This window comes from Microcaecilia unicolor, chromosome 8 (assembly GCF_901765095.1).
Source record: "Microcaecilia unicolor chromosome 8, aMicUni1.1, whole genome shotgun sequence".
NCBI lineage: Eukaryota > Metazoa > Chordata > Amphibia > Gymnophiona > Siphonopidae > Microcaecilia > Microcaecilia unicolor.
This window is the reverse complement of record NC_044038.1, coordinates 226,773,353-226,835,893: the sequence shown is the minus strand read 5'-3', so window position 1 is coordinate 226,835,893 and position 62,541 is coordinate 226,773,353. Positions and strand designations below refer to the sequence as shown.

Below are 62,541 nucleotides of genomic sequence, written 5' to 3'. Positions count from 1 at the left end.
AAAATGCCCTTTTTTTTTTGCCAGAAATGGACATGCAGCAAAATCAAAATTGCTGCGCGTCCATTTTGGGTCTGAGTCCTTACCGCCAGCCATAGACCTAGCTGTAAAGAATTTGGGCGGTAATGACCTACGTGCGTCAGATGACACTTGGCACGCTTCCGCTACGCGCGTCTGAAAATAAAAAATATTTTTCAGACGCACCTAGCAGACACGCGCCAAAAATGAAATTACCACAAGAGCCACGTGGCAGTTGGGCAGTAACTCCATTTTGGCGAACGTTGGGCACGCGAAGAGCCTCACACGGCTTAGTAAAAGGAGCCCTCGATCTGATAGTAGAAAGAGAAGCAGGCGCATAGTGGCATCTCAGATTAGCGCAGACCTGTAACAAGATCCAGGCCATTAGATAAAACCTTTTCCTCCAAGAGAATCTCTGAAGAACAAGCTTCTTTTATGCAGATCACATGAGGTCACACTGGCTACATAGGACCTGGGGAAATTACTTGTGAGATTTCACAAGAACCTGAATGCAAATATTTAGTCTTGCATTGCCACATTCTGACACAATGCTAGCAGATAGCAACTTGGGAAAAACTGCCTATTTGTAAGGAACATGACCTTCTGCCTCTGCTTCCTCTTCTGTAGAGGTCCAACCCAACACCATGAACAAAGGTACACAATGATTTCCTAATTAAAGTTATGTGTGCTTAAGAAACTTGTGGCAAATGAAGATTCCAAGGTGGTGAAATAATGTGATAAGCCTGTGGCCAAGGCCAGAAGGATGTTTGACTGCATAGAGAGGGACAAAACCAGCAGAAAGAAGGTCACCTAACTAACTGCTCTCATGTGGATTTTTTTTGCGAGTCCCTCGTGCTAGTGGGAAAAATGGACCTACAAAATGAAAACGCCCTATTTTTAGACTGCATTAGTAATGGGTTTAGTACGTGGAAAAGTCCTAACATAGTAACATAGTAAATGACAGCAGATAAAGACCTGTACGGTCCATCCAGTCTGCCCAACAAGATAAACTCATTTTGCATGGTATGTGATACTTCATATGTATACCCGAGTTTGATTTGACCTTGACATTTTCAGGGCACAGACCGTAGATGTCTGCCCAGCACTGTTCTTGTACTAAAAGTTCTGAAGCTAACGTCGAAGCCCCTTAAGATTTACACTCCAGCCCAGCCCTATCTATTCAGTCACGATCAGGACACAGGCCGTAGAAGTCTGACCAGCACTGTGTTTGCTTCCCAATTACCAGCATCGCCACCCAATCTCTGCTAAGATCCTGTGGATCCATTCCTTCAAAACAGGATTCCTTTGTGTTTATCCCACGCATGTTTGAATGCCATTACCGTTTTCATCATCACCACCACCACCTCCTGTGGGAGAGCATTCCGCGTATCTACCACCCTCTCCGTGAAAAATACTTCCTGGCATTAGTCCTGAGTCTGCCCCCCTTCAACCTCAATTCATGTCCTCTAGTTCTACTGCCTTCCCATCTCTGGAAAAGGTTTGTTTGCGGATTAATACCTTTCAAATATTTGAACGTCTGCATCATGTCACCCCACCTATTTCTCCTTTCCTCCAAGGTATACATGTTCAGGTCAGCACCACAGCACCAGCCCGGTGGTAGTTCCCTCCCCAGTGTGCAACATTTCCAGTGCTGCAAAAATATTTCAAGCTTTGTAGTGCTGATGTGTAGCCGGCGGTAATCGGGCAGTGCCGCGTGTTGCCGGTTACCGCCAGGTTAGTGTGGGAGCCCTTACCACCTCAATGGGTGGCGGTAAGTGCTTCCCCAGAAACAGTCGAATGCTATGCTGTAAAGGGTGCTCCTGGATAGGTGCCCTTTATAGAATAGTGCCTAGTGCGAAATCCATTCCCAACTTTTGGCGTGAGCATTTACACCAACTGAAACCAGATGTAAATCCCAGCATGCAAGTTGGGCGCGGATCCCCACAAATCTATAACATTGCGCATTTTAAGGGAATGCCCATGTCCCGCCTATCGTTACGCCCCCTTTTCATATCCACGCGGAAACACTTAAGTACTATTCTATAACAGGGCACATAAATGTAGTTCCGCACTGATCTACAGTTTCTGGACCATTTTAGTGCTTTGCTTCCATTATAGCACTTTTCTGCGCCAAAATAAATTGGCAAAGAAAAAGCGCAAAACGCTAAGCTCTCTATATAGAATTCCCTAGATAACTGCAAATTAGTGCTAATTAGCACCAATTAACACCTGCTATAGCCGATAATTGGTTGTTAACATCAAAAATTCAGTTATGCGCATAACTGACGCTATTTGATAACGTGTGCATGCAACTTTGCACGCTAAGTGTAACGTTGTGCGTGCAAGTTTGATAGAATTAGTGGAAAGGAGTATTAGTGGGATTTGAACCCTGGCTTTTGTAATCAATAGGATACTCTTCCAGTTGGAGTGAAGCAGTTGAATGTGCAAAGTCTTGTGCGTATTAGCCTGATTGATGCCTGCGTTTGGGAGGATGGAAGAGTCTCTTAGGAACATGGAACTTCCCTTATGGAAGTGTAGGTGAGCAGCAGTTGGCTCAAACCAATCAGGGGGCTTAGTTGATTCAAGCATCTGAAGATGAAGCGAGGAGTTTTGAACCATAGCCTGTCCTCAACCGGGAACCAGTGTCATTCCTGCAAAACTGATTTTTAACATGATTGGTCGTTTTGGACCCAACTAACAATCTTGTTTGTTTATTTATTTATTTATTTATTTGTTTGTTGCATTTGTATCCCACATTTTCCCACCTCTTTGCAGGCTCAATGTGGCTTACAATACATCATGAATAGTGGAAATAAGAAGAGAATAAACATTTGGTATTACAGAAGGATATTGGGTTACATGATAATGATAAAGCATAATAGTGATATAACAAGAAAACATTATAAGACAGTTCTGAATACATGTGGGGAATTTCACATGTGTTGATCTTTGTGATATGTCTTGTTGAAGAGATGGGTCTTCAGTAGTTTGCAGAAGTTGGTTAGTTCATAGATCGTTCTTAGGTTGCGCGGCAGCGCGTTCCAGAATTGTGTGCTCATATAGGAAAAGGTTGATGCGTTCCAGAATTGTGTGCTCATATAGGAAAAGTTTGTATTTTAGACCTTTACAGTTGTGGAAATGAAGATTAAGGAATGTGCGAGATGATTTTTTAGCATTCCTGGGTGGTAAGTCTATCAGGTCTGACATGTAGGCTGGGGCATCGCCATGGATGATTTTGTGAACTAGGGTACACACCTTGAACGCGATGCGTTCCTTGAGTGGGAGCCAGTGTAGCTTCTCTCGTAGGGGTTTAGCACGTTCATATTTTGGTTTTCTGAATATGAGTCTAGCTGCAGTGTTTTGGGCTGTCTGGAGTTTTTTGAGTATTTGCTCTTTGCAGCCAGCGTAAAGTGCATTACAATAGTCTAGATGACTGAGTACCAATGATTGTACCAGGTTACGGAAGATGGTCCTTGGGAAGAATGGTCTTACTGTTTTTAATTTCCACATTGAATGGAACATCTTTTTGGTTGTGTTTTTCACGTGACTTTCAAGTGTTAGGTGCCGATCAATAGTAACTCCAAGAATTTTTAGGGTGTCCGAAATTGGTAGGTTCAATTTTGGTGGGTTGATGTTGGTAAATTTGTTCGTGTTGTGTTGAGAGGTGAGTATTAGGCATTGTTGCTGTTTTCTGTAAAGGTTTCAGCCGCTTGAGTACTCTGCGTGATGAGTGAGTGTATTATAATACGGAACTCACATTTCTGGAAGTAATTATGCAATTGACGAATACGGTCAAATGTATGAAACAGTCTATCCCGCAACTTTGTGACTAACCTCCTCCAACAGCAAAGTCTCATCCGAGGAATGTGCAGTACAAAATTATAGTGCAAACTTTATGATCTCTGCATATGACAACATAATCTCACCAGGTTTTAATAAGAGTTGACTTAGAATTTATGTTTTACCTTTGATGGACAATCTACCATCCTCATTCCCCTCGACCCCATAACGCCTGATTCACATCTACCTCATTTGACCTTAATAAAACTTTGTATTTGTTATCAACCGTATTGGCAACCGCCTGTACGGTACTATGTAAGCCACATTGAGCCTGCAAATAGGTGGGAAAATGTGGGGTACAAATGTAACAAATAAATAGATAAATCTTGTGTATAATAAATGACAGAAGGCAGATCTGATGTATCAGCTGTTTAACTACATTTCTAATAAAGTGACTTCCAAAGAGATAGCACTTCTTAGAGACACTGTCAGAGAAAGAATGGACCACAGGGCCTATTGATTTCCCCTTCCTCTCATCTGCTCACAGCGAGATGAACTGTGTTCATAAAAAACATCAAAAATGATCGCAGGTAAAGAAAAACACCTCTCCAGTCTGCCCATCCATACCAACTACTAAGCTCTACAATCTCTTCTCTCCCCCAGAAATCCTCAGCGCCTGTCCCATGCTTTCTTGACTGCAGATACTGCCTTTGAGACCCTTTTACTAACCAGTGCTAAAACATGGCCTGAGCTATCCTGTGTGCCAAGGCCACTTTTAGTAGAGCCACTAATTTTTCCATAAGCACTTGGCCATCACCACATGAGTACTCGCGACACCTAAGGGCTCATGCACTAATCCTGCGCTGTTCAGCTCCCGGCAATGCCCAGCACTAACTGATTAGCATAGCCACGCCCAGGGTCGGCATTAGGGGGTGGTAAACAGGGCAACTACCCTGGGCTCCCATACTACAGGGGCCCCCAAACCTGCCTCAAGTTGAAGAAGGCAAAGACTGAAGACCAACTTTGAGGCCCCCTCACCAGTTTCTGCCCTGGGCCCCTGACTGTCTTAACACAAGCCCTGGCCATGCCCACCCTCTACCCCCAAATACGCCCCCAGCGATAAAAAAATTTAATTTTATTCTTCAACACGTACGTAGCATATGCACAACATGCAAAGACCACTGCAAGATGCCTGAGTGCATCCCAAGGTAGTGCATTTTAACTCGCAGCGTGTTTTTTTTGTGAGACTGTTCCCAGAATCTATCTTTCTATGTTTTAACAGCCACACCAGCCTGGGTTTTTTTGAAGCTTTATATCAGTTGGTGACCCACTGCCCCTGACGCAGCTATTTTTATACAGGTGAAACATGGCCATGTCGGGCATTTTATGTTGAAGATCTGGGCGTTTTTAATCTACTAATAAAGCATTGGGTTTTTTTTACAAGGTCTTCCTCATTGTGATTTAAGTGGGGAATCCTGTGTGCTCAGCTGCTTGGGATATTTAAAGGAGGCAGGGGCCAAGAAAAATAATTGCCAGGGTAAGGTGAGATATTTCACATGTGGACATGCTCCGTGGCTGATAGCTGGGACATCTCCTCAATGACTGTTGGAAGCACTGGGCAGACTGGATGGGTCAACTCTTTTGTTTTGTTTTTTTCTGCTGTCATATTGTTATGGTATAAGCCAATCATCAGAATTAAATGTGTAGCATGATGTTGTGTTGGATCAGATACATATATATACACCAATATATTTGTGCAGCTTTTAAATATATATATTTGACACTGCAGCAGAGAAAATAGTTTCATTTCAAGTCCCTCTCTCTCCATCCCTTTTTCTGGGAGCTTCTGATGGCAGGGATAGTCAATTACAAACACTTAACAAAGACAAAAGAGAGAGATATAACTCTCTCTGCCCTCCCACCTAAAAGGACTGAACAAAAGCATGACTAAGGTGGGTACCTGGACGCTCATCAGGACATCTCTGAAAACCAAAGACCCAAGAGACCGAAAGTCTGGAGAACCCACTGAAGACAAAGACTTCAGAGGGGAAACCATAAACAGGACATTTGCTTGTCAAAGGTATACCTGCCCCTCCCATCAGCTTTCAGACATGTGCAGAAAGGAAGGACTTATAATGTGGTCATGTGAACAGACTACATTAACCATAATGCCTTGCAAAATATCCAGGACATGCACACACCATGCTTCTCTGCTAACATTATAAAAGGCCTGGAAACAGCCCAGCTCGCTCTCTTGGAACCTGCCTCCTCTTGGGACCTGCCTCCTCTTGGGACCTGCTGCTCTCTTTGGGGTCCGCTGATGCCTTGCTCCTGAAACATGTGCTCATCAATCAGCTGGACCACAGCATGCTTGTAACAAGGACTTGTAAGTAACATAACTTTTGATCTAGACCTGCTACTTTGCCTTACTTAAGCACAGATTATCTGTAAAGATCTCTTAAAACCTACCTCTCGTGTGCAATTGTATATTAAATCAACCTTTTTGAAGTTAAAAATATGGAGGCTCATTTTCAAAGCACTTAGCCTCCCAAAGTTTCATAGAAACCTATGGAACTTAGCCTCCCAAAGTGCTTTGAAAATATGCCTCACAGTCTCTTTGTGTTCTGAGTATATGGTATCTTTTATATATACTTAATTTATTTAATTTATTGCAATTATCACCTTTGGTGATTGGTGGAGAAATTAATATCCTAAAACTTATAAATACAGCACCTGCTCTTAAATTATAAACAGTAGCGAGTGCTCTCTAGAGCTCTTTCCCCCAAGATAAATCATTTCTTGTAATAATATATGACATTAGTATGCCATGTTTACAACATTCCCAAAAGTGTGGAATTAACTGGCCCTCGAAGAGGGGGGGAGGAGAGTGTTACATTCATTTTAAAAGTGGAGTTCTTACTATTAAGAACTGCTGAACCCTGTTGAGCTCGACACCTGGCAACATTCAGCGGCAGATAAGCGGTGCACTGTCTGGCTCATTGGAGCCGACACTGTGGGTGCTGTGGGTGCTTGAAAACCCCCAATATTGAGAAAATTCCTTGTATGTGTCCAGGGAGGAGCTATTTTCATTGGGCTTAGCACCCCCAATATTTTTGAAAAGTTGGCTCCTATGGTCCGGCTAGTGCTGAGGCAGTCTGGGGGTGGAGCTTGGGTTACATAAGTGGATAAAGTTAGAATAACAGAATGGCTGTCCTAACGTTATCCGTCACACTAACCGCGCATCAGTCTGAACACCTGCCAGTATGCGGTTAACTTCCGGGTCACCGCACTTGCTTGGATATTCCATGCCAGTGCCAGTTCAGCCTGCTGGAAGCGGCTTAAAACACGCTGACTGCCGTGGGCTGGATATTACCCTCTTGATTCCCAAAAACCATAAAATGCTTTCAAAACTGTACAGGATTGTTTGACTCTTAAAAATTATGGAACTGTGACCCCAGCTTACAGCATCCCCCTTTGGTCTACATAGGCTGAAAACATGCCAAGAAGTTTCTTCTTGTTTCCAATATTTATAATGTGATTGATGTATATTAAAATGCAATTAAAAAAACCATTAAAAGGAGACCACGTTTAAGTCTTTTCTCTTTTATAGAAACAGACTTCAGTAGTTCCAGCTGGTACACTCTGGAAGGATCTTACTTTTAACTGGGATTACTTAGATCTGGAAAAAAAAGAAAATATATTATGGTCAATGAAACAAATTCATGCCGTGATCACCAAGAGGGCAATTTTAAAAACTATTTCCATTTCTTTATCTGTAGAAATGGGCTTTTATAAGATTTCCCACCCTATGTGTGTGTAAAGGGGTCCGATTCCCTAGTGTGGCTGGGCCACATGAACTTTATCTTACCACAACATCACGTTGTATTTGTTTACACCGGAGTCTGTAACGCCTCTCCGGTACTATGTAAGCCACATTGAGCCTACAAACAGGTGGGAAAATGTGGGATACAAATGTAACAAACAAATAAATAAAGATACACAAATTGGGCAGATATAAAACTACCCCTACATCGTACAATGTGGGGTAGAAAATGGAAGGCTGATGAATAGAGGCTTCAGAGGTTTAGCAGACTCTGCTGGCAGTGATTGGCAATGGGAAGGGGGAAGATATTCCAATTACATATGTAGAGTGAGTATAAAACCTCTTTCCAGGATAAGGATTGGATCCATTGTTTTTCTCCTTCCTTGGGAATGCCTGAGCTCCAGGAGGTTAGTCCTTGGGCTGAGAGGCCTTAGGTTAAAGAAAGGAGGTCCACTGTGTTTGTACAGTTTGCTCTGGGGTCTTCTATAGATCTTTTAAGGAGGGGCTCATGTACTGATGAACATAGTAACGTGGAGGGGCATAATTGAACTGGGCGCCCATCTTTAAGGGCGCCCCGGCGAAGGGGCGGGGCATCCCGTATTATCAAAACAAGATGGGCAGCCATCTTTTGTTTCGATAATACGGTCGGGACGCCCAAATCTCAACATTTAGGTCGACCATCTTGACATTTAGGTCAACCTTAGAGATGGCCGACCTCGGTTTTCGCCGATAATGGAAACCGAGGACGGCCATCTCAAAAATGAACAAATCCAAGCCATTTGGTCGTGGAAGGAGCCAGCATTCGTAGTGCACTGGTCCCCTCTCACATGCCAGGACACCAACCGGGCACCCTAGGGGGCACTGCAGTGGACTTCACAAATTGATCCCAGGTGAATAGCTCCCTTCCCTTGTGTGCTGAGCCCCCCAAAACCCACTACCCACAACTGTACACCACTACCATAGCCCTTACGAGTGAAGGGGAGCACCTAGATGTGGGCACAGTGGGTTTCTGGTGGGTTTTGGAGGGCTCCCAACTACCACCACAAGTGTAACAGGTGGGGGGGGGGGGGGCCTGGGTCCACCTGCCTGACGTGCACTGCACCCACTAAAAACTGCTCCAGGGACCTGCATGGTGCTGTCAGGGAGCTGGGTATGACATTTGAGGCTGGCAAAAAATGATTTTTAATTTTTTTTGGGTGGGAGGGGGTTGGTGACTACTGGGGGAGTAAGGGGAGGTGATCTCCGATTCCCTCCGGTGGTCATCTGGTCAGTTTGGGCACCTTTTCAGGGCTTGGTCGTGAACAAAAAGGGACCAAATAAAGTCAGCCAAATGCTCGTTAGGGCCGGCCTTCTTTTTTCCATTATCGGCCGAGGACGGCCATCTCTTAACCACGCCCCCGTCCTGCCTTCAGTACACTGCCGACACGCCCCCTTGAACTTTGGCCGGCCCTGCGACAGAAAGCAGTTGAAACCGGCCAAAATCGGCTTTCAATTATAACGATTTGGCCGGCCTTAGGAGAAGGCTGGCCATCTCCCGATTTGTGTCGGAAGGTGGTCGCCCTTCTCCTTCGAAAATAAGCAGGATAGTAACATAGTAGATGACGGCAGAAAAAGACCTGTACGGTCCATCCAGTCTGCCCAAGATAAACTCATATGTACTACTTTATATGTATACCCGACCTTGATTTTTCTCTGTCATTTTCAGGGCACAGACACAGTAGTGAACTGAACTGGCTTATGTTTGAGACTCCTTTGTTGGGTTGGTTGATTTTGTTTGACATATTATAGACGGTGACTGCTTTATAGGGGCTAATAACACTGGCTGCAGAGCAATACTGAAGGTGGTTTCCTTCTACCTTTACCAGTAATGACTGAGAAATGATCCAGTGGAGAGCAGAAAATGAGCAATGAGCCAAAATGTAAAGACTAAGGGGTCCTTTACTATGGTGCGCTTACAGATTTAGCGCACAAGAACAGCCATACTGGGTTAGACCAATGGTCCATCTAGCCCAGTATCCTGCTTCTAGCAGTGGCCAATCTACAAGTACCTGGCAGACACCCAATTAGTAGCACCATTCCATGCTTCCAATCCCATGCCAATTATTAGCACACAATAAATAATGACACCCATCCTATATAATAAAATGCACCTCCAACATTCTGAAGCTGACTGCATGGCTGAGGCATTCCTGCTCTCTGTATCCATCTCCTGAATTGACATCACATACTTCCGGGTTCGTCACAAGCAGAAGTGACCAACCACACGAGGTTTCTCGGCTTCAGAATGTTGGAGGTGCATTCTATTAAATAGGATTGGTCAGTTCCTTGAAGCACAGCCAGAGCTCAGCGTCCTGCACAGTAACGCTCAGACACCAGAGAGAGAGAGGGGGGGCCTGACACCAGAGAGAGGGAGGGAGGGGGGGCTGACACCAGAGAGAGGGGGGGGAGGTATCTCTGTCACACACACACACTCTCTCTCTATCACAGTCAATGTCTTTCTCTCTCTCACTCTCACACACTGTCTCTCACACACTCTATGTCTCACACTGTATCACATTCACTCTCTATGTGTCACACAGTCACTCATACACTCTCTTGGTCTCATACACTCAGTCTCACAGAGTCTGTGTCTCACACACTCTCTCTCTCGCACACACTGTATCTGTGTGAAACACACTCTCTCTCTCTCACACTGTGTCTCACATACGCACTTGCACACACTATCATTCTCACACACACTCTCTCTCTCACAGACACACTCGCACCGAGACTCACTCTCTCTCACACACACACACACACTCGCACATTCACTCTCTCTCTCTCTCACACACAGTCACTCTCATATACACTCTCTCAAACATACACACTCCGAGGAAAACCTTGCTAGCGCCCGTTTCATTTGTGTCAGAAACGGGCCTTTTTTACTAGTAGGAATATAATGTACGTCTTATCATTTAGCACATGCTAAACCTATTAGCATGCCTTAGTAAAAGGACCCCTAAATTATATGATGCCTTTTTCTTTCCTTATACACACTTGATAACGATGCCCTGGAGCTCTTTACCGTGCAAAGGATCCACACATTTCATTTCGCAATCCTTAATGCAGCACTTTTGATCATCTGGGCAGTGGTAATCACTGGAGCACACAGGGGGCGTTGCTGGAGACAGAGTCAAAGGAAGGCATGTATCTGTAGGGGCTGGACATATGCCAGGTTTCTCTGAAACACAAATGGAGAAACTAGTGAGCAGGTACCGTTGGAAGACATCTGAAGGGCAGAGCTTTGGGTCTCAAAGAGGATGTCAGTTCTGGAGGTGCAGTCTCTCTCTTTCACCATGTCATTCTCACAAGTCAGGGACGAAGAGTGCAGCAGAATTCACTGTTATGGTGAAAATCTGTGTAAGAAGCTGTTATAGAGGTAGAACCAGGTGTGTGCTGGTACATTTTTAACAATGGGCTCTCTCTCCGGGCATAGCTGGCCCTGAAATTTGGGGGGAGGGGGGAATATATGCCTCTCTCTCCCCTCCCTTGTGCGGGCACGCTAGGCATACCTTTACCGAGCTCCACCACCCAATAAATGGACTGCCACCATTCTCTGCTGCTTGTTTCTGGCTCTGAGTAGCATGATGGAACCTTCTTGCGCTTGCATGAAAAGTCCCAGCCTGATGCTCAGAGTCAGAAACAAGGAGCAGGGAGCAGTCTATTTACTTGGCTAGTGGGGCCAGCATCACTGTCAGCAAAGTAAAAGAGAATTCAGGAGGGGGCCCAAGCCCACATTTTGGGAGTCAGTTGTTAAAGTAGCCATGTGGAGGCCTACTTTAACAACCGGCTTCCAAAATTCGTAAAACTTAACAAACGGCTCTCGCGAGCCCGTGAGAGCCCGCTCCAGCACACCACTGGGTAGAACTCTTACAACGTTAATTGCAGTCCAAGCCCAACGGTGCTTTTGCAAACATTTGTTAACTTTCCTCTGCTTTTGTGAGAATAATTTTCAAAGGCTTTGCTAAGGTAAATAGCCATTTCCTTGGGCAAAGTGGCCTGCCAGAAGCTTGTCTTTCTCAAGAAGGCTAAACACTGTTTGTGGGATTCACAACATGTTTACATTTAGGCAGTGGCGTTCCTAGGGGGGCTGACACCCGGGGTGGATCGCCGATGCGCCCCACCCCCCGGGTGCAGCGCCCCCCCCCCGGAACAGCGCGACGCCCCCCCGGCGAAAGAACCCCCGATCCCCCGGCGAAAGAACCCCCCCCGGGTGCACGCCGCTGGGGGGAGGGGGTGCCGCGCGCCTGCCGGCTCTTCGTTTTCATGCTCCCTCTGCCCCGGAACAGGAAGTAACCAGCGGCATGCACCCGGGGCGTGCACCCGGGGCGGACAGCCCCACCGCCCCCCCCTTGGTACGCCACTGCATTTAGGTGCTTTACTAGGGGACTAAAGACTACATAACGGAATTTTCAAATCTGCCTCCCCTTCTTTTCTCCACCCATAGAAAAAGAATGTGCAAAATGCACAGATGTTTTTGTGCTCAGGGTCCTGGCTGATATTCAGCCAGGGCCTGCATAAGACAGTTATACAGGTCCTGGCTGAATATTGCCGGGCATTTGTGACCTGGATTGGCCGCTGTTGGAAGCAGGATACTGGGCTAGATGGACTGTTGGTCTGACCAGTATAGCTATTCTTATGATTTTAACTTTTTAAAGTTCCGTAGCCCCCACAATCCCCTTCCCATCCCCTGGTGCAGCCCTCTCCTCCCAGTCATCCTCCTCCCAGCCCAAGATAGTATGAACCCCACCTTCTCCCTCCGCTCCGGAACATCCTGCCCAACACCTCCCAATCTCACAGTAGTACCTTTGAGCTGTCCTCATTTTAGCCGCTTGGTTATGCAGGTCTCGGCACTGAATATTGCCGACACCCATATAACTGCTGGCTCCTCTCCAACGCTGCCCCATGTACTGCCCCTGCCCTGCCCACTTTTTTGGGGGGGGATGGTCAGAGTCGATATTCAATGGCACTTCCTGGTTAAGTGGCACTGAGTATCAGCGGTTGGGCAGGCCCAGGAGATTTACGTGGGCTGGAGCTTCTCCTGCCTGCTTAAATTGCTTTGAAAATCGGCCGGATCCTGTCTGCTGACAGTGGCACCCCCCCTCCTCAGTAATACTCACAGTAGCCTGTAATCAGAATATAATGAAGAGAGAACCTGTGGAATTTCACTGAATAATGGGAAGTGAATTGTGACATTATCAAGTATTGTTCCAGCTGCCATTTCGCTGTCTAAAGCCTCACCATGCATCTATTTGACTATACTAGTGGAGGAGTGGCCTAGTGGTTAGGGTAGTGGACTTTGGTCCTGGGGAACTGAGTTCAATTCCCACTTCAGGCACAGGCAGCTCCTTGTGACTCTGGGCAAGTCACTTAACCCTCCATTGCCCCATGTAAGCCGCATTGAGCCTGCCATGAGTGGGAAAGCGCAGGGTACAAATGTAACAAAAATAAAATAGATACTATTGGAGATTCTACATGGAATGTTGCTACTATTGGAGATTCTACATGGAATGTTGCTATTCCACTAGCAACATTCCATGTAGAAGACTGCACAGGCTTCTGTTTCTGTGAGTCTGACGTCCTGCGCGGCCACATTGGTGATCTGCAAGGGCCGACTTCTACATGGAATGTTGCTAGTGGAACAGCAATATTCCATGTAGAATCTCAAATAGTAGCAACAGTGGAGGAGTGGCCTAGTGGTTAGGGTGGTGGACCTTGGTCCTGGGGAACTGAGTTTGATTCCCACCTCAGGCACAGGCAGCTCCTTGTGACTCTGGGCAAGTCACTTAACCCTCCATTGCCCCATGTAAGCCGCATTGAGCCTGCCATGAGTGGGAAAGCGCAGGGTACAAATGTAACAAAAATAAAATAGATACTATTGGAGATTCTACATGGAATGTTGCTACTATTGGAGATGGAATGTTGCTATTCCACTAGCAACATTCCATGTAGAAGGCTGCGCAGGCTTCTGTTTCTGTGAGTCTGACGTCCTGCACATACGTGCAGGACGTCAGACTCACAGAAGCAGAAACCTGCGTGGCCACATTGATGATGGAATGTTGCTAGTGGAATAGCAACATTCCTGTAGAATCTCAAATAGTAGCAACAGTGGAGGAGTGGCCTAGTGGTTAGGGTGGTGGACTTTGGTCCTGAGAAACTGAGTTCAATTCCCACTTCAGGCACAGGCAGCTCCTTGTGACTCTGGGCAAGTCACTTAACCCTCCATTGTCCCATGTAAGCCGCATTGAGCCTGCCATGAGTGGGAAAGCGCGGGATACAAATGTAACAAAAAATAAATACCAGAAAACCACAATCTGGAACCTAACTGACTGAAAGGGTAATAAGTTTTCCCTTACGCTATATTATCATGGAGCAGCTTAACATACGCTCTGCTTCATCATATTCAAATTCACCTAATTATTCAAAGGTCAATTGAGTCAAGGGATCATAGTAGGGTCTATCAGATCAGCGTACATTCCCTTAATTTGGCTAGAATGAGCCAGGCCTATGTCTTTCAAGGGTAGTAACGCAATCCTCATCGATCCCAAGATGTTCCTCTTTATATATTTTTTTCAATATTTTTTAGCCTTTGTGGCATTTTAGTTTCACTATTTCAATTTTGTATATATATATATATAAATTATATTCATATAGCACTTTCAAGATAGTACTTAGCTTTTACTAGGCTCTTAATACTGGAGACCGGATGTTACCGACATAGATCCGTGTTTCGCATTACAACGCTGTTTCAAGGTAGTCCCGAAGAGTATGTCTGACAGCCGGAATCATGGAGGGCACTTCACATTATACTGGTACCTGATAGGGCTGCAACACAATCCGTGCCGCACATGTGGGAACAGCACTTCTCATCTCCTGGACATCCACTGTCTCTGGTGCAGAGGCTACGAGCTGCTCGTATACACCTAACTGGGTCATAAGGACAGAATCCCGGTTTCTCTACGAAACAGGAAAAACAAAATCACGTGTAAATAAGTCTGCTGGCAAAAACTCTGACCAGTGTAGTGGGTGGGAACAGCAAAATCTCTGCCTTATAAATCCCCTCATTCATCTTTCTTACCTTAGAAGGTCTGTTACTAAGCGGTGGTGAACCCAAGGCGGGCTTACTGCTCGCTAAACCGGAAGTGCCGCTAAGCTACTGCAGCAGCCTGGCAGGTGGTTCCCACTCTCATCGTGCACCATTTCCAGTGCATTTCCAGTATTTTTTTGTAGCACCAGTGTTTACCTGGCGGTAATCGGACAGTACCGTGCACTGCCCGGGTACCGCCGGGTTAGCGTGAGAGCCCTTAACGCCACCTCAGTGGGTGGTGGAAAGTGCTCTACTACTACTACTATTTAGCATTTCTAGAGCGCTACAAGGCATACGCAGTGCTCTCCCCTCCCACAATGGCCACGTGACAAGTGCTTCACCTTGTCGCACGGCCATTTCTTTAAAAAAAAAAATCAGCCTTTTACCCACTGCACTAAAAGGGGGCCTCAACTCCACACCACTCAGGATTTTGTAAACCATAATCATATCTCCCCTCATCTGTCTCTTTTCCAAGCTGAAGAGCCCTCTGTAGCCTTTCCTCATATGGGAAGAGTTCCATCCCCTGTATTTATTTATTTATTTGTTACATTTGTATCCCACATTTTCCCACATGTTTGCAGGCTCAATGTGGCTTACATAATACTGTAAAGGCATTCGCCAAGTCCGGTAGGGGATAAGTACAAAAGATGTTTAAAAACTCCAAACAGCTCAGAACACGGCAGCCAGACTCATATTCGGAAAATCAAGATACGAGAGTGCAAAACCCCTACTAGAGAAGTTACACTGGCTCCCACTCAAAGAAGGCATCGCGTTCAAAGTATGTACCGTAGGTCACAAAATCATCCATGGCAATGCCCCAGCCTACATGTCAGACCTGATAGACCTACCACTCAGGAACGCTAAAAAATCATCTCGCACATTCCTTAATCTTCATTTCCCCAACTGTAAAGGTCTAAAATACAAACTAACGCACGCATCAACCTTTTCCTATATGAGTACGCAATTTTGGAACGCGTTACCACGCAACCTAAAAGCGATATATGAACTGACCAACTTCCGCAAACTACTGAAGACCCATCTCTTCGACAAGATATACCACAAAGACCAAAACGTGTGAAACTCCACACATATATCCAGAAATGTTTAATAATGCCTTCTGTTATATTACTATCATGTATTCTACTACCATGTAACCCAAAATCTTTCTGTAACACCAAATGTCTTCTCTCTTCTTATTTCCACTATCCACGATGTATTGTAAGCCACATTGAGCCTGCAAAGAGGTGGGAAAATGTGGGGTACAAATGCAACAAATAAATAAATAAATAGTGGGATAGGGAAGATAAGATTTAGTCAAGTTGGGTTATCATTTTGGGCGCTCTTCTTTCAACCTTTTCTAATTCCGCTATATCTTTTCTGAGATGCGGTGACTAGAATTGAATGCGATACTCAAGGTGAGGTCACATCATGGAGTGATACACAGGGCCGCTGAGAGGGGGGAGGGCAGGAGGGACAAAATTCTCTGGGCCCGGGCCTCCAAGGGGGGCCCGGCGCCGGGGTCAGGCCGTCAGCGCTGCAGTCCCTGGTCTCACCTGCCTGCCTCCTCGGCTCCAGGGCCCCCTGCATTCGAAGCGGCAGTCACAGATCGCCTCCCTTCGGACCTTCCCTCCCTGAGTCCTGCCCTCGCGGAAACCGGAAGTTACATCAGACGAGGGCGGGACACAGGGAGGGAAGGCCAGAAGAGAGGCGATCTGCGACTGCCGCTTTGAATGCAGGGGGCCCGGAGCCATGGAGGCAGGCAGGTGAGACCGGGGACTGCAGCGGTGGGGGGAGTGACAGGGGGCGGGAGCGACGGGGGGCGGTGGGGGCGCCCTTATCCTGGGCCCGGCCTAGTCTCTCGGTGGCCCTGGTGATACAGAGGCATTATAATATTCTTGGTCTTATTTACCATCCCTCTCCTAATAATTCCTAGCATCCTGTTTGCTTTTTTGGCCACCGCCACACACTGGGCAGAAGATTTCAGCATATTGTCTACAATGACACCTAGATCCTTTTCTTGAGTGCTGACTCCTAAAGTGGACCCTAGCATCCGGCAACTAAGATTTGGATTATTCTTCCCAATGTGCATCACTTTGCATTTGTTTCCACATAAATGCCTATCCTGCTTATTTTCGAAGGAGATCGCCGGCCATCTTCCGACACAAATCGGGAGATGGCCGGCCATCTCCTAAACCCGGCCAAATCCGTATAATTGAAAGCCGATTTTGGCCAGCTCCAACTGCTTTCCATCACAGAGCTGGCCAAAGTTCAAGGGGGCGTGTCGGCAGGGTATGGAAGGCAGGATGGGGGCGAGGTTAAGACATGGCCGGCTTCGGCCGATAATGGAAAAAAGAAGGCCAGCTCGGACGAGCACTTGGCCGGCTTCACTTGGTCCATTTATTTTTAGGACCAAGCCTCAAAAAAGTGCCCCAATTGACCAGATGACCACCGGAGGGAATCGGGGATCACTTCCCCTTATTCCCCAAGTGGTCACCAACCCCCTCCCACCCAAAAAATTAAAAAATTAAAAACATTTTTTGCCCACCTCTATGCCAGCCTGAAATGTCATACCCAGCTCCCTGACAGCAGTATGCAGGTCCCTAGAGCAATTTTTAGTGGGTGCAGTGCACTTCAGGCAGGTGGACCCAGGACCATCCCCCCCTACCTGTTACACTTGTGGTGGTAAATGGGAGCCCTCCAACCCCCCCACCAAAACCCACTGTACCCACATGTAGGTGCCCCCCTTCACCCCTTAGGGCTATGGTAGTATTATAGAGTTGTGGAGAGTGGGTTTTGGGGGGGATTTGGGGGGCTCAGCATCCAAGGTAAGGGAGCTATGCACCTGGGAGCAATTTGTGAAGTCCACTGCAGTACCCCTAGGGTGTCCGGTTGGTGTCCTGGTATGTGAGGGAGACCAGTGCACTACAAATGCTGGCTCCTCCTACGACCAAATACCTTGGATTTGGCTGGGTTTGAGATTGCCGGCATTAGTTTCCATTATCACCGGAAACCAATGCCGGCCATCTCTAAAGCCGGCCCAAATGCTGAAATTTGGCCGGCTCCGACTGTATTAGTGAAACGAAAGATAGCCGGTCAGGACACCGCTTTACGGGGCCAACCATATAGATGGCCGGCCCCGTTCGATTATGCCCCTCCACGTTTACTAAGTGGCGCTATTTTTTTAACGCGAGTAAATGGTTTATGCGCGATAAATGCTAACGCACCCATAGAAATGTATAGGCGCGTTAGCGTTTAACATGCCTTAAATTTACAGGTGCGTTAAAAATGCTGATGCACCTTAGTAAACATACCCCTAAATTTAATCTGTCAGTTGGATGCCCAGTCTTCCAGTTTCCTAAGGTCTTCCTGCAATATTTCACAATCTGCATGCATTCTGACTGCTTTGAATAGTTTCATGCCATCTGCAAATTTAATAACCTCACTCGTCGCTCCGATTACCAGATAATTTATAAATATATTATATAGCACCGGTCCCAGTACAGATCCCTACGGCACTCCACTGTTCACCCTCCACCCTCCTCCACCCTCTGTTTTCTGTCCAATAATAACCAATTCCTATTCCACAGAAGGACATTGCTTCCTATCCCATGACTCCTTAGGTGGAGGGAGGCGGGACTGGTGCTGGGCAGACTTATACGGTCTGTTCCAGAGCCGGTGGTGGGAGGCGGGGCTGGTGGTTGGGAGGCGGGGATAGTGCTGGGCAGACTTATACGGTCTGTGCCCTGAAAAGGACAGGTACAAATCAAGGTAAGGTATACACAAAAATTAACACATATGTGTAATCTTGTTGGGCAGACTGGATGGACTGTGCAGGTCTTTTTCTGCCATCATCTACAATGTTGCTATGTTACTATTTTCTCAGGAGTCTATGGACAGATATAGGTGACACTTTGACCAACAGTTACGTTCACTACTTGCCATTTTGAACATTAGCATATGGGCATTAATACAAGAAATAGAAAAAAAGGCCTTTTTTGTGGTAAAAATGGTGGGGGAAACCTATAAAAAGGCATGCAAAGGCCAGTTTATACTACAGCTTAGTAAAAGGTCCCCTAAGTTCAGTGCCTAATGCTGAGAATCAGATCTAAGTGCTTAAATGTTCTCCCTACCCTTAATCTGTTTCCCTTCTGCAATAGCCACCCACTTTAATGGCACCTAAATTCAGGCACAGCCCTACTCTTCAGAAAGGCTAGGAACCAGCCTTACCACTTCTTTAAAGACTGGAGAGCAGTAGGGGCTGTTCCAGCCCCTCCCTTCCAGGGAGCCTGCAGGGAAAAGGAGGGAGGGGAGGGAGGGAGCTAAGCAGAGGAGAAAACAGTCACACTCTGCTCCTTAATCCATCTTCTCTTCTCCTGTTCCAGCCCCTCCCTCCCAGGAAGCCTTCAGGGAGGGGAGGAAGACAGCTAGAGCAGTGTTTCCCAAGTCTGGTCCTGGAGTATCCCTTGCCAGTCAGGTTTTCAGGATATCCACAATGAATATACATGAACTCGATTTGCATGCACTGCCTCCATTATATGCAAATCTCTTTCATGCATATTCATGGCGGATATCCTGAAAGCATGACTGGCAAGGGGTACTCCAGGACAGGACGTGGGAAACACTGAGCTAGAGCACAGCAAAAGACAACTCTGCTCCCTACTCTCTTCTCCTGTTCCAGCTCCTCCCTGCAGAGAAGAGGAGGGGAGGAGGTGAGCCTGGACTCAGCACAGAACAATCACTCTGCTCCCTAATTTAGACCTATTTCTCCATAGTTCCACTTCCTTTTGTTTTATATATTAAGTCCTAGTAACAATGCGTATAATACAAAGTTCATTATATTAAATACAATCCCCCCTCCCCCCCGACATTTAAAGCCATAGCTGGTTAAATGACAACTGGCTATCTGCGAATATTATCTCCCACTGAATACTGCCAGTTAGCACTTAGCGGATAGCTAGTTGTATCACTCAATATAACCGGCTATCGACAGATATTCAGCACATTGCTGGCTAAGGGCTCTTTTTACAAAGTGGCAGTAGAGCCCAATGCGGGCTTATCGCTCACTAAACAGGAAGTACCACTGGGCTGCCACAGCAGCCAGGCAGTACTTCCCACCCTCAGCGTGCTGTCATATCCGGCGTTACAAAAATATATTTATTTTTGTAGCGCCAGGGTTTACCTGGCGGTAATCAGGCAGTGCCACGCGTTGCCAGTGTAGCATGATATGAGTTTAATTGTCAGAGTTATTGAGTTTAATTGTCAGAGTTATTGATTTTGCTGGATCAGATAAAATATACAGCTGCAAAGACTTCACTTTCCCCTTCTCCCTGGAGACTACTGATAGCAGAAGCTAGCTGGGTGGTTACCTAAGTCCATCAACACATCTCCAAAGAATAAAACTCTCAAGATGGACAGCAATCACAGAGACTACACCTAACAAAAGACAGTGAAACTCCACCTATTCTCAGACAATGACTCAGACTGAGAAGCCCACCTACTCTCAGACAAAGACTCTTGTAATCCTGTCAGATGCCTTATGGAGGTGCATCTGCCACAGATGGTCAGACAAAGCCTCATAGATGAAACCAGTTACTAAAAATAGATGAAACCAGTTACTAAAAATAGATGAGACCAGTTACTACAAAAGGGGCTTGAATAATCTAGCTGCTGGCTTTTTCCCTCTGGACACTTGGCTCATCGATTCCTGACCGGTCTCTCTCTTGGGATCTGGTTCTCTTCGCTCTGTCTCCTGCCTCTCTGCTGGACTTCACCCTGATAAGAATTCTCCAGGCAACAACAACAACTCTGCAACCAAAGACTTCTATTTCAGCAAGGATCTCCATCACTCCACCCAGCAGCCTCTATCGAAGTGAGTTACCATTATCCAGCATAATTTATAATTCAGACTTGATATCTTGAAAAGCACATTTTCCCTTGTGTAAGATTCTGAAAAACTACCTCTCTCTGTATTGTAAATAAACCTTTTAAAGTTAAATATATGGTCTTTATGTTCTGAGCACATGTCCTTAAACCTTGCAGTGCAGGTTAATGTAATTCAACCAATATAGTATTTAATTCCCCCTTTTTCTTACATATTCTTATCTTATTACCTTATAGGTAATTGGTGGAGAATAGAAATATAATATCTAACACCAGGTTACCATCGGGTTAGTGCAGGAGCCCTTACCGCCACCTCAATGGGTGGCGGTAAGGGCTCCCCCCCAAATGGCCATAGAAAAGAAAGACTACCCTTTTACCAGCTGCAGTAAAAGGGGGCCTTGGCGGGCATCAAAAACACACCAGCGCAGGCCCCCTTTTGCTGCAGCTTGGTAAAAGGGGTCCTCAGTTTGGCAGCCAATTTAGGCTGCTGAAATAGCAGGTCTATCTTGGGCCAATTTAATCTTAACTGGCGAGTGCTGAATATCGACTTGGCCGGTTATATTTAAACCGGACGACAATAAACCAGATATTTCAATGCCAGTCACCGGCAATGGCCCCACATTGAACATCGGAGCTCAACACCAACCATGTGAATCAGTCTGGCTAACTCCCATGGTCTGAATATCGGCCCCAGTACGAGAATATTGTGCATTAGTTATAACACACCTTGGGAAGTCTTCATGCAGTCCAACCTACAACCCATTGGACAACACTTTTCCTCCTCTGTACAGTGCTCACAGTTTACAATGCAGGGGGTGACATCAATACCAGGAGGGAGGACTTTGGGTGGGCAAAATCCAGGTGTCTCTGCAGTAAAAATATGAAACAGAATAAAAATGCACAGATTTTATTTTGTTTATGAGACATAGGCCAATTTGTATACGTCATGTAGCTAGGAAAAGCAACATCTGAGTCAGGACATTCACAATTTACAGTGTATTTTTGTAAAATGCATATAAAGCCACAGGAAAATTACATGTATGTTGGCACATACAGCAGGAACATCCATTTTATCACCCCCCCCCCCATAAAAAAAGCAGTTAAAAAGGTGAGCGGCATCACTTCAGGCCGTTGTTCACAGTGGCGTTCCTAGGCTGCCTGACACCCGGGGCGGATCGCCGATGTGCCCCCTCCCCGGGTGCAGCGCAGCCCCCCCCCCAGCAAAATTACACCCCCCCCACTGGCAAAATTACACCCTCCCCCCCCGGTGCATTTTTACCTGCTGGGGCCGCACGCCTGTTGACCGAGTCCGTTCGTTCCCTCCCTGCTGCTCCCTCTGCCCCGGAACAGGAAGTAACCTGTTCCACGCAGAGGGAGCAGCAGGGAGGGAATGAGCGGACTCGGCCAACAGGCGTGTGGCACCCCCCCAGCGGCGTGCACCCGTGGCGAACTGCCCCCACTGCCCCCCCCCCTTGGTACGCCACTGGTTGTTCACACTGCCCGTTATAAGGGTAGCCAAAATCCAAAACTCAATCTTTGCCAGAAAGATAAGCACAGTTCCTTCCCCCCGCCTCCCAGCACTCCTCCAAATGCCAGGTTCAAACAGCTAACACTGTGCCTGAGCACATCTACAAATGGCGATGGGAACATTCTTTGAAATACATGTGTATTTCCTCTGCAGAATAGGAAATGCAATGTGTACTCTTCATGTTCAAGCAAGCAGTGGTGTAGCTACGTGGGGCCACGGGGGCCTGGACCCCCGTAGATTTGGCCCTGGACCCCCCTGCCGACAACCCTCTCGACCCCCCCTCCCATTGCCAACCCGCCATCGCCGTCACCTACCTTTGCTGGTGGGGGACCCCAACCCCCGCCAGCCAAGGTCCTCTTCTTCCAGCGCAAGGCTTCGTTCTGTTTCTGTGAGTCTGACGTCCTGCACATTGTCCTCTTCTTCCTGCGCAAGGCTTCGTTCTGTTTCGAAGCCACTGCCAGGTTTGGAACATCACCGTGACGAGGTAAAACGCCATGAAGCCACACCACCATGTACATTAGAACAGACTCTAGGTCGACAGATTCCGTTCTAAAATACTAGAAGAACTTGAGACGTCCCAACCTGGACATCTCAGTTCTGATTTGAGCATCCTTTCTAAGATATCACTCATAGGGGTATGTTTACAGAGGTGCGTTAGCGTTTTTAACGCACCTGTAAATTTAAGGCGTGTTAAACGCTAAGGCACCTATACATTTCTATGGACGCGTTAGCGTTTAACCCATGCAAACCATTTACGCGTGTTAAAAACGCTAACGCACCCATAGCACCGCTTAGTAAACATAGACGATAATGTGCAGGTACCGTAATACTGCAGAGGTACCGTACCTCCAGGACATGGCAGACAAGCAAGACCACACTTATCGAAGCAGCACTTCAGGGTCCCGGCACATTCACTGTCAGACGTACACTCATCACTGCATTTCTCTGGAAACTCCTTTATAAGGCATGTTGGGCAAACACCAGGTTTATCTGGAGGAACATTACACCACAATTAGAAATGGCACATTTCCAGAAAAGCTTAACAGATATGTTTGTCTCTCTTTCAGTTATTTGTTTATTATTAGCAGTGGTGTAGCCACAGATGGGCCTGGGTGGGCCGGGGACCACCCACTTTGGACTCAGGCCCACCCAAAATTGTGACACTCTTGCTGTAGCTGGTGGGGATCCCCAAACCTTGCCAGCTGAAGATATTCTGTCCTTGGGCAGCCCTGGCTCTTCCACATGTCAGCCAACAGCACTTGCCTTGAGCTGACGCTGAGATTGGCCCTTCTGAACATGCTCAGTTTTCGCACATGCAAAAGCACTGAGCATGCACGGCCAGCCTGCAGCAGCATCAGTTTGAGGCAAGCGCTGCTGGCTGCTGTTTGGAAAAGTGCTGGCTGCTCAAGGAGGAGGAGGAGGAGGAAATCTTCAGTTGGCAGGGTTTGGGGATCACCACCAGCTCAAGTATTTAATATTTGGGGTTTGTGGGCAGGGAAGGGGTGGAGAGAGGAGCAAACCGGAGGGGGACCAGGAGGGTGAATTCCATGCCCACCCACCTTGGGCTCAGGCCCACCCAAAATTGGCCATCTGATCTGACTACACCCCTGATTATTAGGATGTGACCATCACAACAAAAATACCATAACTCCTGGTAAAATATGAAGGGATAGGATTCCAAGATGGTGTCATAGTGGTTTGAATCATCAGACTCTGTTAGCGTACCTCTTTGTTTGGCTTGTGAGTTCCTACTCCAAAGATGGAGAAAAGGAAGAGTGCACCTCGGGCAGCTCCCGTTAAGCAGGGGTAGCTACCACCACTTCAGCAGATGACTTTGGAGAACTTTCAAACTCTGATGGAACCCCAACCTCTGATATGTTCTGCTCAGCCAGGTCCATGGCCAGATAGTATTGCTGAATGGGCTTTGTTTCGCCCAGAGCAACGGAATGCGCCTCCCCAACCTGGACGTGGAGCTGCGGTGCCAGAGCAGTGGACTGAGCAAGTGTCAGTTTCACTGCTAGGGAGCCTGCCACTTGCGATTTGCACGTCAAGGATAGCACCGCTCCCAGGGCCTTGAGGGTGTTTTCCCGGGTCAGCAAGCTTCCGGGGGTGCTGTCAGCACTGTTGGGGAACAGATCTCATCAGAAGGAGTTCCAAAGACCCTGGTTAGACCTGCAACTACTACTACTACTTATCATTTCTATAGCGCTACTAGACGTACGCAGCGCTGTACACTTGAACATGAAGAGACAGTCCCTGCTCGACAGAGCTTACAATCTAATTATTACTTCAGAGGTACATTGAGACTCTCCCCTTGAGTTGAACTCTTCTCTTCAGAAGTTGTTGGTTAAAGAACATGAGGAAATTAGAACTGTGTCGGAATCTGTTGCGGAACTTTCTCAGGGTCTGGCTTACGTCAGAAGGAGGCGGGGCCTAGGCCAGGGAAGAAGAGACGTCATGAAGACTCTGCGACCAACAACAGATCTTCTTCCTGCCCGTGCAGCGCCTTCAGAAAGAGGTGAGAGGCGCTGCTCGGGCCAGTAACACGGAGGGGGGTCTTGGTGGATGGGGGGAGTGGCGTAGTCGACCTCAGGGGGGGCGGTGGGGGCGGTGCACGGGGGCGGAGGAATGACGGGAGGCGGAGCTTTGGCAAAACAGAGGAACAGGAAGGGAGGGGGACCGGGGCTGCTAACATTTTGCTTTTTCTTGCGGGGGGGGGGGGGGGGGGGGGGAAGCGGCAGAAAGTGGGGAGCAGCGGGGGGGGGGGGGGGCAAGGCCGTCCATACAGGACACTCCGGATGAGCGCCCTTGCCCCCTCCCGATCCTTTTTTTTTGTACTTTTATATTGGTGCAGACCGGGTAGCTGCTCTGCGCATGCTTTAGGGGCCGATTAATGACGGGGATTGCGAATGTGTGATACATCCTACTTTTCAATACCGCACCGAACATTTCTGAAGCGTTTTTTTTTTAGCATTCTTCGTTTTTTCATATTCGTTAAGCACTTTTACGATTTTGATTTTTTAACGTTTGGTTGATGCATCTGGGTCTTAGTTCATTACATCTCTGGTCCTTCTGTTATTTTGTGGAAGAGTCCTGCTACCTTCACTACTCCTTCTGCTGGTTTCCTTCTACGTAGTAGTGACACACAGTCCTCCGCTTTTCTGGTGTCCCGTTCATGTGCTAATTTTGTCATTAGAACGTGGCCATTAACAAAATTAGCACCTGTGAACTTACTGACACCTATTTTGTAGGTGATAAGGGCTGCTGCGCTAATTTAAACAAAAATACAACAAGCAAAAATACCCTCTGAATCTGAATGTACACTGCTTTGATGGCTTGGAGTTAATAGGGAGTGGCTTGGAGTGGAGGAGTGGCCTAGTGGTTAGAACACCAGTCTTGCAGTCCAGAGATGGCCAGTTCAAATCCCACCCCTGCTCCTTGGGCAAGTCACTTAACCCTCCATTGCCTCAGGTACAAACTTAGATTGTTAGAACTCCTGGGACAGAGAAATATCCAGAGTACTACTACTACTATTTAGCATTTCTATAGCGCTACAAGGCGTACGCAGCGCTGCACAAACATAGAAGAAAGACAGTCCCTGCTCAAAGAGCTTACAATCTAATGTAACTCACCTTGAGCTACTACTGAAAAAGGTGCGAGCAAAATCTAAATAAATATACAGGGTGAGGCAAAAGATAGGTAACCCCTTAGACCTTTTTGCTGTTTTCTCAGCAGCTGCTTGGAATTTCACCGTGAACGTTTACAGCTTTGTTTGCTGTTACCATCTACATTTATGTGCGGAGCGGAATGAGATTATCTTTAAACACAATGCGAAGTTATACACTTTTTAGCGTGGCCACCCAGTGATTTTCAATGGTTCAAAAATGTCTGCACTTTAAAACTACCATAATTTGAAAAAAAGGGGCACCAGCTTAGTGTTAATGATGTCACAGTGACGTAGACTTTTGTAAATGATCATTTGAATAAGTTGTATTTCATAACATGATAATTTCTTTTAAAAGCATTTCAGATCAGAACGGCAATCATTTACAAGGTGTCAGTAGCGGACAAAATGAGAATCCAGATGCTGTGTGAACAAGGTTTCGGAGCAAAAGCGTTACTGGCAGGGAATCATCTTAAGGACTGGAAGCTCAGAACTGTGAAGAAAATTTGTCGGCATGTGTAGGGAGCAATGTTGGAAGCCTATCTCAAGCCCCACCCAGAGCCGAATACAATCACCGAATTCAAGGAAACGCTGCAGATGATCTGGGACAGCCTGCCACAGAGACTGATGGACAAAGAATTTAAGAATTTCCCAAAGGGACTGAAGGACTGTGTTAAAGCTGGGTGTGGACACTTTGAGCAGTCACAGTGACTGCAAAATCCTGACACATCCTTAATTGTATCATTTGAATGACGTTATTTTACTGTGTTTAAGCTGGAACATTTTTAAAACAAAAAAATCATTAAGTAGTAATGCTAAAACATCTGTAACATTAGTACAGCTTAAGATAATTAAATGTTGTTTAATAGTAATACTTAAGTACGATGACTAAATAAATACGTAACATTTCTCGTTGAAATTCAAAGTGGTTGCTGAGAATATTGCAAAAAACTCTAGGGGGTTACTTTTTCTTTTTGCCTCACCTTGTAGATAAACGTTGGCTATATTAACTTATATGAACAAAATGTATTATATAAGTACATAAGTAATGCCACACTGGGAAAAGACCAAGGGTCCATCCAGCCCAGCATCCTGTCTACGACAGCGGCCAATCCAGGCCAAGGGCACCTGGCAAGCTTCCCAAACGTATAAACATTCTATACATGTTAGTCCCGGAATTGTAGATTTTTCCCCAGTCCATTTAGTAGCGGTTTATGGACTTGTCCTTTAGGAAACCGTCTAACCCCTTTTTAAACTCTGCCAAGCTAACTGCCTTCACCACGTTCTCCGGCAACGAATTCCAGAGTTTAATTATTTATTCACTAGCAGCAAATTTGTGGTCTGCTTTAAAAATTCACCAGATTATGTATTGAAATCCCATAATGAATAATCCTGAGTGAAGGAAAATAAAATAATCCTTTTCCCTTTGGTTACATAAATCTATCACAAACAGAATATGTACTGTTAAAAATAAAGGTAATAAAATGAATGATGACAAGATTGACTAGATGAAATTGTGCCTCAAGCAGTGAAAATTCAACCTATATAAACTGTTAGCAAAAAATGAAAATACTGATGTGTTACTAACAGGCTTATTTTCGAAAGAGAAGGGCGCCCATCTTTCGACACAAATCGCTAGATGGGCGTCCTTCTCACAGGGTCACCCAAATCGGCATAACCGACAGCCGATTTTGGGCGTCCTCAACTGCTTTCCATCGCAGGGACGACCAAAGATCACTGGGGCGTGTTGGAGGCATAGCAAAGGCGGGACTGGGGCGTGCCTAACACATGGGAGTCCTCGACCCATAATGGAAAAAAGAATGGCGTCCCTGATGAACACTTGAACGACTTTACTTGGTCCCTTTATTCTTGTGACCAAGCCACAAAAATGTGTCCTAAATGACCAGATGACCACCGGAGGGAATCGGGGATGACCTCCCCTTACTCCCCCAGTGGTCACTAACCCCCTCCCACCCTCAACATTTTTTTAAAATATTTTTCCAGCTTCTATGCCAGCCTCAAATGTCATACCCAGCTCTATGACAGCAGTATGCAGGTCCCTGGAGCAGTTTTAGTGGGTGCAGTGCACTTCAGGCAGGCGGACCCAGGCCCCCCCCTCCCACCTGTTACACTTGTGGTAGTAAATGTGAGCCCTTCAAAACCCACCAGAAACCCACTGTACCCACATCTAGGTGCCCCCCTTCACCCGTATGGGCTATGGTAGTGGTGTACAGTTGTGGGTAGTGGGTTTTGGGGGGGCTCAGCACACAAGGTAAGGGAGCTATACACCTGGGAGCAATTTCTGAAGTCCACTGCAGTGCCCCCTAGGGTGCCAAATTGGTGTCCTGGCATGTCAGGAGGTCCAGTGCTCTACGAATGCTGGTTCCTATCACGACCATATGGCTTGGATTTGGTCGTTTCTGAGATGGGCATCTTCAGTTTCCATTATCTCCGAAAACCGGGGACGACCATCTCTAAGGTCGACCTAAATTTCACGATTTGGGCTTCCCCGACCATATTATCGAAACGAAAGATGGACGCCCATCTTGTTTCGATAATATGGGTTTCCCCGCCTCTTCGCCAGGACGTCCTACGAGGATGTCCTCAGGAAAACTTGGGCGCCTCTTTCGATTATGCCCCTCCAAGCGACCCCCGCCGAACTCAAGGAAGCGCTGCAGATGATTTGGGACAGCCTGACACAGGGACCGATCGAACATTCTTAACACACAAATAGCTAAGTAATAATAATAAAATGTCATTTAACATCAACCTAACTTCTGCAACCAGATCGTGATTGCATTTTGAAGATGTTTTTTCGCCATAGAGAAGATTTATTTCTTAATTATAAGATTAGAGTTTTTCCTGATGTCTCCAGACAAACCCAGCGGAGACATCAAGCTTTTTTGAAATTACGTCCACGGGTTTTGCACTAGGAGGTATATTTTGACTTAATTTTTCAATGCAAATGTGTGATTAAAATTCAGTCAGTTAAATATGTTGGGGGTTTTTTTGATCCTGCACAGTGACTTTTTTGGACTCTAAGGCCCAGATGCACTAAACGTTTTTCATCGTTAAATGAGCCCTTAAGGAAGAATTTCCTATCCTTTCCATGCACTAAAGCCTATTTTTCGACGGCAGTAGCAGCTAACGAAACTGGAATGCAAATGAGAAACTACCATTGAAATGCAGACAATTCGGAATGCACTAACCATACCGACGATAGCAACGATTCACTTACCGCCAGAAATTTAACGTCAGCTCAGACCTGTCGTTAAAGCCTGAGCTGTCATCTCCCCACTGCCCCCTGCACGATGAAAAACCAAATTGCTGGCATGTTTTAAAAGAAAAGTGGCTCCCTGCTTCCCTGTGCCTAAAATAAAAAAACGAAACTAAATTAAAAAAGGATCGGGAGGGGGCAAAGGCGCTCATCAGCAGCGTCCTGTATGGACGGCCTTGCCTTGCCCCCCCCCCCCCCGAAGTCCCCGCTGCTCCCCGCTGCTCCGTTTGTGATCCATCCTGTGCAGCGCCTTCAAACATAGGTGAGAGGCGCTGCACCGGCCATTATGGTGGAGGGGGGGTCCGGTGGGGGAGGGGGGAGCGGCGGGGACGAAATCGGGGGGGGGGGGGGCGGGGCACGGAGGTGGAGGAGGGCAGGAGGCGGAGCATTGCCGACTAAAGAAGAGAGAGACAGGAAGGGAGGGGGAGCCCAGCAACTGCAAAGGTTTCATTTTTAAAAGCTTTTATTTCACAAACGGAGCAGCGGGGAGCAGCGGGGACTTCGGGGGGGGGGGGGCAAGGCGAGGCAAGGCCGTCCATACAGGACGCTGCTGATGAGCGCCTTTGCCCCCTCCCGATCCTTTAATGTTTGTGGAGACATGCAGGGGAAAGTGGGGAGCCACGTGTTTGTGTTTTCTTTTTTTTCTTACGTTTCTGGCATGCGCAGAGCAGCCAGCATAACGCTTGGCTGCTTTGCGCATGCTTTACGAGCCGATTACCGACGGGGATTAGTGCATCGTTCTTTCCAATACCGCACCAAACTTTTTGGGGCTGTGTTTTTGGAGCATGCTTCGTTATTTGAGATTTGGTAAAGGTTTTTACGTTTCTGATTTTTTTACGTTTGCTTGATGCATCTACCCCTAAGCTGATTGTTACTCCTCCAGCCCCTCCCCTTGCTTTGGTACTTACTACATCTACTCCATAAAGTATAATTAGCTTGGACTGGGCTTTCTGCTTGTTTTATCTTTTTTTTCTTGGTAACAATATTTCTTTGAATTGTGCCTTGCACTCCATTAATTGTGGACTTTAGATATGATTCTCTTTTTTGTATATTTCTTAAGTTCTTTGTGAGATACATAAGGAGGATTAGTTGGATTTGTATTAATAATATACTTTGGGTTTTTTTTTTCTTTTTTATGAGACCTTTTACTCCTTAAGAGATTTCATATCTTATTGTTCAAGGGTTTTCTTGTAAAATTTGAAAATTACTTATAAAAAAACCCCATCAACATAACAAGATAATTAAATGTCATTTAACAGTAGTATGTAAGTAGATGACTATAAGTAATTTTCAAATTTTACAAGAAAACCCTTGAACAATAAGATATGAAATCTCATCAATAAGGAGTAAAAGGTCTCATAAAAAAGAAAAAAAAAACCCCAAAGTATATTATTAATACAAATCCAACTAATCCTCCTTATGTATCTCACAAAGAACTAAAGAAATATACAAAAAAGAGAATCATATCTAAAGTCCACAATTTTTCAATGCACTTATAGTCATCTACTTACATACTACTGTTAAATGACATTTAATTATCTTATTATGTTGATGGGTTTTTTTATAAGTTCATAAAATTTCTCGTTGAAATTCAAAGCAGTTGCTGAAAAAACTGCAAAAAAACTGCAAAAAAACTGTAGGGGGTTATTTTTTTTTTAATTTATTTTTTTGCCTCACCCTGTAAAGGAAATTAAAACAAATAAATAAGGGTCCTGGTGTAGCTTCCAAGTTGTCCATCGCTATCTGGACATCCACCAAAGACTTGTACCCTGTCATTACTTTTGGATATTGAGGGGGTTATTTTAGAGACAATTAGGTGTTTTCCTAGGGTCAGAAAAAGTGACTTCTCAGTGTATTTGCATTGTGAAAACAATTTTTTTTTTAAGGTTGGTTCCATTCAATGACCCAAAGCATCAGACCCTTCTCCAGCTCCATCATCAATATCAGCTTCCCTTACCCAGCACCAGCAACAGCCTCCTTTTTCCAGTCCTAGGAATAGCCCCCATTCTCTCAGCCTCTGCAATTGCCTTCCTTACCCAATCCCTTGCATCAGCCCCCTTCTCCCAGGTACAGCAACAGCCCCTCTTCGTCCAACCCCAGCAACAGTCCCCCTTCTCCTAGCCCCTGCAAAATCATCAGCCCCCTTCTCCCAGCCTAGAGCTCCCTCCTCTCCTAGCCCCTGTATCTGCCCTTTTCCCCTGTCTTCTAGCGCTAGCTACATTACAAGTACATAAGTATTGCCACACTGGAACAGACCAAAGGTCCATCAAGCCCAGCATCCTGTTTCCAACAGCGGCCAATCCAGGTCACAAACACCTGGCAAGATCCCAAAAATTTCAATACAATTTATGCTGCTTATCCCATAAGCAGTGGATTTTTCCCAAGTCAATTGAATAATGGTCTATGGACCTTTCCTTTAGGAAGCCATCCAGACCTTTTTTAAACCCTGCTAAGCCAACCACCTTTACCATATTATCTGGCAACGAATTCCAGAGTTTAATTACACATTGAGTGAAGAAAAAGTTTCTCCAATTCGCATTAAATTTACTACTTTGTAGCTTCATCGCATACCCCCCCTAGTCCTAGTATTTTTGGAAAGAGTGAACAAACTATTCACGTCTACCCGTTCCACTGCACTCATTATTTTATAGACCTCTATCATATCTCCCCTCAGCAGTCTTTTCTGCAAGCTGAGGAGCCCTAGCCGCTTTAGCCTTTCCTCATAGGGAAGTCGTCCCATCCCCTTTATCATTTTCGCCGCCCTTCTCTGCACCTTTTCTAGTTCCGCTATATCTTTTTTGAGATGCGGTGACCAGAAGTGAACAGCCCCCTTCAATCTACTGGATCAGCAGGAGCTTGTGCTTTTGCTGCCACCACTCTCTCTGCTAGGAGGGTTTGAAATGCCAGAACAGGGAGGGTCTATTCCCTAATGGAAATTACACAAAACAAGTGCAGCGTGGCTGGAGTATAATGGGTAACCTAATACGAAATGGCACTGTTCCAGCCAATTTTGTATATCGGTGCAATATACAGTGAATGGGAGTGGAGAAAAAGCCCTCAGAAACCTCCAATATAGTGCTGGTGGTTTAGTGCGAGGTTATATAGAATTTATCAAGATATAACTCACGCAGCGTTTCTATCATAGGGCAAAAAAACTCTCTACTTCCCAGACTGTTATTTAAGTCTCAAGGTTCTTAGCTTATAATTTAGATCAGCACTCTTCTATAACCGTTCGACGGGGACCGCCGTTTCACCTAGAAATATGGCTTCGTCAGGAACGGAGTGCTTTCTGTGATGTTGAGTCAAAAATGTAAGCTGGAGGCATAAGTTTGAAAATGGTCCCCGTCGAACGGTTATAGAAGAGTGCAGATCTAAATTATAAGCTAAGTGCTACTTTATCCTGTGTGTTGTTTAAATACAGAGAATATAAGAAATACTACCTTAATATCGATTATATTTTGTGTAGAACCTTGAGACTTAAATAACAGTCTGGGAAGTAGAGAGTTTTTTTGCCCTATGATAGAAACGCTGCGTGAGTTATATCTTGATAAATTCTATATAACCTCGCACTAAACCACCAGCACTATATTGGAGGTTTCTGAGGGCTTTTTCTCCACTCCCATTCACTGTATATTGCACTGATATACAAAATTGGCTGGAACAGTGCCATTTCGTATTAGGGTCTATTCCCTGTCTAGCATGAGTAGCAGTGAAGAAGCAAAAAGTGACGAGGGCAAAAGAACAAGCTCCCTCTGCTGCAAAGGGAAACTGCTACAGCACCTGGCTCCGATGACATCCCCTGACTGCAACGACAGCTGCCAAAGGAAGGGCGACTTTTCGGTGGTTTTCAGTCTGGAGGAGAAGGAGGTTGCAGTGGACTATTCATAGCCCTCATGAACTACCAGAGACATTGTGGAGGGGGGGGGGGGGGGGGGCAGCAGCAGGTTGCAGGGCCTTGTTTTCAAGGCACCCTTGGAACATCGCCACCTATATTAGACTGCAGAGCTCCAGGTGGGGGAGTTGGTTAGTTACACCCTTGAGATGTAGTTAACTTTCTATGACAGTAGCAGCACATGGATATTTTTTGTGAGCTGTGTTACTCATTCAAAAGCTAATTTACATGCTGGCGTCAGTGATTCAATTAAAGCTGACGTTGTGCCAGTTCCGTATTACATTTAAAGTTTTGATTTGATATAACTTTTATGTTATCATTGTAATTTTATGTTAAAAATTCTCTCTATACTGCTTAGAGTTATCCAACAAGGTGGTGTGTACCTATGTAGGAAAAATAAAAAAAATGATTTTATGAGCTCGATTCCTAAAAAGAACTGGAATAAAATGAGTAATACCTGCAGCGGGTGGTTTGCAGACTTTCTCACACCCTTCATCACAGCATTTCTTGTTTGACGGGCAGTCGCCATCCACTTTACAGAAATGATCACAGAAGCCGGAAGAGTCGCTGGGGTGGATATAACTTGGCTTTGGACACTTTCCAGGTTTCTCTAGTATTCAAAAAGGAGATAGAATAGAAGGAACTGTGCACATTGATACTATTCACATGTGTAATGGAAATGTATTTAAAAGATTGTTTTTCAACCCTGTCTTGAACGACCAGTGTACTCGGGGTCTGTATTGTTGATTAGATGTAATTCTGATTAAAAATTATTGTTTAAGTGTTATCTTAAAGGATTGCTTTTCAACCTGCTTTTGTCCGATAATACACTCTGAAATCTTGTCTTTGACCGAAAGTAACTTCTCTTGTAAATACAAAAATAAGTTGGAATGCAGAAGATAAGACACAGCTCTAACTAATTTGGTATGTGAAGGGGAGGATGGCACTTGTTTTTCCGGGCCCAGCTTGGCCACCTGGACTTTGGAAAGCATGTGACCATGTTCCCACAGTAAGCACTCTGTAATTTTCCTTAGCTGTAACTTTCCATAGCTATGAATATGCGCTCAGAGCCTAATAAAAAGGGAGGGCTTGTCACAGCAGAGCGGGGGTTCATCTGTGGGCAGACGTATCATGCAGAGGGTTTGTTCCTGGTCTGAAGCTCCTAGCTCTCGCTGTGAACCGGGTCCCTCCAGCTGATGATAAGAGCCTGGATGATGACCAGTGTTGTATGTATATATATATAAATATATATGTTTTATAGCTTTCTTTTAGTTAGATGGTTTAATCTAGTGTGCATATCTCCTAATTTGACTCAGTCAGCGTGTATATTTCTTAATCATTGTATAGACTGAAGCAATAATGATTTATACACTCTCCATTTGAATAAAGAGTTTCATTTACCCAATACGAATCCAAAAAGAATCTGTAGTATTTTATTCGTTGAACAGTCTGTGGTGATCAAGTGAGCAGGCTGCAATACCAGAGCAATACAACATGGGCAATTGCTTTTTTTTTTAATGCAGAATAGAAATGAATAAATCTAATCAAATTTAAAATTAATGCTTCCTAGTCAGTGTCCTAATTTTTGGACCATAACTTCTTGTTCCAATTTTTGAGCACTGAGCAACTGATCAGAAAAACAAAAATCCATTCTCAGGTAAAATAAGCATGGTAAAAAGGTGGAAATCATAATTTGGTGCACATCTTCCCCTCCACAATGGCAATGGCATGCCAAAATATGGTGGTGAAATAGCAGGAATGCGTGTAAGCACGTTTAGGTGCTATTCTGTACCTTGTCACCTAAGGGTTTTTGTGTGTAACTGCAAATTTAGGCACGCTGAAAAATGGCCTGCAGTAGTGTAGATGCGTGTTTTGGGAGCGCGCAGAATCATTTTTCGGCGCACCTTTAAAAAAATGCCTTTTTAACATTTTTGCCGAAAATAAACGTGCAGCAAAATGAAAATTGCCGTGTGTCCATTTTGGGTCTGAGACCTTACCACTGATTGGTATAAGAGTCTCTTTGAGTTCAGTGGAAATACTGTGGTATATGATTTTTAAGCTTTGCTCCAATTTTCTGCTTCCCTGTTGTTGGTTTTGTTTTTTATGTAAATACATTTTTGATCAATTTAAACAGCTCATCTATCCTCATGAACCTGAACAGATACAACAGAAACATGGAAAGTTTTGGATCAGTAGTAGGCTGACTCCAGCATCCCGTTAATTATATACAAGAGTTTGAGATTAAGAAAATATGTCAGACAGGTAAGAAAATCAATCCAAAAGGTAGAAAAAGGCACTTAATATGCTTGGATGCACAGAGTACTGGGTTTGAGCCAGCCACATAGCCAGACCTTAAATTTTTTTTGGGGGGAGGGTACAAAACCTTGCCCCACCCCTCACTCTTCACCCCTGCCTTGCTCTCTGTGCCCCAGGACTCCCACGTACCTCTGCTGGCAGGGATTCTCAAACCCTGCCATCAGATTAAATTCTTCTGCCTGAATCAGCTTGTGGGTTGCTACCATGCTCTACCCCTCCCCCATCCACATATGCTCAGTTTTCATGGGGGGGGGGGGGGCAGGCAATGCAGCAGTAGCCAGCCCTGGAAATTGCCACCAACTACCAGGCCGCTGGTGGAAGATCTTTTCCGCTGGCAGGGCTCGGGGATCCCTGCCAGCCATAGCAGGAGATGAGGCTGCAATTTGTGGTGAGTCCTGAACCCAAAGTGCGGCCCTGCGGTTCGAGCATAGATATAGTTTGCCTACTTAGTTTGGGGATGGGGTGGGAGAGGGCAAAGGGTAGCAAAGTTATACTGGCAGTGGCGGGAGAGAAAAATTCAGCACTGGCTCCTGCAACATTGGGAGGGGGCAACCCAAATTGCACCTAAGTTTGAGTATTCTGTATGGAAGTACAGAAAAGCCCTTCAAGATATCAGACAGATGTGTGGTAGGTAGACAAAGTATTTAGCTGGCACCCCACCTTCTCTTGGCCTCACACATTTCAATCCACAAAGAGAACAGCATTTCTCCTCCTTTGCACAATCAAAGTCACACTTGCACTGAGGCTCGGGAAGAGGGAAAATGCACAGGAAAATCATTGGTGGACAGTCACCAGGTTTCTCTGGAAGAAAAAGAAACAGATTCACATTACAGTTTCTGAACAGAGCTGTCTGATTACTAAATCGTTAGCGTTCACTGTTTCATGAGATGCATTTTGCAAGAGCAGAGTCTATTGTTGAAGGTGAGTCTGTCTGTCTGTACACAGCTGTGTGGAGTATGTATGTGTGACCATGTATCCCTACTGAAGGGAAGGAAGACCCAGGAGGAGCAATGGACCTTCATGCCACCCTCATGCTGGTGAGTTGAGGGCGTAGGAAGGGGGGGGGGGTGGGTGGTGGGGCGGTGCGTTCCGGGTGCACGCCGCTGGGGGGGTGTGTTTGCTCCGTTGGTTCCCTGCTCCCTCTGCCCCGGAACAGGTTACTTCCTGTTCCGGGGCAGAGAGAGCAGGGAACCAGCGGAGCCGACACAGCTCCCAGCGACGTGCACTCGGGGGCGGATCGGCCCCCTCGCTTCCTAATTCAAGTCAGAATGTGCTCCGGAGGGGGGAGGGTGCGCGCCGAAGGGGGGGGGGGTGCCGTGCTGCACCCGGGGGGGGGGGGAGCGCAGCGGTGACCCGCCCCGGATGTCAGCCGCCCTCACTACGGCACTGTGTACTACTACTGCTGCTGCATATCATTTCTATTGTGCTACTAGATGTACACAGCACTGTACACATTATATGCAGGTATTTTCTCTGTCCCTAGTGGGCTCACAATCTAAGGGCCCTTTCGCTAAGCCACGTAGGCGCCCACGCGTGCCCAACGTACGCCAAAATAGACTTACTGCCCAACTACCACATGGCTCTTGTGGTAATTTCAGTTTTGGCGTGCATCCGCTATGCGCATCTGAAAAATAATTTTTATTTTTGGACGCGCACCAAGTGGCATCTGACGCGTGTAGGTCCTTACCGCCCAAATTCTTTACCGCTAGGTCTAGGTCAGAGACCCAAAATGGAGGCGTGGCAATTTTGATTATGCCGCACGTCAATTTTCGGGTGAACTGAAAAATGATTCTGTGCGTGCCCAAAACCCGCCCTTACACTACTGCAAGCCACTTTTCAGTGCGCCTTTGTAAAAGGACCTCTAAGTTTTTGTGTCTGGGGCAACGGAAGGTTAGGTAACTCGCTCAGGATCAAAAGGAGCTATAGTGGGAATTGAACACGGTTCCCCAGGATCTCAGCTCAGAGCTCACTGTACTAACCATTAAGCTACTTCTCCACCCAGAAGACAAATCAGACCTGAAATGTCTTGATTTTATAGAAAAGAGCAGCAGTGATGACAAAGGGGAGGAGTGACAAAAAAAACCCCAGCTCAAAAGTCCACCAGGGTTCAAAGGCCTTATTGTATGTCCAATTATGACAATTCATTGATTCAAGGTACTGATAATGACCCAACATGACTGTGTTTCAGTGCAATCCATATGTGCAAGAGGACCAGATCTGTGATATATCAATGTTGTTGCTGGACACTCGTAGGCTTAAAAAAAAATCCGCAATCAAGCGGAGAACTCGAACGCCCCACGGGAAAACACATATATAGGTAAAAAGTGGGATGTTTGACCACAGAAATACAAATCCTGGAGACAATATCATAAAAACTTCTTTATTGAAGAAAAGACTCTACACAACTGTTGTGTTTCGGCCTACAGGCCTGCATCAGGAGTCTATAAAAACATAAATCAAATAAATCTTTCAAACAAATACATATACAGAATCAAATAATCAAATAAAACATTCAAATAAGTAATAAATATACAATAAAAGGTCAACGACCATTTTGTGTAATTTTTTGGTGATGATATAACATCCCACATATGCATAATCTGTGTATACGTCACTTACAGACTTTACGTTCATCATTATTTATTATCATTATTTTTATTGTTGTATTTTATTATATGTTGACCTCTTATTGTATATTTATTACTTATTTGAATGTTTTATTTGATTATTTGATTCTGTATATGTATTTGTTTCAAAGATTTATTTGATTTATGTTTTTATAGACTCCTGATGCAGGCCTGTAGGCCGAAACACAACAGTTGTGTTGAGTCTTTTCTTCAATAAAGAAGTTTTTATGATATTGTCTCCAGGATTTGTATTTCCGTGGTCATCACTCGTAGGCTTAACCTTTACTTGGTCGTCACCGCTGCTCTTTGCCATCTACCTGCCTGTGGGAACTTTCCTCTTTTTGTCTCTGTCTTTATTGTTCACCATTAAAACAACTTTATTCAGTAGAGAAATCCCGTAAACACACAGCTGGAAGGGATAATCTCATTTCTGCAGATGAACAACCTTTGGTACACTTGCAACACAGAACGCTCGGTGGCTGGTCAGAATCATACACTTTCCAAATCGGAGGCCATTTGGGAGCTTTTCATAACTCATTGTTCCTTTTGTTTGTGTCGGGTATGGCGGGGGGGGGGGGGGCTGCATTTGTGTTATACATCTATTTTGCTGAGCATCTCAGTTCTTGGACTATCCTCTAGTACATTTAAAGAGAAAGGGAGCAGAGTGGGATGAGAGGGGTGTGTGGGGGGGGGGGGGATGATTTTTGTTTTTGTTTTTTTGTGTTGGGGAAGATTGTATAGGGGGTTGTAATCTCTATATATAAAAGGCACCAGCCTCCAGCCGGAAGTGTGAAGGGGGAGAGATATCCGGTTTCCCCATGAGTGTCTGCCCCGCCCTCGCTCTCTCTGTAACACAAACAGTGAAGGAAAACAGAGCAAAGCACGGAATCAAATCGCTCTCTCTGTAACAGTGAAGGACTCAGAGGGGGGAGGGGGCAGAAGCCCTCACTATCTCTGTAACACAAACACAGCACAGCAGGAAACACTGAAGGACTCGACTTCGAGGGGGGAGGGGACAGAGAGCACAGGGGAAGGGAGAGAGGGCAGAGGGCAGAGGGCAGGGACACACACACTCCCACATGCACACAGAAGAAAACCTTGCTAGCCCCCCGTTTCATTTGCATCAGAAACGGGGCTTTTTTACTTGTACCTTTATAAAAGACTAGAAGTGTTCTCATGTTACTTTTTATAGTTCTTTAGCTAATCCAAAACTGTTTCCTGATGGGGGGGGGGGGGGGGGGGGGGCTTTTGCACTTATGTACTGTATCTGTGTTATTTCTTTTGGATGTTAATAAAGACTTCTTCCGCCAGAACCGTTATACCCATATCACCCCTCTCCTTAGGTCTCTTCACTGGCTTCCAATCAGATACCGCATTCAGTTCAAGCTCCTCCTTCTTACTTACAAATGCACTCAGTCTGCTGCCCCTCACTACCTCTCTACCCTCATCTCCCCTTACGTTCCCGCCCGAAACCTCCGTTCACAGGACAAATCCCTCCTCTCAGTGCCCTTCTCCACCACCGCCAACTCCAGGCTCCGCTCATTCTGCCTCGCCTCACCCTATGCTAGGAACAACCTTCCCGAGCCCTTACGCCAAGCCCCCTCCCTGCCCGTCTTCAAGTCTTTGCTGAAAGCCCACCTCTTCAGTGCTGCGTTCGGCACCTAACTCTTACCTTTCAGGAAATCCAGACTGCCCCAATTTGACGGCCCCTATTGGACTGACTGTTCACTTGTCCTTTAGATTGTAAGCTCGTTGAGCAGGGATTGTCTTTCTATGTTAAATAGTACAGCGCTGCGTAACCCTAGCAGCGCTTTAGAAATGTCAAGTAGTAGTAGTAGTAATAGTAATAAAGACTTCTACAAATTGAAAAATTCAAAGCTCCTGCAGAATTCTTCTTTTGCGTCGATACCAAAAGGAGATTCATATGAACCCTACACTGATATCTAAAAGGACTCCATACTAATCCTCCAACCATACCTAGAGTATCCCATTCCAGTTCTGAGGTAATGATGAGAGAGACAAAACATTCTTTTCACCGCTTCAGCTCTGTAGCAAGTTCTCTTTTGAAATGGGCAAGTTTTGGGGTAAGCACCAGACTAGCTTCAGTATTGGAGCACAGGTACAAAAAACAAAACAGCAGACTGGTCCCTTACGTCTTTAACTAGGAAAGAAACCTCAGTTTGGACCAGAAGTGTGAGCTCTGCATATCACCAAAGACAGGAAAGCTTTCTTTGATCGAGCTCCAGAATGAACAAGTAGAAACCCTTTCGTGGAAATACACTACACCTTTCAAGGCCTGCATACACTGGAACCTACAGCCGTAATCACAGCATTTCTCATCCTCCGCACAGTCGCCATCGCTGTTGCAGTCAACAGCTGGGTCTACCTCGGTACACTTCGGATAATCAGGCTTCTGTGGACATTGTCCATCTATAAGAAAAAAAATGTACAGTGCGGATGCAATCACAATTGATTGGCTTGTACTTTGATACTGGATACACAAAATAAGAGCATTAGTTACCTTGGGAGCAATTAGCTACATCTCTGGATGTATAATTAAAATATGCATTGTAACAACCTGACGTATAGTTAATGTGTGTTACAGTAACAAGCATTAACTTCTAGGCTACCCACCCATTTCCCATCCCTGTATCTACATAAACTGGACCTGGAGAGTTAATTTAAAGAGAACACAGAGATTCACGCCCAACTAAGCTACCTGTGTTTAAGGTTACTTGATAGCTTGTTGAAAATTGACTGAAGAGGTTTTTCTGGCCAATGATGAAGAAGGAATCCAACCCCAAGTGACCTTCATATTCTGGAGGATCACGGGGTTTCTCGAGGCCTTTTCCTCAAAACAGTCTTGATAACTTTTTCTTGTTGGGAGTTTGTTCGTTTGCTCGACAACAGCCACACTTTATAGAGAACCTTTATAACAATAGTATCTACCTTAATCCGAATGCTCAAAGGTCCTCAACCCAATTGATTATTTATATTATCTACATAAACTTTCCCATTAGGTGTTTAATGCAGAATTTGGCACACAATAATGATTCCTACCATGAGTTATGGACTGTATTGATTTATTTGTGTTTAATTTTATTTTGGATTGGCTACGGCACAGTTCACTCAGGTAATCTTTGCACCTCTGCGGACAGGTGGTAAAGGAAGACACACAAAGAAGGGGAAGCCATAGCACAACAATTAAACCAAAATAGACAATTGATCAGAACACAGATGCCATCTCCTTCTTCCCTCGTAAACCATCAAGTAAACCCCGTGAAGGCTTGAGAGAACCAATGCAGCACCAACCTTCCAATACTTCAGCAAACCATCACCTTTATTGTATAACAGCCATGAGGTAAGGGGGATGCTGTGAGAGGAGAGAATGTGAGCAGGGGGAGAGATGTGGGGGGAGGAGGAAAGCTGGGAAGAAGCCTTCTCCTCCTCTCCTCCTCCTTCTCTTCCTCCTCCTTCTTGAGGTTGCCTATGGGCGCCCATAATTCAAATCTGCTACTGTGCTAAATTAATCCCCTATCTCTTCCAGTCCAGTTCCTTATCCTTTACCAGGCAAATTCATCCCCCGGTAGACAGCACTTTTCAAGTGGCTGAGAGCTGCAAGATGACTTAGACCCGGATAGTCAATTCAGAGCCAGGTCCTATCTGCCCAGTTAGGTCCGCAAAGGGCTTTTTTTGAGGGGGTACTGGCACCTTTTTCATTGTCTGCTAAAATTGATCCACGGTCCCCAACTTTTAATGAAAGACCTCAGCCCCTACACATCAATTCTGCCTTGTCATAGACTCTGTGACTGGTTGCAGGGGGCCTGGCTATTGTGGGGTGGATCCCTCAGTGATCACCCCACCCATGAAGGGTGGTGGCCTGACATTTGAGTACCGGCACCTTTTACGCTAGAAAAAGTGCACTGGGTACGCAGGTACTGGATATTATCGATACCCTGCATATCTCCTGGGTCTGCACCGACTGCACCACTGGATTGTCCCGGCACTGCCCAGATTGTTCCGGGGGTGTTCGGAGCTGATATTCAGCGACCCTGCGCAGTTTAGTGCCACTGAATATTAGTGAATGGCCAGCTCAGTGTGCTTAAGTGGACAGGAGCCTCTCTTGACCTCTTATGCATCCAGCTTTTCCTACATAAGCACATAACTATGGAACGCATTACCAAAAGCCGTGAAAACAACTTGCGACCACCTAAACTTCCGGAAATCACTAAAAACTAACCTGTTCAAAAAGGCAGACCCTACCGACCCAACCTAAATGCCTGAACCCTGCAACACAATCGAAACCAAAGAGCGTAATGGACTCAATACAACTCTTCCTCTCTACGATTCCCCACTGTGTCTGTTACACATGAACCTTATTCTGCCACTACATCACTTTGTAATTGTTCATACCGGAACTGGCGATCGCCACTACGGTACTATGTAAGCCACATTGAGCCTGCAAATAGGTGGGAAAATGTGGGATACAAATGTAACAAATAAATAATTAATTAAACCACACTGAGGACCTCTTTTACCAAGGTGCATCAAAAGGGCGCCAGCGCTGCTTTCAGTGCGTGTTTAACACACGCGCCGAGGCCCCCTTTTACCACAGCTAGTAAAAGGGAAGTCTCTCTTTCCTACAGGAAATAGCCGGGTGGCAAGTAAAGCACTTGCCGCTTGGCCATTTCTGAGGGAGGGCCCTTGTAGGTGCAGGAAATGACAGCGCACTAGGGGTGGTAGCCCAGCAATACTTTCTGTATGGCGAACGGTAAACCCACATTGGGCTTACCGCCGCTTAGTAAAAGGAGCCCTGAATGTCAACCTCTTAGCGTATACTCAACCCCTGATTCATTACACTTCAGCCTTTCCCTTCTCTGTCCTCAGAGACGGCCTTTTTCCATACTCATCCTCTGAAAGTTGGAAAAGACTATTACCATGTTGATATACAGGTGGTACACATTCATGAAGGCAGCATTTCTTATTAGCTGGACAGTGGTAGTCACTGGAACACTCGGGAGGGGCTGGAAACAGCGGTATAATGGACTGAAGAGGATCAATTATTGGGCACTGGCCAGGTTTATCTGAAACAGAAGAGGTAGAGAAATAAAATTGTTGTAGGTGGTTAGTGAAATCCCACGACCTTCAAATGGAAGATTCTGAAGAAAATGATGAAGAAGGGCAACCTTCGAAAGCTAATCAAGAGATGTATTAAGTTATGTCCAATAAAAAAGGTATCATCTTATTTTCTTTTCCATGTTTTATTTTGTTTGATTTCTATAGATTCTACATGGAATGTTGCTATTCCACTAGCAACATTCCATGTAGAAGTCGGCCCTTGTAGATCAGCAATGTGGCCGCGCAGGCTTCTGCTTCTGTGAGTCTGATGTCCTGCACGTACGTGCAGGACGTCAGACTCACAGAAACAGAAGCCTGCGCATCCTTCTACATGGAATGTTGCTAGTGGAATAGCAACATTCCATGTAGAATCTCCAATAGTAGCAACATTCCATGTAGAATCTCCAATGGTATCTATTTTACTGTCATAGTAATGCTTGAATGTTTTCACTTATATACACTGTCAGCTAGCACATTTGCTTATTTCCGATCTGAGGAAGAAGGGCAACCTTCGAAAGCTAATCAAGAGATGTATTAAGTTATGTCCAACAAAAAAGGTATCATCTTATTTTCTTTTCCATGTTTTATTTCTATTGATTACCTTTAAAAGTGGACTAACACGGCTACCACACCTCTCTACAGAAGAAAATGACAAATCATCTCAACATTTAACCATGCCCAGAGTCACAGAACAGAATGAACAAAACTGCTCAGTGCCTGTTATTCACAGGCAGCCAAGATTGCAAATGGAACTAAAGAAAATCCTTTGTCACACATTGACACCCAGTGATGTCTCCAAGAAATGCTGCTCCACAGTATAAGTAATCAGACTCTCTTCACCATTACTCAACATCCAGTGGACTGGAGAAGGGCGGATGTAGTTCCTTTGCACAAGAGTGGAGTGTAAGGAGGAGGAGTTTGGGAATTACAGACCTGTCAGTCTGACCTCGGTGGTGAGTAAGCTAATGGAAACGCTTCTAAAGAGGAGGATTGTGAGATTTCTTGAACTACATGGAATGCGGGACCCGAGGCAGCATGGCTTCACTAGTGGCAGGTCGTGTCAGACGAATCTGACTGTCTTCCTCGACTGGGTGACCAAACCATTGGATGTGGGAGGGGCGCTTGATGTGGTATACTTGGATTTCAGCAAAGCCTTTGACACGGTTCCGCACAGGCGACTGATAAATAAATTGAGTGCCCTCGGTATGGGACCTAGAGTAACAGATTGGGTTAACAAATTGGTTGAATGGTAAGAGACAGAGGGTAGCGGTAAATGGAGCTCGCTCTGAAGAAAAGGATGTCGTCAGTGGAGTACCGCAGGGATCGGTCCTAGGGATGGCTGTTTTTAACGTCTTCATGAGCGATATTGCGGAAGGGCTGTCTGGTAAGGTTTGTCTCTTTGCAGATGATACTAAACTCTGCAACAGGGTGGTCACCCTGGAGGGTGTGAATGACATGAGGAAGGACCTAGCGAAGCTGGTGGAATGGACCGATATTTGGCAACTAAGGTTTAATCCCAAAAAATGCAGGGTCATGCACTTGGGTCGCAAAAATCCGAGGGAACGGTACAGGGGGTGAAGTGCTTCAGTGTATGAAGGAAGAGCGGGACTTGGGGGTGACTATGTCTGATGACCTTAAAGCTTCCAAACAGGTAGAAAAAGCAACGGTCAAAGCCAGAAGGTTGCTTGGGTGCATAAAGAGAGGCATGACCAGCAGGAAAAAGGAGGTGATAGTGCCGTTGTATATGTCTCTGGTGAGGCCTCATTTGGAGTACTGCGTGCAGTTCTGGAGACCGCACCTATGGAAAGATATAAACAGGCTGGAGTAGGTGCAGAGGGTGACTACGAAATTAGTAAGCAGGCTTGAATGCAAAAATTATAGGGACAGGCTTATGAACCTCAACATGTATAAGCTGGGAGAGAGGAGACATGATAGAAACATTTAAATATCTCAAGGGCATTTATGTATGGGAAGAGAGCCTTTTTCAAATGAAGGAGAGCTCTGGAATGAGGGGGGGGCATATGACAAAGTTAAGAGGGAATAGTCTTAGGAGTAATGTAAGGAAGTATTATTTCACAGAAAGGGTGGTGGAGGCGTGGAATGTCCTCCCGGTGGAGGTGGTGGAGTCGAGGACTGTGTCATGGGATAAGCATGTGGGATCGCTTAGGAACAGTAAGAATTAGGGGTTACAGAGGATGGGCAGACTGGATGGGTCATATGGCCTTGATCTGCCGTCATGTTTCTATGTTTCTATTACACATATGTTAATTATTCTTCTTAAGATCCACTAAGTTTGCTTGGAGGTACCAATACATAACATAGATTTTTTTTAATGTGTTTTTAAAAGGTGAAAGACTCCAGTAAAACACAGAACTTCTTCTAATTTCTTGCAAAATCAAATGAAACAGTTTTTACATTTTTGTTTTTCATTTCATTAGGAAGCAAATGTATACGCCTAGACTCCAAAGGTTTGTCATCACTATTGCTCCGCAGCACTGTGCAAAGCAGACTCCTGATGCAGGCCTGACGGCCGAAACATGACGTTGTGTCGAGTCTTCAAATTATTAATAAAGTTGTTTATTACCGAACATCCTCCAGTTTCTGGTATCCTTGGTCACTCTCCCACTTTTTTTACACTATGCCTAGACTACAGAAATACCATCATATCAATCCAATGCCTGCATTTTCTCTGATCCCAGAGTTCTCTGTCTGTCATGGGACTTTTTCTTCATAGTGTTAGAGGAAGGAGAGAGAAAGACCTTTTCGTTTATGCCTTGTGGTCAATAAAGATCAAAGTTAAACCAAAGAGGAGCAAAAAATCTTTCTGAATCCAGCACAAAACCTCAACAAAGCATTCCAATCACTCTTACCCGTTAAAGGTTTTGTACATTGGTTCCTGCAGTTTAAATAACAGCACTTCTCCTCTCCGGGACACTCGCTGTCACTTGTGCAGAGGGGACAAAATGATTGAATACATATTATTGAATCACGCGGACAAAATCCGGGTTTATCTGCAACACAGAAAAATTATAGTAAAGACATAAACTGGTCAGGTTAATTTAATTTGAATTCTTTGAACGCTGACTGCCACTGGCTAAACATATAGGTATTTAGTGCAGTAAGGGCCCCTTTTGCTAAGCTGTGTAAACGTCTACGCGCGCCCAACGCACGCCTAAATGGAGTTACCGCCCAACTGCCACATTGCTGTTGCGGTAATTTCATTTTTGGCGTGCATCTGCTACCCGCATCTGAAAGATATTTTTTATTTTCGGACACGTGTAGCGGAAGTGTGCCAAGTGGCATCTGACGCGCGTAGGTCATTACCGCCCAAATTCTGCTAGGTCTGTGGCTGGCGATAAGGTCTCAGACCCAAAATGGACGTGCAGTAATTTTGATTTTGCCACATGTCCATTTTCGGCAAAAATTTTTAAAAGGCATTTTTTTTTGTAGGTGCGCTGAAAAATAATACTTATGTACTTATGTACCACCGGGCTACCGCAGCGGGCCCTGCGGTACTTCCCCCCCCCCCCTAGCGTGCCGTCATTTCCGGCACTACAAAAGTCTATTTATTTTTGAAGAACTGGCGTGTACCCGGCGGTAATTGGATAGTGCTGCGTGCTACCCGGTTACCGCCGGGTTAATGTGGGACCCCTTACTGCTACCTCAATGGGTGGCGGTAAGGGCTTCCCCCCACAATGGCCAGGCGGCAACTGCTTTACTCGCCGCCTGGCCATTTCCTGTCGGAAAGCGAGACTTCCCATTTACCAGCTGCGGCGAAAGGGGGCCTTGGCGCTCATGGAAAACACATGCTGACGTCAGCGCAGGCCCCCTTTTGCCGCAGCTTGGTAAAAGGGGCCCACAGGCATTTAACTGAAGCCTTTCCTCCATATCCTTTATTAGGCATACCCTACCGACCCAACTTAAATGCCTGTACCCTGCAACACAACGAAACCAAAGCTCGTAATGGACATTTAATAACTCTTCCTCTCTACGTTTCCTTAATGTGTCTGTACACACAAACCTTATTCTACCACAACATTACTGTGTTTGTTCATACCGGAATTGGCGAACGCCTTTACGGTACTATGTAAGCCACATTGAGCCTGCAAATAGGTGGGAAAATGTGGGATACAAATGTAATAAATAAATATGGAAGTATATTGAAGAATATTAGCATGCTATTAGAGTTTTTTTTTAGATATAATAGGTACTGCATTTGCTAGTGACCTTCTAGTCTTTTGAATACTTTCTGTAATTATGTCTGAATACCTTTGGATAGTGGCCGGCATTTTCGTGTACAGCCCAGAGAGCAGCATTTTGATCCTTCTTCACAGTTCCTGTCAATCAGACACTTTGCAATGCAGGGAGTGGCCACTACACCGGGAGGGAGGACATTAGGGGGACAAAATCCAGGTACCTCTGTAACAGAGAATGTTATATATTTATTTATGTATTGGCATTTATATCCGACGTTATCTGAAAAAAATAACATCAGTTCAATGAAAAAACATTACAATCTACAGAATTATAAGGATCATGTGAATTACAAGACTAAGTAGGCATGTGTTAGACAAGTGAAGAATTATAGTAACCAGACATTATTGATCGATACTATTTGACATCTTGTAGTAGAAACGTTTTAAATAGGAAATTTATTAGAGATTTGCAGAAGGTCAGGTAATTGTTGACGAATCTTATTTCCTTCGGAAGTGAGTTCTACCATTTAGTACCTAAATAAGAGAATCTTTTGGTGAATATTGACTTATATTTTATAATTTTAGAGTTGGGAAAGCAACAAATAAGTTAGTCCTTGGCGCCTGGGGATGCATTATGGGTTGGAAGGTCAATCCTGAGTTAAGCATGTGTCAAAATGTTCCCCCCTTTCCATCTTTTTTCTCATGCTCACTGTGTTGTCTCCTTTGACTTTTCCAAAAACCCCAAGTGAAACATGTAAGCTGAGCAGTAGACGGAGTCCTGAGGGGCACAGAGGCTGGTGGAAAAGTGGTCACTGTCTGTGCTGCTCAAACCTTTTTCCTAATATCAGCTGTGTTCCAACAGCATCTCCAGGAGACCTGTGGGTAGGACAACATATTCTTGTGCTCTTTCCTACTATCCTTACTGAAAATACATCAGAAAATTAAAAAGTATTTCCTTTTGTATTAATGAGCAGCTTTCTTATAAACTGCAACAATACTTTGGCAAAGGGTTGCCTGGTTAGTGAATTTCCATTTAGGACATGCGAAAAGTGAAATGAACATTTTGCAAATACATTTTGCCAGTGATCAACAGACTCTACAAACCCACAGTACACTTTAATGGTCTAAATTTCATGCAAACAACCTAAAATGGTGACATGCTAGATTCTATAAATCATGTCTAAAATGTAGGCGTGTCAGAATAACACCAACACAACAGTGAATCTCAATACGAATACTTCTAACTCTTCCTTATATATCAAAATGTAAAAATAAGGGAGGAAAAAGACCTCATAAAAACTGTGGCAAATTTCGCAATAGAAAAGATTGCTTGATTATTAGCGATGCCATATGCACGCAGTTAAAGAATATTAATCATTGGTCAAAAAACCTCCACTTTAACAGTTGGAAGTGTTCGTATTGAGATTCACTGTTGTGTTGGGGTTGTCCTGGATTGTTTGAGTGAATTGGATCTGGTGGAGTGTTTTACATAAATTCAACAATTGCACCAGTATATACTCCTATATCTTATTAAGTGTGCTTTATTTTTTTGTTTTTTTATATGCAGTGCTCAGTATTTTGCTATTGTGCCTAATAACCATATGTTACGGAGTTAGCAAACAGCAACCAAACATCACAGCACTGACCCTGCCTGCCTTCCTGTCACATTAAAACACACTGCTGTTCTGCGGTCAGTTGTGATATCGATAGTAAGTAAATGAGTTCACTTATCTTGACTGGTTTATGTAATTTCTATGATGAAACTTGATCCGCTGCTGCTAAACTCCTTTACCCCCGTGTTATAGTGATTTGGGATTAAAATCGATGTGGAGCCACGTTTCTCCATTATGGCTTTTTCAAGGGAATGTAACCGAAAACTGTAGAAAGGTGCGGGAGAGATCTCTAGTCAAGCACCTCCCTGCCTCCCTGTGTTTTACATGCCAGAATAACACATATAGTGCTATTCTCAAAAGCACATGTACATTAAGATGTGCTTTATAGAAATAGCGCATAGGCCAGGGAGCGTGCCTATATGTAGGTGTGGCCAATTACGCCAGTGAAAACCTGGTTTAAATACCTGCACCTAAAGATAGGCACATTTCCCCAAATTCTATAACAACGCACATAAATCTGAGTGACACCCCTGACACGCCCATACCCCTCCCATGGCCATGCCCCCTTTTGGGATCCACACAGTAGAATTTACACGGCCTACATTATAGAATACGCTTAGCGGCTAGTACACATAAATTCTAATTATTGCCAATTAATACCAATAATTGCTTATTAACTTCCAATTATCAGCACTGATTGGCTTGCAAGTTGTGTGCACAAAACAGAATAGGCCCAGATATGCAGGCACTACATAGAATCTGGGGTTAAGCATCAAATTGTTCCCATGAGTTTACAGAATTAGGGGATTAATGTATAAATCTTTCAATGGTCCACGACGTATAATTCTGTCTTGCATTTACCATGCACAAACTTATGTATCTCTAGCTACAGTCCATGAGCTAAGTTCAAGCAGCTCCAGTTTTGAATGGAAGAAGAGTACTTGATACATAATACTTTGCACATGCCTGCAATTGCCAACATAAGGAAAGGGAAAGGGAAATGATATACCACCTTTCTGAGGTTTTTGCAACTACATTCAAAGTGGTTTTACATATATCCAAGTACTTATTTTGTACCAGGGGCAATGGAGGGTTAAGTGACTTGCCCAGGAGTCACAGGGATCTGCAGTGGAAATTGAACCCAGTTCCCCAGGATCAAAGTCCACTGCACTAGCCACTAGGCTACTCCTCCACTACCAACATTCCATGTAGAATCTCAAATAGTAGCAACCACTAGGCTACTCTTCCACTCCTTGGGATTCCGGAATCTTGCTGTTCTTTGGGGTTCTACATGAAATGTTGCTACTCTTTGAGATTGTGCATGGAATCTTGTTAATGGCACTTGATATACCGCCTTTCTAAGGTTCTTGCAACTACATTCAAAGCGGTTTACATATATTCAGGTACTTATTTTGTATCAGGGGCAATGGAGGGTTAAGTGACTTGCCCAGAGTCACAAGGAGCTGCAGTGGGAATTGAACTCAGTTCCCCAGGAAAAAAAGTCCACTGCACTAACCACAAGGCTACGCCTCAAACATTTTATATAGCTCAACATTTCCATGTTTCCTTTCTAATTAGCTATCTGTACTGGTGTTAAATTGCTTCAGGCATTACCTGGATGGGGAGGCAAGCAGGCATATCCACCCTTATAAAAACAGCATTTAAGGTTCCCAGCACATTCGCTGTCAGATGTGCACTTGTCATTGTATCTTCTGAATCTCCCCCATTTTCTCCTTGGACACACACCAGGTTTCACTACAAATGCAAAATTTAAGTACCAGTTAACACTGCAGGAATATTTGCACTTTCCACTTCAGAGGGGCACTTTGCATGCTGAGCATAGTTCCCTTTAAGCTGAGCTGGAGTCCTCCACTTACAGTCTTGTCATTTTCAATAGTGAGGGACAAGCAAGCTTTGCAGGACTTCAGGGAACCTGCTTGTCCCTAGTGACTGAAAACACAACAGGAGACGACATGATGTCACAAGGTTGCAGCCAGTCTCCAGCCACTCCGCCCAAGGAGGGGTTCATTCTCCCCAATGCAGCTGTTGCCATCTTGGTACACCCAAAACAATGAAATTGATAGGGTGACAAGCTCCGCCTTCTGGCTTCAGCCCACATAATAGGCCAGATAGGCTCATGCCGTCTCCTGTTATCAAACATGCTTGATTGAAACATCACCACCCACTGGCAACAATGCAGTTGGAGGACTCCTGAACTGCTTAGAGGGAACATTGATGGTAAGTGTTAGATCTAGGGTTCTAGAAAATGTCTTTTGCTCTTACAAAGCAGATTTTCTGAGGTCCAGAGCAGCAATGGAGCAGAAAGGGGAGCACCAACTTCTGGTTCGATATAGACCTATTCCTGAAAACTGTTGGTCCAATATTTAAAAATACCAACCGGATAGCAGCACCTGCTACCTAGATAAGTACCACTTACTGATCAGGCTCAATCTGCAATTTACAGATAATTCTGTATATAATGAGGTAGGGATGGGTTGTCATTTGCAACACATGCTTTTTTGGATGCTAGGAATTATTAGGAAAGGGATGCAAAATAAGACCAAGAATATTATAATGCCTCTGTGTTACTCTATGGTATTGCGTTCAATTTTGGATGCTGTATCTAAAAAAAAACCAAAACAGTGGAATTAGGAATGGTTCAAAGAAGAGCGACCAAAATGATAAAGGGGATGGAACTCCCCCCATAGGAGGAAAAGCTAAAGAGGTTAGGACTTTTCAGCTTGGAAAAGAGTTGACTGAGGGAGGATATGATTAAGGTCTACAAAATCCTGAGTGCAGTAGAACAAGTAAAAGTGAATTGATTTTTCACTCTTTCAAAAAGTACAAAGACCAATGAAATTACATGAAAATACTTTTAAAACACATAGAGATGTATATTCAAAGCACTTAGACTTACAAAGTTACCACAGTAACCTATGGAACTTTGTAAGTCTAAGTGCTTTGAAAATGAACCCCTTAGGAGAAAATATTTTTTCACTCAAAGAAACTTGTTGCCAGAGGATGTGGAAACAGTGGTTAGCATATCTGGGTTTAAAAAAATGTTTGGACAAGTTCCTGGAGGAAAAGTCCATAGTCTGCTATTGAGATACACATGGGGGAAGCCTCTACTTGCCCCGGGATTGGAAACATGGAATCTTGCTACTAATTGGGTTTCTGCCAGGTACTTGCGACCTGGATTGGCCACTGCTGGAAGCAGGATACTGGGTTAGATGACCCATTGGCCTGACCCAGTATGGCTATTCTTAGGTTCTTATGAGAAATATCGATGACATATCCCATATCACTGCAAGTCATTACTAAATGAAAATGAGAAGAAAAAAACACATTTTGTGTTTTTTAATTTGCTGATAATAGTATGCACTCTTCGCAAATAGTGAACAAAGTTTTGGAAAGAGTACCCATTCTTTTTCCATAGTGCACACATGCATGAACCATTGCACATGCACAAACCTTCATGCACCTATCAGGAAAGAGTGTGCACTCGTTACAAAAGTTTGCACAGAGGGTGCACTCTTGACGGCATTGCTCCCATAATAACAAAGAGGCCCTTTTAGTAAGTCACAGTAGGCCTTGTTTTCATTTAGTAATGACATGCAGTGATATGGGATATGTCATCGATATTTCTCATAAGAACATAAGAATAGCCATCGTGGGTCAGACCAATGGTCCATCTAGCCCAGTAGCTTGTTCCATACAGTGGCCAATCCAGGTCACAAGTCCCTGGCAGAATTCCAAATAGTAGCAAGATTCTAGAATCCCGAAGAATAGCAAGATTCCAGAATCCTAAAGAGTAAGAAGATTCCGGAACCCCAAACAGTAGTAACATTCCATGCTACCAATCCCAGGGCAAGCAGTGGCTTCCCCATGTCTGTTTCAATAGCAGACTATGGACTTCTCCTCCAGGAACTTGTCCAAACCTTTTTTAAATCCAGATACGCTAACCGCTGTTACCACATCCTCCGGCAAAGAGTTCCAGAACTTAACTAATCGTTGAGTGAAAAAATATTTCCTCCTATTTGTTTTAAAGGTATTTCCACGTAACTTCCTTGAGTGTCCCCTAGTCTTTATACTTTTGGAGCGAGTAAAAAATCGGGAAGCGGTGGACTTTGAAAAGTTGAAGTCTTTTGAGTGGCAGAGGATAGCAGGAAGCATTAAACACACGTCATTCATCCCATGAGTCTCACCAAGCTCCTAATATTTATTGGAGTATCAGCAATCAATGCATGCATCTACCTTTTCCTATACGAGCACGCAACTCTGGAACGCGCTGCCACGTAACCTGAAAACGGTCTATGAATTGACCAATTTCCGCAAACTACTGCAAACCTATCTCTTCGACAAGATATATCACAAAGATCAACATGTGTAACTGTATAATCTTAAAACTTCCAGACTGTCTACAAATGTCTTATAATGTCTTTCTGCTTTATCGCCTTCATGTATTCCACCACCATGTAACACAAAACCCTCTGTAAACCAAATGTATATTCACTGCTATTTCCAGTATCCATGATGAATTGTAAGCCACATTGAGCCTGCAAAGAGGTGGGATAATGTGGGATACACATGCCATAAATAAATAAATAAATAAAATAAAATTGTCAGATCGCACACAGGACAGAAAGAGAGTACAGTGAATAATTCACTCATAAGGGCGGATACCTTTAATGGGTGGCTTGCACACCTTCTCACAACTATCAGAGCAGCATTTCTTGTTTTCCGGGCAGTCGATGTCCAGTGTGCACTCATCCTTACAAGGACATAAAAGGCGGTTTGCTATCTTTCGTGGCCGCGGGCAAATCCCTGGTTTTCCTGAAATCCAAAAGGAGCTTAAGTTGCAGAACAGGATATAAACCTCTGCATGCCTCACCCTGACAGAAATAAAATGTAAAAGTAAATCCCAGTTACCTGTAGGGAATATAAACTATTGACTGATTCTGGGGCTTTCCAAAAAACTGTTCAAACGTGGATTTCTGGAGATTGTTATTGTGCACTGTTATTTTAAGGGGGAGGGGGTGGGCATAAATTATGTAGTTGTATTTTAATTTGATTGCAATCTGTTCTGTAAGGCTGTTCGGTAGAAAGTGGTGGGCTACAGAAGCTTGTATTAAATTAAATTAAATTGGTTGGAAAGAACAGAGAGAGATGCATTTCATATGAGCATTTTATAAAAGACTAGTATAAAAGGCCCGTTTCTGACACAAATGAAACGGGTGCTAGTAAGGTTTTCCTCGGAGTGTGTATGTTTGAGAGAGTGTGTATGAGAGTGAATGTGCGAGTGTGTGTGTGTGACAGAGAGAGAGTGAGACTGGGTGCGAGTGTGTCTGTGAGAGAGAGAGAGTGTGTGTGTGAGCATGAGAGAGTGTGCCAGGGCCACCCCCTCCCTCCCAGTTCCAGGGCCCCACTCCCTCCCGCCCTCTGAGTTCCAGGGTCATCCCCCCTCCCTCCCAGTTCCAGGGTCGTCCCCTCCCTCCCTCCAAGTTCCAGGGTCGTCCCCTCCCTGCCTCCCTCCGAGTTTCAGGGTCCCCTCCCTCCCCTGCATTATGCTGTCTCCCCTGCATTCATCCATATGCAGGCAACGCCCTCTGTGCCCTGCCCCCTCCATCCATCCATGTGCAGCATCTCTCCCCTGCCCCTCCACCTCCCTTCGCATTCCTGGCCCCCCCTCCCTCCCTCCCCCCTCCAAGTTCCAATGTCCCCCTCCTTCCCTCCCATTTCCCGGGTCCTCCTCCCTCTGTCCCTCCGTCCCTCCCTCCCAGTTCCAGGGTCCCATGGAACTGGGAGGGAGGGAGGGGGGACGGAGAACGTTGGAGGAGTGACGTCAGCAGGTGGTTACAATCCCAGTGACACACATTGGAACGTTGGAGGAGCAAATTATTATATTAGATAACAATGATTATTTATTTGGATTTGGCTTCCACCTTTTCACTCGTAGCTCAAGGAGAGTTACATTCAGGTACAGCAGCTGTTTCCTTGTCCCTGGAGGGCTCACGTTTTATGGGGTCCTTTTACTAAGCTGCCACCAAAAGTGGCCTTAGCATGCTCTTGAGCAGGTCTTTTCCACTCATTAAGGCTACTTTTTGCCACGGCCGGAAAATGACCGATTTTCTGCATTAATAGCCATGTGCTAATGTTAATCAGCTAATTCTAAAATGCTGAATCACTTCAGCAACCCCATCCTAGACTTGATCATTTACCCTCTTTACTATTCTCTTAAATCTTTCTTCTCCCTTTACTTAACCTGCTCTCATCAATAAATGTATATGATATTCTGAAATGACAATGCCATAACAGAACTCTGTAAGCTATATTGAGCCTGCAAATAGGTGGGAAAATGTGGGATACAAATGCAATAAATAAATAAATAAAACCCAGTTTGAACTTGGGTCATTTCTCCCACAGTACAATGTTAATTTTCAATTATCAAAAAAAAGGACCTCAAAGCGTCCTGGTGAGACAATTCCGTCGGGAATAATTGCTCCCACCAAGACAGCGCCTCAGCTATTTTTGGAGCAGATTACTATCATAGGTTCATATATTAATATTAGAAAGGGCAAAAACTAGAACTATCCTTACTAGTAACATAGTAACATAGTAGATGACGGCAGAAAAAGACCTGCATGGTCCATCCAGTCTGCCCAACAAGATAAACTCATATGTGCTACTTTTTTGTGTATACCTTACCTTGATTTGTATCTGTCATTTTCAGGGCACAGACCGTATAAGTCTGCCCAGCAATATCCTCACCTCCCAACCACCAGCCCCGCCTCCCACCACCGGCTCTGCCACCCGATCTCAGCTAAGCTTCTGAGGATCCATTCCCTCGGAACAGGATTCCTTTATGTTTATCCCACGCATGTTTGAATTCCGTTACCGTTTTCCTCTCCACCACCTCCCGCGGGAGGGCATTCCAAGCATCCACCACCCTCTCCATGAAAAAATACTTCCTGACATTTTTCTTGAGTCTGCCCCCCCTTCAATCTCGTATCGTGCCCTCTAGTTCTACCGCCTTCCCATCTCCGGAAAAGGTTCGTTTGCGGATTAATACCTTACAGCTGGATAGCTAACCTCAGCCTCTCCTGTTGTGATTTGACTCATTATGGACTGTGTTTTCTCTCGTGCAGATGGAGAGCTGATCTCCTTCCTCTGTATAAAACCTCCATCCTTCCATCTCTGCTGTAGAAGAAAATTGCTCTCAGGATATTCCTACATTTTTAATAGGCTAAACGAACCCAACTCCTTCCACCTTTCCTGTGAATCATAGTCAGTTGCTTTTGCTGCTCTTTTCTGGGTTTTGTCCTGTTTGCTTTACAGTGCTGGTCGTTTTTTTTTTTTTAATCTTTTCTTTTTATATACCTGCAATATTTGTTATCCACCTTGAACCTGATATGGCAGACAAGAAGCACTATACTCACTTTCTGGTAAAATTCCCGAAGCAGATATGAGATCTGTTGCAAGAGAAATGACCACCATAAGCAGGAAGATGCCATATGTTGTCTTCATGGTACCAACAGATGTGTCTGAAAGTCCAGTTCTAGTTCGCATTGGATTTAAAACCCTCACCCCAGGTTGAGGCTGGAGCAGCACAGGGAGGATTTGATCGTAGGTGGGCTAATGTGGCTCCTCCTCCTTTCCGGGGAGCAGTTTCAGAAATTCTGTCCTTTTCTAACTAGTACAAACAATTCAGGAAAACATTCATCACCATCTTTCATCAAGGTGCTCTGTGCTCCTATGCAATAAATCCTCAGTTGAATGTGGCAAGAAAGGTGACTTAAGTGCAATATTGCTAAATGATAGTGTCTGTCAGCCCCAGAGATCCTAAGGAAAGGGGATGGGATTGGATATACTGCCTTTCCGTGGTTACAATCAAAGTGGTTTACATATTACATACCTGGGGCAATGATGGGTTAAGTGACTTGCCCAGAGTCACAGGGACCTGCTCCTCCACCCCCAAGGAGGTCAACATGAGTGATGCAGGTGTTTCACGGTGACATGTAACGTATGTTTAAAGCATAGAAAGTGAGGAAATAAATCAGATAAAGGCCATACAGACTAATTGGGCAATAATAAGCAATTATCAGCACTAATTGCTAATAATTAGAATTTATGCATGCTTCTTTTTAGGCGTATTCTAAGAAGAGGTGCGCGTAAATTCTACTGCATAGATTCAGAAAGGGGTCATAGCCATGTGAGGGGCATGGGCAGGTTGGGGGAATTCCTAAAATGTATGTGCGTTGTTATAGAATTAGCGGGATCTGCACCTAATTTGTTCCTGGGGATTTACACCAGGTTTTAATTGGTGTAAATATAAGTACGTAAGTATTGCCATACTGGGACAGGCCAAAGGTCCATTGAGCCCAGCATCCTGTTTCCAACAGTGGCCAATCCAGGTCACAAGTACCTGGCAAGATCCCAAAAAGTCACTTGGTGCTCTGCATTCAGTGCTTTGTGGTGTCAGGTTCTCAGGTTCAGAGCCCGCGGGGCCGGGCTCTGGAGCAATCGTGAGCCCTTGGGCTGCTGCCGAGGAGCGACAGCAGCAGGCAAAACCCACCAACCAACACTGGGTAAGCACACCGGCAGGGACTGCAGGCACTGCCCAGCGAACCGGAACACATGGACTGGAATCCCCCGGACTGGAGGACACAGGACTGGAACACACACCGGACCGGAACACACTGGACTGGAGCACACCAGACTGGAACACACTGGACTGGAGCACACTGGATTGGTCCGCACAGCTTCACCTGCGCTTAGCTACTAAGCCCCCCAGAAGTTGAGCTCCTGGGTTCGAGTAGCCGACAGGACTTACTGGATACCGGATGACATAGGGACCAGGACTGGAAACAGAAGTGCTCCTAACCCTAAACTGATCTAAGTGCTTCCAAGCCCTAAACCAGCAGGAGTGTTCCTAACAGTAAACTGACAAAAAGGACTTCCTAAGCCCTATACTAAACAGGAGCTCCTAAGCCCTGCTCAAGAAAGGGACTTCCTAAGCCCTAAACTAACAGAGCAGGGAACTAAACACAAAGCTAACACAGGTGCTACTAAGCACCAAGCTACAAGCAGAGCTCTACACTAATAAGCTAAACACAAAACTAACCAGCTACCTAAGCCCTGCTCTAGCAAGCTAGATACAACTAACACGGTGCTTCCCAAGCACTACTCTGGCAAGCAACCAGAAGAGCTCCTAGCACTAAAAGGGAAGACAGGGGAGCCACAAGGAAAAAGAAGGGAAGCTAACACATAAGCCAAAAGTGATTCTAAATCACCAAACACCAACAGCAAAGACTGCAATGCTCCCAATAGCACAAACACCAGAAGTACTTCTAACAGCAAACTCTGCAGTGTTCCTAATAACACCAAACCCTGAAGTACTTCTATCAGCAACAGAGCTTCCAAAAACTGATCTACGTGCTTCCAAGCCCTAAACCAGCAGGAGTGTTCCTAACAGTAACCTGACATGTGGTTAGGGTGACCTGCAGCTTACTCAACCTTGTTACATCCTGTTAACTGACAGCTCTGAGTATTTGTGCTTCATACAATGTACAGGATAACCTTGGATGTTCTCCTTAAAGAATTATAGTCGCTGGGTGGCTCCTAGGTGCAAATCTAGACTACTATAGTATTGGGATGAAGCAGCACAGAAACATGTTGGACTTTGATTGACTAGCCCACCTACTGGACTACTTCGATTCCATGTGGCCTTTTTTCCATTGGGCTATTACTATTTATCTTTGGCCTTGGTTTTATTGATTTTAAGCATTTGTGTAATAAATCTGACATCTGCACGTGACTTAATGAGATAAGGGCATCAATTAGCCACTTAATTGGTGCCTAGAAACATGATGGCAGATATCGGCCCAATGGCCCAACTAGGTTAGGCACCAAGTTATAGAATTTGGCCGATCTGTGCCTAACTTTGGGGGCTGGACTTACACCTGTGCTAGGTAAGATAGGTGAGGAGTGGCCTAGTGGTTAGAGCACTGGTCTTGCAATCCAGAGGTGGGCAGTTCACATCCCACTGCTGCTCCTTGTGATCTTGGGCAAGTCACTTAACCCTCCATTGCCTCAGGTACAAACTCAGATTGTGAGCCCTCCTGGGACAGAGAAATATCCAGAGTACCTGAATGTAACTCACCTTGAGCTACTACTGAAAAAGGTGTGAGCAAAATCTAAATAAATAAATAAGTCTGGAGCCCAAATTTAGGCACAATCTATGCCCTATGTTGATGTTCTATAAGGGTCGGGTGCCCTTTACAGAATTCAGGCTGATTTTTTTCAGTGCCTCAATTTCAGCACTAATTATAAAATTTCCCCTGTTATGTTCAGTATCTGCTAACCTGACATTCCTCCACTTTCTTTGCTTTTATCTGTTTTTGCAGCTAGACTTTGCCTCTCTTATTCCCTCTAAGCTGAGCGGGTATCCTCCATCTCCAGTCCTGCCAGTGGGTGGAGCTGTTTCACTATCACATTTTCAATAGTGAGGGACAGGCAAGCTCTGCAGGACTCCAGGGAACCTGCTGGTCCCTAGAGATTGAAAAAACAAAATTGAAGCACCGCCCCCTACTGGTAGCAATGAAATTGGAGGACTCCTGCTCAGCTTAGATGTAACAGTGATTCTAACTAATTAAACAGAGTAAAGACTATCAAGTCAATATTTATACTCCACCATCGGTGTTCCTTTTAAGTACCGGCCACAGCGTTTAAAAATATTCCTGAACATTCAGCTCCGGCCGATATCCAGATATTGGTGCTGTGAATACTCAGTACAGCAGTGGTGGTCTGTTTGCTATCCTAAGTTGCCTGGGTGGAAAATACGGATTTTCCCCTACTTTTAAGATCCAGATCCAAGTGTTTGGCTGTTAAGATTCAATGCAGAAAACAAAACAAACCCTGCAGCCTTATTCCTTTAGAAATTAATAATTAGAAGGAGGAGATACTGAGATCCAGGAGGGAGATCGGATCAGTGGTGTAGCCAAGGAGTGATACAGAGGCATTATAATGTTCTATTGTCTTAATTTCCTACTCCTTTCCTAATAATTCCTAGCATTCTGTTTTGCTTTTGTGGTTGCCACCACAGACTGGGCAGAAGATTTCAGCGTATTGTCCACGATGACACCTAGATATTTTCTTGGGTGCTGACTCCTAAGGTGGACCCTAGCATCAAATAACTATGATTTGGATTATTCTTCCCAATGTGTATCACTTTGCATTTATCCACTGCAAATCTCATCTGCCATTTGGATGGCCACATTTTCAATTCCTAAGGTCTTACATACAGTAGTAACATAGTAACATAGTAGATGACGGCAGAAAAAGACCTGCATGGTCCATCCAGTCTGCCCATGACAAACTCATATGTGTATACCTTACCTTGAATTTGTACCTGTCCTTTTCAGGGCACAGACCATATAAGTCTGCCCAGCAGTATTTCCCGCCTCCCAACCACCAGTCCCGCCTCCCATCACCGGCTCTGGTACAGACCGTATAAGTCTGCCCTCCCCTATCCTCGCCTCCCAACCACCACCCCCTCTTCCCCCCAACTGCTCCGCCACCCAATTTCAGCTAAGCTTCCTGCAGTTTTTCACAATCCGCATGCGTTTTAACAGTTTTGAATAGTTTTGTGTCGTCTGGAAATGTAATCACCTCACTCGTCATTCCCATTTCCAGATCATTAATAATTATATAAAACAGCACCGGTACACATCCCTTGGACATTCCACTATTCATCCTTCTCCACTGAGAGAACTGGCCACTTAACCCTATCCTCTGTTTTCTATCCACCAACCAATTCCTAATCCACAACCGAACCGAACCTCCTATCCCATGGGCTTTTGAATTTTCTCCGGAGTCTTTCACAAGGGACTTTGTCAAACACTTTCTGAAAATCTTGATACACTTCATCAACTGGCTCACCTTTATCCTCATTTATTCAAGCATTCAAAGAAATGAAGCAAATTGGTGAGACAAAACTTCCCCTGGCTAAATCCATGTTGACTCTGTCCCATTAAACAATGTGTGTCTGTCCACCTGATATTTGCACTACTTAATCATCTAGGATCATCTCCTGGCCGGTTAAATAGCCATAATTCAATGAAGCACTAATATTCAGTATGAGATAGCCAGTTATTTTGGCTGAATATTAGTGCTAAGTGGCTATCCAGATGACCGGCTATATTGCATGAAGTGGAGAGGCATAATCGAAGGGGACGCCCAAGTTTTGCTGAGGACGTCCTCACAAAACGTCCCAGTGGAGGGGTGGGGAAACCTGCATTATCGAAACAAGATGGACGTCCATATTTCGTTTCGATAATACGGTCAGGGACACCCAAATCTTGACATTTAGGTCATCCATAGAGATGGTCGTCCCTAGACTTGGTCATTTCTGATTTTCGGCGATAATGGAACTAAGGACGCCCATCTCAGAAACGACCAAATGCAAGCCCTTTGGTCGTGGGAGGAACCAGCATTCGTAGTGCACTGGTGCCCCTGACATGCCAGGACACCAACCGGGCACCCTAGAGGGCACTGTAGTGGACTTCAGAAATTGCTCCCAGGAACATAGATCCCTTACCTTGTGTGCTGAGCCCCCCAAACCCCCACCAAAACCCACTACCCACAACTGTACACCACTACCATAGCCCTTACGGGTGAAGGGGGGGGGCACCTAGATGTGGGTACAGTGGGTTTGTGGTGGGTTTTGGAGGGCTCACATTTACCACCACAAGTGTAACAGGTAGGGAGGGATGGGCCTGGGTCTGCCTGCCTGAAGTACACTTCACCCACTAAAACTGCTCCAGGGATCTGCATACTGCTGTGATGGACCTGAGTATGACATTTGAGGCTGGCATAGAGGCTGGCACAAAAGATTTTTAAAGAGTTTTTTTGAGGGTGGGAGGGGGTTAGTGACCACTGGGGGAGTAAGAGGAGGTCATCCCTGATTCTCTGGTCAGTTCGGGCACCTTTTTGTGGCTTGGCCGTAAGAAAAACAGACCCAAGTAAAGTCGTCCAAATGCTTGTCAGGGACGCCCTTTTTTTTTTCATTATGGGTCGAGGACGCCCATGTGTTATGCACGCCCAAGTCCCGCCTTCGCTACGCCTCCGCCACACCCCATGAACTTTGGTCGTCCCCGTGATGGAAAGCAGTTGGGGACGCCCAAAATCGGCTTTTGATTATGCCAATTTAGGCGACCCTGTGAGAAGGATGCCCATCTTGCGATTTGTGTCGAAAGATGGGTGTCTTTCTCTTTCGAAAATGAGCCTGATAGTCAGTCAGTTCCAATATTCAACGGATGTACAGCTAAGTTTGGCGGCCAAATCGGGCCATGTGAATAGTTGGCCTGTCTTTGGCCAATGTGAACTTAGCTGGCCAGAGCTGAATATCAACTTGTCCAGTAAAAATAAACTGGATGTTCAATGCCGGTCACCAGAAACGGCTCAGCATTGAATATCGAGCATCACTGCTGACCGCAGGAGTTAGCCAGGCTGTCTTCCATGGTCTGAATATCGGTCCCTATGTGTTGAGTGATTTTGTTCTTTATAATAGTTTCCATTATTTTGCCTAGCACTGACATCAGGCTTGCTGGACTGTAATTTCCCAGATCACCCCTGGATCCCTTTTTAAAAAGTAGTCATTACATTGGCCACCCTCCAATCGTCATGTAC

General features: G+C 45.1%; 1 protein-coding gene across 1 annotated transcript; it reads right to left on the bottom strand.

Moving 5' to 3' along the window:
- Positions 1–7,412: 7,412 nt before the first annotated feature.
- Positions 7,413–56,379, bottom strand: LOC115476892 (balbiani ring protein 3-like). Its single transcript, XM_030213465.1, has 11 exons — positions 56,292–56,379; positions 53,539–53,688; positions 42,866–43,012; positions 40,215–40,358; positions 35,962–36,102; positions 33,443–33,595; positions 22,999–23,142; positions 21,351–21,491; positions 14,474–14,614; positions 10,683–10,838; positions 7,413–7,474 (listed from the first exon to the last, which is right to left on the bottom strand). The coding sequence occupies exons 1-11, from the start codon at positions 56,377–56,379 to the stop codon at positions 7,455–7,457; spliced, it is 1,425 nt and encodes a 474-aa protein (XP_030069325.1). The 3' UTR covers positions 7,413–7,454.
- Positions 56,380–62,541: the final 6,162 nt, after the last annotated feature.

What these genes read in the sequence shown, in the direction of transcription:
- LOC115476892 (XM_030213465.1), bottom strand. Translation starts at nt 56,379, where the DNA reads ATGAAGACAACATATGGCATCTTCCTGCTTATGGTGGTCATTTCTCTT. An exon ending in GTGCAAGCCACCCATTAAAG is followed by an intron (nt 43,013 to 53,538) that starts GTATCCGCCCTT and finishes CTTCTGTTTCAG; the next exon opens with ATAAACCTGGCCAGTGCCCA. An exon ending in ATGTGTGGATCCTTTGCACG is followed by an intron (nt 7,475 to 10,682) that starts GTAAAGAGCTCC and finishes TTTTTTTTCCAG; the next exon opens with ATCTAAGTAATCCCAGTTAA.